Source organism: Centropristis striata, chromosome 1 (genome assembly GCF_030273125.1).
Source record: "Centropristis striata isolate RG_2023a ecotype Rhode Island chromosome 1, C.striata_1.0, whole genome shotgun sequence".
NCBI classification, from domain to species: domain Eukaryota; kingdom Metazoa; phylum Chordata; class Actinopteri; order Perciformes; family Serranidae; genus Centropristis; species Centropristis striata.
The window spans coordinates 26,697,500-26,758,447 of record NC_081517.1 but is presented as its reverse complement, the minus strand read 5'-3'; the positions used below and the strand labels follow the sequence as shown (position 1 = coordinate 26,758,447).

The following is a 60,948-nucleotide window of genomic DNA, read 5'->3' as shown; positions in this document are numbered from 1 at the left end:
GTAGGCCTAATGAACCTCTTCAAGATAACATTTTTTCAGTTTGTTTCTGGTTGTGGCAAACTATTACCTGTATATCATCCATGATTTAAACTTCTGAAATGAAAAAACAAACAAACCGGAATATAGGAATAGAGTTCTGTAAATACAAGCATTACTGAATGTGTATACAGCAAACATATAGAGACAATATAAAAAATATTATGATTCATTAAAACTCCAAAAGTCTACTACAACAATAATAATATAGTTGTTGTTTTTTAAGCCCGTTTTTTATTTTTTATTTTTAATCGATAACAATTGTATCGATTTTGTTTATGTTTTATCAGCCTCAGCGGCTCTGGGTTTCATGAAAGAAAAACAGGAAGTTGCGCTTTACGTAGACGTGACGTAATACGCAAATAAGTTGATCAAGCTTCTGCTGCTTACTCGTAAGGTTGTTGTCTTCACTCCGCTATTATTATCTGTCGCCTCAATATTAATGACAATGCTAAAACTACATACTAACGCTTGGAGATAAAAATGAAATAGAGATTTTATTTGACACAAAAGGATATGCCAGCTGACTTTGTAACGTAACTACAAAGTAAGCTCCGTGTGGACAACAAACCGAGTCGTGAGCTAACAGGAGTTAGCACCACAAACCTGCACATCGTGTGCTGTTCATTCTCACTTTCTCTTCCTTTTCGTCTTCGTCAGTAGTCGGCCTGTTCATTCTGTCATTAAGCGCAGTCCGAGGGTTCGCCAGGAGAGGATGAACTGGCTTTTCCCCCTGTCCAAAGGCTCCGGACCTCTACCTCCTCTGAACAGCCTCCAGCAGCAAAGACAGCGGCAGATCGAGTCACTGAAAGCCGCTCATCCCAGGTAGAGTGATCGGCAGTCGGTCACATTAAAACCGGACCCCGGTGATGCCGAGTAACGTGTTATATGTAACGCTAGTTTGTCAAACTCCGAATATGATGACTAAAATGTTTCTTGGCCACTTTCCTCGCGTTAATAAAACATGTTGAGTGGGTTTACACACACACAGCTGATGTTTACTTAGCATAGCTAGCTGTCATGCTCACAGTTGAGTCAGAGGAGGGACGTTAAGCTAACACGTAGTATAGCCTTGTTTTTGTACACCCTTGTCCCCGTGATTCTGTAGATATATCAAAATGATACACACAATTTCACGTAAACTACCTACTGCTTTGACATGCCCCTGTGCGATCGATGAGCAGCTAATGTTTGCTAATCTTTCCACATAGCTAACTAGCTCGATGTGATTGGCCAGGGCGCTGTGTTAGCTTGCTAGCTAATCAAGTCAGTCAGTGACAGTCACATCGTCTATTTTTAGGTGAGATGACACGAGGTGTAGCTGGATGATCGGGTCCTGTGATCGTTCCAGTGTTTACCAGCCAACTCATCACGCATGTAGTTTTAGAAGGAGCTAGCTAATTTAATTAGACGAGGAGATTAAAGTATTAGCGTTAGCCTTTGTTTACGAAGGGACTCTATCCTCTTTCTGTGTGTGACAATATGTTTTATCTCAAAACTCAATCATACATTAACTACCAGCGTAAACAGACTGTTCTCTTACTTCATCTTGTCAGCCTGATGCATTACATCGCAGTAATCTCCCTTCTAATGACTAGTCGTGTAAAGTTACTCAGTGCATTTACACAAGTACTGTACTAAAGTACAATTTTGAGTATTGTTCTAATGCTGCTTGATACTTCCACTCTGCTAACGCTACATTTCAGAGGGAAATATTGCACTTTATACTCAACTATATTTATTTGGTGGCTTTAGTTTCTACTTACTTCTTGAATGAAGATTTTACACAATGGATAATTTAACAAACTTCTAAAATACAGCACATTGTTTAAACTACACCAGCAGTTTCCGTGGTACTTATACTTAAGTAAAGCACGTGGATGCTTCTTCCACCACTGTGTGTAACAAAGAAACTGCATTACACGCAGTTTGTGAAGGAACCATGCTTTTCCTACAGATGTGAAATTAATTCTAGTGCAGAGGCCACAAAGGCTAATTTGCTGTGATGAATGCTGCTGATGAAATGGTAATGATGTCAGGGATTCATGGATGGAAGAAGAGATTTCATACGCTTTAAAAGACTGTATAGGAGTCAGTGAAGGCCTTTTTCGACAAGCAGCTCTATTTGTGGGGCTAAATGCTTTGTTGTTTGGTATACTGTGTAAAGTATTGCTTGTTTTAAATTCTTAAAAGTTATGCCTGCAGTGAACGGTAAAGCAATTACTTACTCCATACAGTAATAGTAGGTGACTCTGGGATCAGCACCACAATACATTTACCGTTAGGGTTGGGTGATATGGCCAAAATCCTCACATTACGGTTCATTTCATGTCTTGATCGTGATATATCAATATATTATGTTTTTAGGGTATTTTGATTAATAAATAGGCTATATAAAGCCTATTTTGTCAATGTTAGCAAAACCGCAACTAGCTGGTTTGTTGCAGCTTCACTCCTATGTGCAAAGATCAGAACGTAAATAATGTAGACAAAGACATTTTTCCATCGTGTTGGCGATGTATAACTTTATATTGCCCAATTCTATTTGCTGTTTTCTAAATGTGCTGATCATGACTACAGATACAAGATAACTGATTACGTCTTTCTGCTTTCCAACAGCCTCGCAGAGATCCAGAAAGATGTGGAGTACAGAATACCATTCACAGTCAACAGTTCCACCATTAGTGTTAACATGTGAGTACATCACGTCACTACATTTAGTTATGAAAATAATTGACCACTACACACAGGTCATTTATTCATTTATTTATTTCACCAAAGTAACAAAAACTCTGAATGGTAATTTCACATAAACATAAACTTTTCTTCTTCCAAACACAAGCTTGCTTTAATCAAAACAAATTTACAAAACTAGACATGCACCAATTTCAATTTTACTTGGACAATTTAACTATGTTGTACATTAACAACTAAAAAAATTGCAAAGCCAATGAGGAGTGGTAGAAGAGGAGGGCACCCACCATTTCATATTTTCACAAGACAGAGAAGAAAGACAAGAAAAGCAGGAAAGGCCACTTAAACATGCTTCACTGTCTCCAGTCCCCACAGCCTGAACTGGTCAAAGTTTGAGAGCTGTTAGTGAAACCTTTACCCTATGTAGTGCCAAATAAATGTGATACTACCATAAAAACCCTATTATAATAATGATCACATATTTTATAGCTTGTTTTATATCCTGTTATTAGGATTCCTGAAAGCTGAATCTCTTGTCTTTCCTCCAGTCTACTGCCTCCTCAGTTCCCCCAGGAGAAGCCAGTGGTTAGTGTCTACCCCCCTGTTGGTCATCATTTAGTCGACAGCAATAATGGCACCATCATCACCAGCCCCCTCATCACTAATGTAAGTAGTTGTCTAGTCTTTCTCGTCTAGGTTCCTCGAGGTGCTTCCAGGAATGTTGAAGGAGTTCAAAGAGAGGAAGTGTTCGGGTTCTTCTAGATTTGCAATATAAAACATTCATGAAAGCCTGATGTGCCAAAGTGTAAGCTGGGTAGATGGCAGTGGTGTTTGCTAATGACATGTTTGCACAATAAAACAGATGTTTTTTTTATTATGTCACTGCTGACACTCTGTAACATAATCTTTCTTGCTGTGTGTTTACAACATTGTTAACAATAACTTTATAGTGTGCTTTGTTAATCAAACCATGTAATAAGCACAGCACAGGGATACTATCACTCTATCAAGATCAGTACTCGCAGCTGTATCCACATTACCTAGTTACTTACTGACTGACTAAAAATTAAACTGAAGTCTGTGACTCAAAGTATGGTGGTTTCCAAAAAGGAGCAGTAGGTCTTTTAAAAGTTCAGGCATATGTGAATAGTAAATTAAACTGTGTGCTGTCTCAGCACAGAGCCTGTCCTCTCACTGCGTCCACTGTCCAAATGCTTCATTTGACCAGAAAGAAAAGGGGCTCAGGATGTTTATATGAAACATGTTTTTTTTGGTCATTCCTTGTAGATTTTTGTCTGTTGAGCACTGGTTTGATTGTTCAACATCTTAGCCACTTTGTATCATTTCTGTACCAATACTAAGATGAGGCCTTATCCGGGTTGAAACAAGGAAGTGTTATTTACTTGTACCAACATATAAAACGCACTCAGAAAAACCTGTATGGGTCTTCTTTAAACATAGTCAGCCTTTTCCTAATATCTCCCAAAAGCCTATAGCAATATCAGCATGTTTTTTTTTTGGTTCTGTTTTAGCATCTTTCATTTCAATTTGGAAAATTAACTTTGTTTTCTTTGATTCTGTGGCTATTTCTTGCTTTATAGTATTACACTTTCCATGTTGTGTGTGTTGTAGTTTGGGATGCACTCAGATCTGGGTAAAGTCATTCAGAGTCTGCTGGACGAGTTCTGGAAAAGTCCTCCTGCCTTGATGTCCTCAGGCCCTGCTGGCTTTCCATAGTGAGTTTCCACTTACATCACGGACACTTGTCTTTCAGTTATTTTTCATTAAACTACAACAGAAAGTTCAGGTCTTCTGTCTCATTGAAATATTTTTACCATCATGTAAATATTGTTTCTGTGCTGTAAGAAAGTAGCACTAAAAAGCAGTGGACCTTTGTAATGGAAAATTGGGACAGTAGTTTTTAACTTTGTCAGGTTTTTTTCTCTCTTCCAAAGAATAGTTTAAAAGTCGATCTGTTGCCAATACCCAATAGTCACAATTGACAAGTTCTGTCCAGTGTTTTCCTCATGTTCCAAGTTCCTTTCAATGAAGCTGCTCAATAAAATAATCAAAAAAAGTAAGAACCAGCTTGTAATAACTTTTTTTGCTTGTTATGTTTTATGCTTTAATGAAATTATCTTTTTTGCCCTCCCACGTTTATCCAGCAGTATGTACAAGCAGTCTGGTATGGCTCCTTACCCCACTCAGGCTTACCACTATGGTCCTCGCCACGTGGGCCCCAGTCACACGCCGCCTCCTGGTACAGGACCAGCTCCAGCTCTCATGCCTCACCCAGGGGTCGATAGTGCCCACGGGCCCCCTCGAGCTCCAGCCCCATACGGACTGATCTCTGACCTGCCACTGCCTGTTCCGACTGGAGACTCACAGGTACACTGATAATGGATCATGCACACAAGTAGGCTGATAACGTCCATTCACAAACAACGTTTAATTCATTGAAGAGTGTGACTTGCTGATACACTGCTGTCTGTTTCAGGCTGGACTGAACGGACACATGTACAAGATGCCTGAGATTCCTGAGTCTTTTCCTGAACTCTGTGACTTGAAGTAAAGTATTCATAAATGCTGTCAACTTCTAGCCTGGGTATACCCAGACTGCCTTGCGCGCTCGAATTTGATTTCGAACCTCCAGGCGGTCTGGAAACTAAGCGATTTTCCTAGCCCTGTTTTAGGGATCCAATCACAGAGCGGGGAGGGACGGTGAGACGATGACGCGTACTAATCGGCACTTGGAAGCTTTCCGGATCCAACATGGCTGCTGCAGACGCGAAACTCTCTTTAGCTGTAGATGGTGTTTTAAATAGTTTAGAGTGAAAGTTGAAAGGCGAAAGGTCTCTCGGCAGCTCCGCTGTCCCCCGGCTGGTAGCGAGATCACTGGTAGCGGGGCAATTGGCGCCGCACGGGCGGTTTCTGCGGCTCGTTGCGCCGAGCCGGTGAGACCGCCGGTCACCGCCGGTGATCTCGCTACGAGCCGGGGGACAGCAGAGCCCCCAGAGACCCGCAGCAGCTTGTTTATTGCCCATAAAATCAGTGGATGTGTGTGGCAGAATGACATGAGGGGGAATAAAGCGTGAAAATAAATAATCTTGCAGAAAGCGAGAACTGGAGAAGCAAAGCAGCAAACAACACTCTCTCACAGACACACACACAACAAACATCCATCTCTGTTGCTCTACTACGTCATCTGGTATAACTGATCTGATTGGCTAAGAGCTACCTACAGACGCTTTTGATAGACATTCTAAGCTCCCAATAAACGGCTCCGGAGGATCGTAAACCACACCTCCTCTACGGAGAAAAGCATTGAAGGTGTCCAGACCTAATCTCCAATGAGATTTGGTCTGGTGTTAGCCAGGCTAGTCAACTTCAATAATAATAATAACTTTATTTATATAGCACCTTTTTAAAAACAGCAGTTTACAAAGTGCTTCGACAGAGAGCAGTTAATTACAACAAGAATGATGCCATAAGGCTAAAAACATTTCTTACATTAAAAGAAAAACAATAAGAGACAGAGCATGAACAATCACAAGACATTCTCAGATATACAGAAAATAAAAGGTGTAAAAGGAGTAAAAAAAAAAGTGAAGAAATAAAAAGGAGTGGTGAGATAGACAGCATTACATAAAAGCAAGTCTATAAAAGTGGGTTTTAAGGAGTGATTTAAAGAAGTTACTGACTCTGCGTGCCTTATCTCCACGGGCAGCCCGTTCCAATGTCAGGGCGCTCTGGTGGAGAAAGCCCAATCACCTTTGGTTTTTAGTTTGGACTTTGGAACGCTCCGAAGGTCGCGACCTGAGGATATAAGGACGCGGGTTGGCTCATATGGAATTAGTAATTCTGTTAAATAGCTAGGAGCCAGAACTAAAAGAGCTTTAAAAGTGATCAGTTAAATCTTAAAATCAATCCTAAAACGAACAGGGAGCCAGTGCAAGGAAGCTAAAATCGGGGTGATGTGATGTCGTCTGTTAAAACCAGTAAGAAGCCGAGCTGCTGCGTTCTCAACCAGTTGGAGGCGAGAAAGGGATTTTTGGAGATGCCGGAGCGGAGGGAGTTACAGTCATCTAAATGGGAGAATATGAGTATGAATGACTTTTTCCAGGTCAGGACAACTTTTTTGATGTGTGGGTTAAAAGTAAAGCTTGAGTTGAATGTGACTCCCAGATTTCTGTCGGAGGACTTTATGTTGGTGGATAGTGTACCGAGATGATTCTGGAATTGACTAATTGTGTTTGGATGACTGAACAGTATGACTTCAGTTATTGAGGTGAAGGAAGTTTTGGGCCATCCAACGGTTGATTTCCTTAAGACAGTCGAACACAGCAGCTAGGCTTCCAGGATCAGATGGTCTCAGGGGAAGGTATATCTGTGTGTCGTCTGCGTAGCAATGGAAGGACACATTATGGCGCTGGATAATGTGTCCTAGACGGAGCATATACATTGAAAATAAAATCAGACCTAAAATCGAACTTTACACCGGTACACCACAGGTAATGCAAGTTTTAGAGGAGGTAAAATTACCTATGTGGACCACAAAGGTTCTGTCTAAAAGATACGAATAAAACCAACCAAGTGCAGTGTCTCTGATGCCAATCCAGTTCTTAAGGCGGTCAGTTAAAATCGCATGGTCGACAGTGTCGAAGGCTGCACTTAAATCTAAAAGAATTAAAATAGCATTCATCTTAAATCATTGTTTATATTTAATGAATTGGGACATTGTGTATACAGGCTATAATGTGTGTTTCAGTAAGGGAAAACATTCCTCAATACCCATAATTAATGTCTTTGTTATGTTGTTCTCTTACTTATTACTGTACATCTACCTTTGTCCACCACATCTGCTGTACTTCACTCCAGTCTGACCCAGCTGTCGGACATGTCTGAAAATGAGGATGTGTTACTGGAATTCTTTGTGAGTTTGCCACAACTGAAACAAGTCACCAGTGATAAAGAAGAGCTGGTCACCAGTATAGTGGACATGGCTAGTAAGTTCCTCATCTGCTGCTGGGCCAAAGGATCTTGATGATCAATTAAATAAAGAGAAGTTTAACATTAGTTGAGCATTACAAAGATTTCTTCATCTTCATTTACAGAGAAAAATCTTCAGATGGAGCCGAATCTGGAAGGAAAAAGACAAGAAATGCTCTACAAGGTCAGATATTACATCCAATCTCTTGTTTTCTTTCTCATACAGATGCACAGCAGACACATTCATGCTATTGTTTAGCTGCTTATAATGTGTTTTTTTGTCCGTTGACAGTATGAACAGCTGACTCAGATGAAATCGGCCTTTGAGACTAGGATGCAGAGACAGCATGAACTCAGTGAGGTAAGAGGCCACTATGGGGCTTTTTTTGTTGCAGAACTATTTGCAAATGTGCGTGTAGAGTTGTGTGTGTTATCGGATTTTAAATGTATTGGTATTTGCAAAAGTGTAGACAAGTCTGCTGCCCAGTGATGTCATGTGTGCAGTCACTGGGTGCAAACGCTTGTGGTATGCAGGCTGTATACTGTTACTGTTACTGAGTCAGTGCGTGACATTCAAATTGCCACATGCATTTGCAGATCTCTACCACAGCAGAAGTGTAGCAGGTCACATGTAGAAACAGCCAATTGGGAGGCTTGACTGAGTTGTAACAATGACTTGTCAGTATTTCAAACTCTAGGAGTTGCCTACACATTTACAAAACTCAATACTCTTGCAAATCTGGCTTTGAGGTCTGTTTTACAAATCTAATTATGAAGATGGATTCTGAATACAAATTTGCAGATCTTTTTTACAAATTCACAAATATGGTCAGCAGGTGTGTAGAGATTGATTTACACATTAACAGATTATATACACACAGTTTAACATACAGTTACACAACTCTCCACAAGCATTTGTAACTAATTATGCTACAGTAATGGCTGATGATTGAATGATTAATAAGCGAATTGAAGATTTACACATTTAAGATTTCTACAATTATGTTGACATTTGAGCATCATTTGGGTTGTTCCTTAAATTGTAGGAGTCCAAACAATCAAACAATCATAATGCGAAGCATGATTTAATGGCCTGTGTCAATCAAAACAGCCACCAGCTGAATACATTTCATTCCAGACTTAACTAACAACCACATGTCAGCATCTGTCTTTTGCTCCACATAAGCCCTTTTGTTTTTGGGATTCTCTTCTGTTGTAGGTTGGATAATGCTCTCCCTCCCAGTTAACAATAAGACCCCATTGTTATAACTAAAGGAGTTTAAAGAAACAAGCCTGAATATCCTTGAACATGTTTCTGATTCTCACTTTTGTCTTTCACCACCACTAGAGTTGCAGTCTTAGTACTCTACAGGCTCGGTTAAAAGTTGCAGCCCACCAGGCTGAAGAGGAGTCAGAGGAGACGGCTGAAAACTTCCTGGAGGGACGCACAGACATAGACGAATTCCTGAACAGCTTCATGGAGAAGAGAACGGTGAGACGCTGGAGTGCAGTATTTCAGTATTATAATGATACACTGTCTTATTGAGTCTCAATGTGATTGGTGTATTGATTGTTTTTGTGTTTTTCTGCAGCTTTGCCACAGCAGAAGGGCCAAAGAGGAAAAGTTGCAACAGTCCATCAACACACATGGACAGTTTCCTACCAGCCACTAGAACACAAGGTACAACATGCACATTAACAGATTACATGTGGAATTAGAGAAAAAATTATGCACAACTGTAGCACCCAGACAGTCATTTGTCTCTTTCTGGTTGGGAAACTGGTTGTTTTCAGCTGGCAGTTTCACAACAGGCTGCCACGTGGTTCCCTCTATTTTAATCAGGAAATACTAATTTATACAAAATCATCATCTCTTCTTACATTTGGTCCTCAGGTTTGGTGTTTTCTCAGCCAACTGCTGCCAACTAAAAGGATAAAGACATTCGAGTGGACGAAAAGCACACAGAGTCAACAATGGGCACTTTGGGAGAAATAGGAAGACGGTGATAACAATGGTGGGCTGAAAAAAAAGAAGCCCACTGTGCCCAGATCTGGGCTAAAAATACTGTTGAAGTTGGATTGTATGAGTGCAAGATGGAGAAGCTATTGAGTCACCAAAGAGACCAGAACTTGAGTGACACATGCCTAGCTTTTCCAATCACATTACTAAGGATTGATCACATGGTGGCTAATTTCTATTGCACATGCTGTTTGTTCAGTTTTGACTTGACAGTGATGACAAAGAGTTTTGTTTCTTTCCTCAATTTATGTCACGTTGCTCAGTAAGAGCATCACCTACACCTGATCAGAGTGGTTGGTGATGTGAACACATTTGGAAGAAAGTACAAATTATTTAGGACAGGATTCCCAATCTTACTTTTTTTTCATGCGGTGAGCAAGTAAATGTCACTATAAAAAATGCTAAAGTGGGTGTCTGTACTTCCCATCTCTGAGTTCATTGTCAAGTTCTTGCTTTATTATCCCAGAAATGTCTGAGTGGAAAGACAGATGAACGACCTTCGCACTGCAAATCTACAGTTTACATTAGATTGTTTGTTTTACACATTTACATGAAACTCTGCAGTGTCATTTCTACATCCAGATAATCTGTCCAAGGCATTCCTGATTTGTAATTTAACAAAACAAATTTGGTATTCTCCAACAAAAAATAAGCAAGGATGGGGCAGTTCTGTCAGGAGAGCTTAAAAGTGAAGCACTTACATTTTGGACAATGGTTCATTCTTAATCAAGTTGTTTTGTTTTACCCTTGATGGGGCAGTGTGTGGGATTTAAGGGGATCTATTGGCAAATATTGAAAATAATATTCCTGATTATGTTTTCATTAGTTTATAACCACCTGAAACAAAGAATTGCCTTGGTTTTTATAGCTTCAAATGAGCCCTTCATATGTACACAGAGCCATGCAACGCCATGTTTCTACAGTAGCCCAGGACAGACAATCCAAACACAGACCTTCTAGAGAGGGCATATCATACATTGTGTACAGTATCACAATTTATCACAAAATATTAAATTGTAACCCCTTTATCGTGATAACGTATCCTATCGCCAGATTTTCGCCAGTACTCAGCCCTAATGAAGGGAGGAGTGAGCGTAGGGGTATTCAGTTTGTTGCAATCTGCGGACTCACCACTAGATGTCACTAAATCCTACACAAGGCTCCTTAAAGTAATGTCTTGAACACAGCCTGGTATCAGTCTGTTTGCACAAATATTAATAACTCGATCAGACTTCTCAAGGCAATACCCTGATTTGCATAACGTTGCTGACATCATAACTACGATATCTACTGTGTCTCAAAATCAGAGTCGGCATAACACATACCTAACACATACCTTTTTTTTTTTATTGCATTGTCAACACAAACTGACCATTTAACAAACATGTTAAGTAAAATTGCGCCACAGTACCACATCATATAAACGGTTTAATGACATAACATTCATTTTGTGCTTCTTCTTTTTTTTTCTTTTCTTTTTTATTACATGAATCGAGTTATTTGTCTTTATGTAAACATACTGATAATGATGAGCACCATTTTGATAACCCGACTATTCTCTGACACCTTTTGAATTTGAAATTTTTGGTGAAGAAGAGCCTCAGAAGATTTTGGATAATGTTGTGGAATATTAGGTTAAATGCTGCAGTAAAACTTGATGACATTGGATACTGTATTTAAATAATGTTAATAATAGGCTATATTGTAATCAAAGACTCAGACACCTTGTATTATATGTTCTTATTTAATTTGTTAGAGTAATAAAGCATTTAGAATAAATTTTGTTTGACTAATTGCTGTTTGACCATCACCAGTAGCACTCCGACCTCACTGGGCAACAAGATCATAACACAAATACTGTAACACTGGATGTGTTGTCTTGATTATAAAAGTATTCCATTAACTTCAGTACAAATAACTTGCTTATCCAGTCCACCCACTTCCTTATTAATCCCACAATAAGCATGATACTATGAACACTTACACTAAACTATTGCACATCATTGTCACCTTCAAATGGAAGTTTCTCTTCACATCCAGCAAAATACTTCTGCTGCATAATGTCGGCAGTGTGTCTTATGATAGAATCAAGGTGCCATCAAAAGTCATCTTAAGTTATATTTCTGTCAGCATGGTTAGGCAATAATTATAGTTGTCTTCTGCATCCTTTTACCATAGGAGCTTTTTCACACACCTTAACAAGCCACACCTCAGGTGCATTCCAGTTGAAGGTGTGAATGGAGATTTCCTAGCTTAAACTTGTGATGCTACCACGTAACAGTCACTACGTTTCTCAGCAGCACTAAAGCCAGAACAGTCACTTTTAAAAAATAGAGTTCAGATGGATTCCAATGACTTAATCACTTCCTCTGAAGTTTTTATCTATTGTTAATGTCTGCTTCATTAAAGCTACTCAATACACGCAGCTGTGTCATGTTTAATGCAAAACAGGATCTGTGGAGGCACACATGCACACAGGGCTGCTGGTTAAATGCTTATACTCAGCATGTTATGTTGTTAAACAGGAAGGCAATCTAGGCACTCCAAAATGTAAGAAAACATAACTTGGAAGGAAATATTAAAAAGCCTTTACTGTAGTGGCTAAATCGTTAAAAAAAGCCAACATGTTTTAAGCACTGTAGGTCTGGGTCAGGGCGGCTTTTTAAATGATTTTACTACTACAATAAAAGCTTTAATATTTCCTTTCCAGTCGTTATTTTTTAATATATTTGGAGTGCCTTCCTGTTTATTCTGTTTCCCCCATCTTCCAAAAGAAGCCAACATATTTTTGGTCTACAGTTGAGGATACAGAGCAACCATTCATGTATTTTTTCCCTTTCTCCTTCTTCTTAGGTTTTATTGTTGTATGGAAAATGAAGCCAATACAGCCACTGAACTCGACAGCCTAACCAAACTGGGCATTAAACTTTGAAACCCAATTGTACTCCTTCTAAACTGTATTGTCAGCGTGTTATGGGTCAAACATTAAAAATTTGGCTTGCAAAAAGTAAAAACAAAAATTAGTTAAACATATTTTTCCTGATTACTAACTACTTAGAGCTGTGACTCGGGTAAGACCCTGTTACCTCTGCCAGAGATATTAACATAACGTCACCAGTCCTCATTTACATTCATTAATCCCCTTTTGCGCTTATTCACAAATAAAACATAGCATATTTCAAAAATGAATAAATACAATTATTGTATTCTATATTTTGCTATGAATTTCTTTCCATTTTCCGCAGCAAATAAATAAATCAATCAATCAGACTTTATTTGTATAGCACTTTTCATACAAGAGAGATGCAACACAAAGAACTTTACATAAAAAAGGAGAAAGTAATAATAATAATAATAATAATTACAAAACATAGAAACAAGCAAACACCCTCCACCCATCCCCAGGAAACACTGGAGGCAGGTTAGAAATTAATTAGATAAAATAAATAAAAATTAAGGTAAGGTCAAATAAAATAAAAAATAAAAGTATATATATATATATGATTATATGATTTTTTTTTCTTTAACAAATAAAGGAAATCACAATGTCTGAGGTAGTAAATAAAATATTGAACTTAAAATAAATAGCAACAATTTACAGGACAACGTAAGTGCAGACGCACTTTCAAACCTTTGAGGAGGTAAATAAGATCGTAGATAAGATCGGTTTGACGTAAACGAATCGGCCGATCGCCGATCCCGCAAAATTAAGGAAATTATATATAGACTAATAAATAGTAGCAAATAAATAAATAAAAGAGAAGATGTTGTAACACTAAGATACATGAGCAGAAAAATCTCTAAAAGTGGTTCAAGTAAAAGCCAAATTAAAAAGCTAAGTCGAGAGAACTGTCAAGATGTTGACTTTAAATATTCCCATGGGTAAAATTCATAGACTGTATAAAATGGTAAAATTACACTTAGCTCCAGCACCAAGTTGTTGTTCACAGTTTATGTGGAGATAAATTGAGACTTTGTTTAAGCACAATGCTCCACCGGAGCTGCAGGGGGCGCTAACTCACCACACAGGCATACCACCGGAAGTCGGTAAGACGGAGGAGGAAAACAACATTGTGGACGCGGTAAACTTGTTCCTGGTGTTTTGTCCTGACTTTAGAAAGTCGTTTACGAAATATTAACATTTTAAGGTGCCGTTAAACTAAACCAAGTGAAGAAATATCCGCCGTAGCACAGGTGAGCCAACAGTTAACGGTTCTATTGGGTTACTTTACTTGTTTGAAAAACGTTTCTAACTTTAGCATGCACGTTAGCCAGCTAACTTGTGAGTTTGACTTAGTTAGTTATTGCTGTTTAAAGTGTCTTATGGTCAACGTCAGTTAGCCATTAAGTTAATGTATTTGTTCATTTTCTTCTCTGTGATGATCATGAACTCGGTGTAAACATGGATATCGTAACCCTGTTAAAATAATCGCCAAGCTCAGTTTTTCAAGTTTTGCAGGAAACACAAAAAACTTCCCGACTATTTTAACAGAGTGACGATATTACTTTTCTACTTGGTTGTCAGGTTTTCGTTAAAATCAAATAACAGGATGCCTAACATCAAGCAAAAGTTGCTCTTTAATCTCCACTGAAACATTGGGCGTGTTAGATTCTTTCTCTGTTTAGTTTATTTGAGAAGTGACAGTGAAAATTGATAATAAATAAATGCACATGGTGTAACAAAAACATGCCGGAATCAGCTAAGAGGATGTTTTTTCATCTGCAGGCTCTGGCCAAGGTGTTACAAAAGGCTTCCTAAAATACAGCATATCAATTAAAAACACGGCAAGCAGTTTAAAAGCAACCACAGAAACATGACATGCAATTTGTTAAAAGCAGTATTGACACTTAAACATGGAGAACGAAATGGCAAACAAACCGGACTGAAAACTATTGAAAGCAGCAGGAGCAATCGTGAAAAAATTTTTTAGTGTTGATGTGTGTATGTGTTAACCATCCATAGTTTTAGTTTCCTACTAAAATACTTTAAATACTAAACTATTATACCAGTTATCTGATGTGAATTTGAATTATATTCCACTCTCCTGAACCCCTGACAGACGAGGCCGACTGGCTAAAGAACAAAAATAGTGAAATCTTGATGAAGAGTTTGTTGTCTCTGTGTATTGGATAACCACTTAACTGTTGGGTTTGTCAGTACTTTACTTAATAACCATTTCCCAATATACAGTTGCAAGAAAATGCCAAATACCTGAAGTCTTTGAAATTACTTTGTAACCCCTTACAGTCTGATGCAAATCAACAATTCTAGATCACAGGTCTTCAGAGAGATCTCTTTTTTTGTGAGGCATGGTTCACATCAGCAGATGCTTCTTGTGAATAGCAAACTCAAAAAGTTTGTGTGTTTCTTTTTTATCAGTCAAAGTAAGTCTACACCTCACTGAAATTTCATTGTTAGGACTCCAAGTTTGCCAACTCCTGACTCTAATTAGCTCTTAATGGAGTCATTAGCCAAAGGGTTCGCTTACTTTTTCTACCAGCATTATGAATGTTTCATGGAAATATTCACTAAAGACATGAAATATTGTAATTGTTTGTGTGGAATTAGGTTAAGCACGTTGTGTTTGTCTAACCTTGGGACTTAGATGCAGATCAGATCACATTTTAAGACAAATGAATGCAGAAAACAAGGTCATTTCAAAGGGTTCACAAACTTTTCCTTGCAACTGTATTGTAAGTCTAAGACTGTGTAATCATCTGTGTTCTGTGTATCTAGATCAGTCCAGAGACATGTCACGACAGATGGGAGACAGCCATCGACGGTTCCTTCAGACCATGATGGCCAATGGCATCACTGATGAACAAGGGGCAAAGAAGCTCTATCAGTATTGTTGTGAAACCCACAACAGTGAGTTATTATATATACGTATAAACAGTTAATGGTGTTATTCATACAAATTAAGATCTTTATAATAAAGGTCTTCAAATCATATGTTAAAAACCACAAGAAATATAAATCACAGGCAGTGGATTCAGGCAATTTTCTAAACGGGGTGATTTTACTGCCCAAATAACTATTTTCAAACCTGGAAGCAAAATTGCTAGGTTTTGCCAAGTTGTTGTGGTTTACTGGTTTTTATTAGGACAAGTAAACATTGACAGCCCTGTGACATTGAGCCATAACATCACCTTCTTTGAGGTGACTGTAAAAGAGCAAATATTATAGTTACACGTAAGTCTTCTTGATTCTGACAACTTGGTCTTTCATATTTTTTTTTTCAGCACAGCACATCCCTGATAAACTGGATGATTTCATTGAAACCATCAACTCCAAGCTGCAGCCCATGTTCATGCAGATACGAAAAGGGATGTCTGAAGAGAACGGCCACCAGTTCTATGCCTTGGTTAGTTGGTTTACTTCCTGCATTATCAGGCCTGTTTTCCTTATATGGAAATTGAATGGGGGTATGAAGCACAATTGTTGTGTGTTTGCCTTGTTCGCATGTTTGTGCAAATTCAAACCTACAGGAGGAAATTAAGTTAATCAAGACTGGTCTTTCAGATGTTTCTACACTATCTGAACAATAAATAAAATATTTTAAAATAGTTTTAAAGCTCACCATTTTTCTTACAAGCAGCTTCTGTAATTCAGCTATGGTGCATTATTTTGTGATCAGCCATGGTTACTCATTTATTCAAGGATGAACTGCCAAATTAAATTAATCAAATTATATGAAAACACTATAATACACTACACTCAGTAGGGGATGAAAGATGTATGAAATCTAGTTAAATTTCATGATTGGATTTATAAACCTGTGATGTCAGAATAACTTCATAAGAACAAACAAAAAATTTAAACCACTAGGAGGCATTGATAATCACTGTTTCAATTTTATCCTGGCCAGGTGAACATGACAGAGACTGATGTCACCAGGATGTCGTCAGATTATGCTGACAATGAGCTGGAACTGTTCAGGAAAACGGTGAGTTAAATCTATAGATGGAAATCCTGCGTTTCAACTTTTTATATACAATTTGCTCACAAATCTTTATCGGCACAGTTGTAACATATATTATAAAAGGTGGTGACATAATGTAAATAAAACCTAAAAAAACATTCGACTATCAAGCTCTTGTCTTACCCTGTACTGCTTTTTACACTGTGTGAACTGAAAAAAAATAGATCCTTGTACATTGTAATGCAAAAAACTATATATCAGTCTTGAAATTAACTTCTACCTTTGCAGCAGTAGTATGTGTCTCATATTGAGAAAAAGTCATGTGCAGACAAAGTTACTTCCAGTGTTCCATTTTAGCACAGGAGAAAATACACATATTTTTGGGATGTGCCTTCTGCAGAGTGTGAAGTGGGTTGTGATTAACGTGAGCTGTTCTGATTTAGATGGACCTGATCGTGGGCTCTGAGAACGGCAAGGCCTCCTCCACTGATATCCTGAACAGTGCCGACACCTTGATGTCCAGAAAGCTGAAGAAGAGCGAGACAGAGCACCTCTTGAACCGACTCGTGCATGACAAATGGCTCTGTGAGGTAAAACACTGTGTCTGCTCCTATTCTACTAACTGCAAACACTTTTTTGTGTGGACAAAAGTCTTTTTTTAAAGATCAATTTAAGCATTTTTTATTTTGAGGACAGTTTTTATAAAGCACTCCAACTTAGTCTGGCTGCCTTTAATTCAGTCAGCTTCACCAAGCTTAAAGTGTAACCGCACTTTGCTGCATGTCAGCTCCCCTCTATCTGCTACTTTTCTTGTCTGTCTCTCAGTATCCAATAAAGCAGAAATGCAAAAAAATAAATACATTTAGATTTATTTTTGAAATCAGTTAAAAATCACATTCATTACTAGGTCTATTAACCAGGTGGAATCTGATGTGTTTCTTTGCTTAAGAATTCAACTTCTTGCTCCCACTTTGTTGGTTTATTTAGTATGTAATTGATTTCTGTTCTATAATGTAGAAACGGGGTGAATACACTCTGTCCACCAGATGTATTATAGAGATGGAGCCATACATTCGTACAATGTATCAGGAGCAGGTCAAAGTGTGCCAAATCTGCCGAAACATCGCTTTCCAGGTAAATGTTTCCTCTGTTTCTGTTATGTATAAATGTTATACATTATGATAAATGTAAAATCAATTCAAATCAGTTCTGTCATTTAGAATCTCCCAATACTGCTTTCACTACTTAGTATTCATTTATTCATGGTATTACTGATATCTTTTTTTCTTAATGTCACTGTACAAATGTGAAATCAAATGTTTTAATTAAATAATACAAAAAAATATAGATGATGTTTGAAGCTGTCTGCAAAAAAGAAGGATGAAAAGTAATTATGACTGTAGTGTAAAGAAGTGAATCACCTGAGAAGTCACACTGACTTGCTTTTGAGTAACAACTTAAATATGAATGACTGAAAGAATTTACTCTTTTGATAATATGATTTTATGTGTTTCTGTACTGCAAACAGACACAGTAAAAATATTACATAATGAATGTGTCTTTTTTTCTGTCTGTTTCAGTTTTGTTCAGCTTTTACTTCCTGTGTCATGTTGAGATTTTTACATTGTCATTGACCTTATTTGTTTATTTTTTCAGTGCCAGATTTGTGAGAATCCAACATGTGGCATAAAAATACACAACCCGTGTGTTGCCAGATACTTCAAAGGAAGACCAGAGCCGAGGTGTCCTGCTTGTGATGACTTTTGGCCACACGAAATCCCTGGTATTTACTGTTTATTTATATTATTTACACATATTTACTCAATAAGTACATAGATGCACATTTAAAAGTCCTAAACGCATTTTCCAGATACTCATAACAAACAACCACTTTCCAGATCCTTTCTCAGAATGTTCTGCCTTCAGAACAAAAAAAAAATCACATTTAGATTTTTGGGAAATAATTATACATTTTTAATTTTGTGGTACAATATGTTGATCTACTGCTTCAATTCTCCAAATAATTTATGTAAGATGAATGTTTTTACATTAATAAATAGATAAAAACAAATCTAACAAGAAAATACCATCTTCTTGTATGTTTCACATATTATTTGTTCTGTGCATTACAGAAGTCAGACAGCTGAGATCTCAGTCCAGAAGATGAGGACTTCAGCATCAAATGTGTGTTTTTTTTTTAATTGTTTACTTTGGTAAATAGACTATTTATATGAATGTCTTTATTTTCAATCTAAAACCTATAATTCTTTTTTACAAAAATAAATCAGAACGTGTTTCACTTAAATGACTTTATCATGTTTATTTGTCATCAAAAAACAAAATGAAAGCAGTTTCTTATTGTGCTCATTTTCTACACAGTATATCTGTGTATCTGAACCTTTGTTTCTGCCTTTGATCTTTTTCCTTTCAGATTGTTCTTTTCTCTGTGCCACTTCTAGCTCAGTTATTAAGAATATAATAGAAATGATTTATCACTGCATAATACACAGCTTATGAAAACAGAAATCTAACCATATTCTCATAAGGTCATACATTTTACAAAACCAGGGGAGACAAAAACATAACATCGGCTGTTAAATATTATTATTTCTCTTAAATTAAACATGATTTTGGATGGCTGCTGAATCTTTACATGTATAATTCACACTAGCTTGATAATCCTGTTTAAATTGAATTGCTGGTGAAAAGAGGTAATGTAGTTAGGCAATTGTGCTCATTATCAGAACTAAAATATTTTACTTCTGAAAAACGCAACTGTAAATAAATATAACTAACTCTGTCTTATCTCTGTTATGGTGTAATGCCAATGTTTTTTTACAAAGTCCTTGAGCAGTAAAATTGCAGCGAGCAATACATAAAACACATTTCAGCTGTCGAGAGCCCATCAACTTCAGTTTGTTAGTGTATATGGGTTCAGAATTAAAGATATACAACACACTGTATTAGGGCTGCACGGTGGTGTAGTGTAGCCTTACAGCAAGAGGGTCGCAGGTTGAATCCAGCTTGTTGCTCTCCTTTGTGGAGTTGCATGTTCTCCCTGTGTCAGACTGTTTTTTTTTTTTTTTTAATGAAATGGCTATATTAAAAAAAGTTAAACTTGTCTTGTAAAACTGCCATCACAACATGTCTGCAACTAACAACTGTTTTATTATAAAATACTCTGCTGCGTATTTACTTCACTTCAGAGTTTAATCTATAAAATACAAGAAAATACCACAAAAACAGGTGATCTATCCAGATCCCCTTTTTGTCACCTGTCAAAAGCCCACAGATATTCAGTTTACTATAATGTAAGATGAAGAAAAGCAGGACTTTATCACATTTTAGAGGCTGAAACTATCAAATGTCTGGCATTATTGCTTGCAAAAATGACTGATTATTAATTGATTATGATTTTACCAGTTCTTAACAAAAAAAATTTGTAGTGACTTTAAAGTATATTTGCCTGTGAGGAGTTCTGCTCAAGTATCCTCAGAGTGACAATGAACTTGATGGCTTTTCTAAACCAGGGATAGAAAAAAGCATATATGAGTGGGTTCAAACAAGAATTAAAATACAACAGCCAGGACACAAGGGCCCAGGAAGAAGCATCGTTTGAGATGTCCTGTCCTGCAAGAGAGGGATAGTAATACGGAAAGAAAGTCATCAAAAACACCAGTATCACAATACCCAGAGTCCTGGCTGCTTTCCTCTCTGATTTCTTTGCGGTGACTGTAACTGTGCCGACCGCAACAGCTGTAATATGAGACTGCATGGCACGAGCCTGAGACACTGCCACAGTAAACACTCTCATGTAAAGAATGAGGATGACTGAGCAGGGGCTGATAAACGTGAACACAAGGTCGACAGTTCCAGAGACATAATTAATCACCACTATGCACTCCCCATAGCAGGAGTTGTATCTGTCTGGCTGCCTCAGATGGTCTTTTAAAATCAGCCCGTTGTAGAGAAATGAGCCGGCCCAGCAAAGACACACAGACACCTCAATTCTGCTGCGAGTGATTTTGCTGGGGTACTGCAGAGGATAACAAATAGCTACAAAACGATCGATCGATATGAGCACCATGTTCCCCACAGAGGCTGAGGTCAGAGTGAAGCCGACAATGTAAGACAGAGCGCACATTAGATCCCCCAGCAACCAGCAGGATTCTATGAATCGCACCGTTTCCACCGGCATCACCAGCAGCCCAACAAAGAGGTCTGCGATGGCCAGGGATAGCAGGAGCAGGTTGGTGGGGGTGTGAAGCTGACTGAAGTGGGAGATGGAGATGATAACCAGCAGGTTGAGCGCTACAGTGACCACAGCGACAGAAGAGAGCAGAGTATAGAGGAGAACGGCCTCAACGCGAGGACGCATTACGCCACTGCAGGACAAGTTCTGGAGCTGAGGGTAGCAGAGCTCTGCTCCCTCAAGGCCGTCCATTATCTCAATACTGAGGAGAGGTGACGTTCAGAACCTGCTGAGCTCAAGCAGATCTCTGATCGTACAAGACATGGCAGTTCATTTATCCCTGACCACACTCCCCACTCCTTAACTCCCTAGTCATCCTCATCACCGTATATTCTTTGTGTCATTAATTTCTCATCTCTCTTGCCTCTCCCCTGATTATTCCACCCTCCCATCTCCCTTCTTATTCCACTGAAATATGATGCAACGTGTTAGTTTCATGCAAGTAATGGAAAGTTTTTCTCTAAACTGTATAACAGGGCCTGTACCCAATAGTTCAAAGTTTAGGAGATTCCATTCATAACACTCCCCTTCAAATTCTGTATCAACATTTGAATCCTGTGCAGCTTTTTTTTAGTTTTGTCTGGTTATCGGTGCTGTTTGAATGTGGTATTTTTGCACATTTTTCAACTATTTCACCACACTAATTGTGTGAGTATTATACCATTTGTAGAATTATATTCCAGTGGTGGCTACGTAGGGTAGAAAATCAAAATTTGGGTTCAGTGTTGATATTGTGGCAGTCGCCACAAATAATCAGATCAACCACCTTTTCAAGTTGAGGATTATATTTTTGTAAAGGGTGGTAACCTCATAAAATATGAGAGCCCTACAATTGCAAGAAAAAGTATGTGAACCCTTTGAAATTACCTAGTTGTTTTGCAATAATTTGTCATAAATTGTGATCTGATCTGCATCTAAGTCGTCCCAAGTATAGACAAACACAAACAATTATAATATTTCATGTCTTCATGAAAGACATCCATGAAACATTCATAGTGCTAGTGAAAAGAATTAAGTGAACATCTGCATAAACTAACTAGTTGAACATCCTTTGGTAGCAATAACCTCAACCAAACGCTTCCAGTAGCTGCTGATCAGACCTGTACACCGTTCAGGAGTTTTGGAATGATTAATTAATATTCTCCTCAATGATTGCAAGTGTCCCAGGCCCTGAGGCAGCAAAGTAGCCCCACTCTATGAAGCTCTCTCCATCATACTTCACTGTTGAGATGATGTTCTCATGTTGGTATGCAGTGTCCTTTTAACACCATGCGTAGTTCTGAGCGTTCTGCCTGAACAATTCAACTTTAGTTTCATCAGTCAACAAAACTTTTTCCCAGTAGCATTGTTGAGTGTCAAGGTGCTCTTTGGTAAACCTCAGCCATGCAGTGATGTTTTTTTTGGAAAAGAGTGTCTTCCTCAGTGGTGTCCAGCCATGGTCACCATGCCTGTTAAATCTTTTGCATATGGTAAACTCGTGAAGAGAGATGTAAACCAGTTCCAACGATTCCTTCAAGTTTTTACTTGTTACTCTCGGGGTCTTTCTTACCTCACTCAGCATTCTGCGCTGGGCCTTTGGAGTGAAATTGCCTGGGCTCCCACTTTTAGGGAGAGAAGCCACAGTACTAAATCATCTCTTTTTTTGGACAATTTGTCTAACTGTAGACTGGTGAATACCAGCGAATACCAAGATAAAAATCTCTGAGATAACTTTGTAACCTCTTCCAGTCTCATGCAAATCAAAGATTTTTGATCGTAGCACTTTGGTGATCTCTTTTTTTGCAAGGCATGGGTCACATGCTACGCTTTTTGTGAATATAAAAATTTTTATAGGTCAAAGTAGCTCCACACCTCACTCAAATCTCATTTGACTGATTGGACTGGGGTTCACCTACTTTTTCCACCAGCACTAGGAGTATGTCATGGTTGTGTTCAATAAATGCATTAAATATTATAATTGTTTGTGTGGTATTAGGTTAAACACAGATCAGATCATATTTTATGACAAATTTATGCAGAAGACCAGGTAATTTCAAAGGTTTCACAATTCAGATACTTTTTCTTGCTACTGTATGTAAAGCTTAGTTTAAGTTTTGTCCCATCAAGCCCCTCCTATACCAATAGCAGGGTTTCCAAAGGCAATTGACAAGCCCCCGGGCTGAGCGTCGCCCTGTTGGAGTCCTCCCTGGAAAACGAGAGGATCGCGTAGTGTTGTTCATCATGAGTGAGGGTAAAATGGTGAGGCATGAGATCAACAGGCCGCTGGGTTGCTGCATCAGCAGTAAATTGGGCATTGTACTGGACCGTGGTGGTGAAGAAGGAAACTGAGCTATAAGACAAAACTTTTGAGTTAACATTCACTCTACTTTCCAACAATCACCTTCAGTCGTGAACTTTGGGAAATGACAAAAGAATGACTGAAATGAGCTTCCTTTGTAGGGTGGCGAGGGGATAGGGAGTTAGACATATGAATAGAGCCGCTGCACCTTCATGGTGAAAGGTGCCATTTGAGGTAATTCAGGCAGTTAAGGCAGTTTACCTTCTTCTGTAGTTTTTTAGGCACTGGACTAGGCCCCTGATAAGCAGCAGAAAATGGTTGGATGGATGGGACAAATGAAAATAATGTATAGTTGAAGCCCTGGATTTAAGACTTTGGATTTCAGACCTTGGATACACTTCTGTTATCCAAAGTGCTTTACAATGTGCCTCATGTTCACACACTGGCTTAAACATCCGGAAAAATATTAAGTTCTTTGTCTTGCTCAAAGAATCGTCAACATATGGAACGAACGGTCACCTCTGCGATAAACGGATGACCAATTCTGCCTCCTAATGCTGGGCTTACACCAAACGATTTCCCCAGTCCCAGACTAAAAACTGAAAGTCTTTAGTAAATCTAGGAGTCTTACTGGAGTCACAGCGCGCTCCCGTCATCCCGATCGTTAAGTGTAAGGTAGTAATCTGCGCTGTTTCATATCAGTCTTTTCCTAGTCTTTGGTTTGCGATCATATCAAACGTGTTTGATATTATCGCAAGTCGCAGTGACGGAACACAATCAACAACTAATAGATGAGCAGACCGGCCAGTAAAACCACTTCGACAGGAAAAAGTTACATCACAATAATGTTAGTAAGCTCAAGCCTAAATACAAATATAGAGTTGTAATATATTTACGGCCACAAGCGGGATTTTGGGGTCGCTGTTTCATAGTAAAGAGAATAGTAAGCAGACCCAGTTAAAATGTATAAATAAATGTAGGCCTATACATAAATAAGTAATAAATAATTGATGATTAATGTGTGATTAACTAAATGAAAGTTGATAGAGCTGATAAGTATAATTATTCATATTAAACAAATAAATTAAATATAATTAAATAGGACATAAATGTATATCATGAATTATTTTCTAAATTTTCCTTTCCTTTATTCTTCCTTATCTATTCTTCTTGTCTATTTTTACTGTAAAATAGTCAACTTTTCATGTCAGAAAAACAGAAACCCTTTTTCAGCTTTGTGAGGGGCATTTTGTGGCGTCTTCTTTTCTTTTTTTCCAACACAAACCACTGCACACACAAACATTGCATGGTAGGTAAAAAATGCTAAAACAATCTAGTTGTAGTCTTGTAAATAGTGACCCTGCAAGATGCACAGTCTTTGTAGAATCTCAGTCTGAGACTAGGCTGGGACTAAAAACTCTAAACACTTGTCTTTAGATGTGAGCAGGTGTGAGCTGATAGTCTTGCAGGAGTCTTTCCAAATCTTTTCAAAGTCTTCTGGTGTATAGGTACCATAAGCCACAGTTGGTATGGACATTAACGCGGCAAGGGCCTCTTGGCTTGGTGAAGCCCTGTGACTTTGCACACTCACAACTGCAAGAAATTAGTAATCAGGACAATTATCTGTTTATCAGCTTGCAGATGCTGTGGCCTCATGATGACTTTATGACACATACAAGGAAGTCAGTCCAGAAAGATTGTTATTGTAAAGCATTAGCAAAGCCTTTTAACAGAAGACATGTTTACATGACACAGTAGGAAAGGCACAGTTGTACATTTTCAAAAGAATGATTGAGGCAAAAATCTCCAGTTCCTGGTACTGCTGACTCACTGTCACTCTGTCATGGAGCCATCCTCAGTGTTCATAAGTAAAACTTTAGTTTCACAAACAAGAACATGTATGTTCATGTTTTCTGCCCCAGCAGAGATCACGGCTCACAAATGTGAAGGGGATATGGTTGCATCATGTGTTGATGTTCAAATGTGTTTATCAACACCTTTGACTGGAATTCACCTGTGGTTTACCGTGTTTACAGACAATATTACAAGGTGTGAACAAGTCCCTTTGCTACACAACACGGCCATCATCTTCTTTATGTTGAAACTAATGTATCCTCTGAGGTACTGGTGCTGTAAGTTTAGTTTTTAATTCCGAAATAATATCTAAACAAAACCAAAATCATTCTGTACAGTGTTTTTAAATATTAATTATAATTTGTTAAAGTGAACATTAACTGGTCCCATACAGCAATCGCTGTAGGGACCAGTGCTTCGCCCCGAGCACTACTGTTATACTGTGGATTTTTTCTTCTTCCTCTTCCGGACGCAATTTCGTCCCGCTACTAGACACAAGTCTTTTGTATCGGTGTATTAATCCACGTTTCGATAGGTCATATCGTTTTTTTTATCAATCCCTGTTCAATGACCATGATCATTTTTGGAGAAATTCTGAGATTATAATGGGTGTGTATTGCACGGAATGTTCGTGCCACAGTGTGTGACATCATCGCCAGAGTGTAGAGGGAGAGAAAAAACTGTCAAAAAATAAATTAGAAAACTGCGCTCCAGGCCACAAATTCCACTCTACAGAAATAATTTATACATAGAAACGTAGGAAAATTTGTCTTCTCACTCACAATCCTCTGGTAAAGCTGTCAGAGTTATAAATTGGGTGTAGGACGCACAGATGCACCACCAACATGCACCAACAGCCTTATTGGCTCCCATATTAAAAACGCAGGGAGATTTCTAAAAGAAGGGAGATGTAACAGTTTTTTTAGATCGCTCTAACAAAGCTAGTTTTTCATTTTTCTTAAAAAAAAAGCATATGTAGACGTTCAGGAAGAACTCGGGACGCTCAAAGTGAAGTCGGATCAATCATAGGTATTATGGTTTTGCCAAAAAGGCTTTCTGTTCGAGGCCAGAAATTTCAGTCCACCTCTGGCTGCTGTCACTCTTTCATTAACAGGGGGTGTCAGTTAATTCTGTTGATTGCTTTGATCTGATTGCCTTTGATCTTTGATGTGATTACAGTTACAGATACACACACACACACACACACACACGCACATGCGCGTAAGCACGCACACTCCTCACACATGCATACACATGCTTCAAACACACGCACGCGCACACACACACACACACACACACACACACACACACAGTAACTTTATGTGATTTTAATTACACCCCCCCCCCCCCACACACACACACACCGGCAGTAGCCCCCGAGGCCCTTTCAAAATTTCTCCAGAGGAAATTTTCTAGTTGAATTCTATTATTACCAATATATTAATAGTACATTCTTAGCTTTTTCCATAAAATTCAAGATCAGGATTCAAGATTTCCTTTATTGTCATTATAGTAAAAAATATAAAAATGTATGTGTGCTTCTCATATATAAGGTGCTTTAAAAAGACATTCAGACATCATGCACATGTGATAGTCTAAAAGATAATAAATAGTTTAAAGTTCTGATGGATGCAAATGATGTGTTATTGTCCATTCAGGGTGCATATTGCTGTGGGAAAGATTGTTTGTCTGTGATTTGTGTGACCTGTATCGTTTTCCTGAAGGCAGAATTTTACAGTTACCGTTGGTTACAGTCTTTGATGATGGCTGAAGCTCTGCCCAAGTAGTGTGTTTTCCCCAAAATGCAGCAAATTCAGTTCAGTAAACATTTTGTTGAGTGTTTTGTCCTCAAACTAAGCTCATTTAGTTCACTAAACAATTAATGCTTTTTGAATTCCCAAAGCAAAAGTAGGGGAGCGCACCTGTCCAAAAAGTGGAAGTACTCTAGTACAAATACTTGACCTTTTTATCTGGTCACATTCACATTGGAAAGTCAGAAAACGTGTTGTCTGTCAGACATTAAATTTACTGCAATCCTTTCAAAAGGTTTATCCTGGTTTCTTGAGGACCAAAAACTGAAAGGTTTCAAAGTCCATTAAGAGGCTAAATCAAAAGTAAAGTATTTTGGCAAGACCCACAAAGCAAGCCGAGATTGAGCCTATTTTTTCTGTTTTGTGTGTGTGTGTGTGTGTGTGTGTGTGTGTGTGTGTGTGTGTGTGTGTCTGTGTGTGTGTGTGTAATACATACTTAATAAAAACCAAAGCCATCAGTGTTTTTAAAATATACATAAACATTATTTTGTAGTTGGCTCTTTGGGATTCATTACTTAAATGATGGTTTGTGTGCACTCTATTGAGGCAGAAACACCATTTTTAAATGAGGTTTAAAGACTCTTGCAAGATTGTTTTGCTTTCATAACAGCTGTATTATGAACAATGAAATGAAAGATCATGCTAAAGCAATCAGGAAAAAACAACAGCAAAAATCTTTTCCAGCACACAAATATTTTTTTTAACATTCAATAAACATTTAATAATGTTTATTTTAATGTTCACATCAACAGACTAATTGCTCTTTGTGAATTGTTCAATCATCTGAAGAAAATACAGTCGGTTCGTTCCTGATGTGGTGCTGCCATCTGTTGATGATGAACACCAACTGATCTGGAAATGTGTCACACTGTGAACACTTTCAGTGGTTGAACAGGGAGAGATCTGTTGTAACTCATCCATCTGACAGCCAAACCTGCACTGACAGTTCTTACAAACCAGAAACCAGAAACTCTGTCTCTCTGTCGCTGGGCTCAGTCTCCACTGGAGTGGTTATGTGGGTAATCAGACACTAGATGGCCCTGTTGGTAAAGCTCTTGACATTGATTTAACATACTGCAGTAGTTTTCACAAAGAAGGCATTTCTGTTATATTAACACAATAAGTTGAGTGGGGCTATAACACTCATATCTTAACTACTTAACCTAGGTTATAAGTTTTATATTTGAATACTTTGTTACATTTTAACCTCCCTTTAAAGTCCCTGTTGTGTTTCACCCCAACTGCCCAAAACAAAAGCTGAATTACAAAATGTATAGCAGACAGGAAGTGGAGAGCAAATTAATCGGAACCAGTAGTTTTATTAAGTAGAAATATATTGTTATCGTCATCAAATGAATGCAAACAAATTATCTGATAAACCATAATTACTCTTTGCATGGTTTTTAAAAAAAAATAAGATAAGATAAAAAATAATTTTAAAAATAAGTCAAATTTAAAAAAGAAATAATAAATAATATTATGAACATAGTTTATAAACTCATTGTAGTAATAGACAACAGCACAAACAGACTGAAACAGCCTCTAGCCAAGAGCTGTAACCTCTGCCAGCGACTGAAAAAGACTGACTGCAGTGACTCACACTCATTTCACACTGCACACTTTACTATTTCACTTAGTAACTTTCACTGTGCACATACTGCAATATATGCTGTTACATCTCATTTGTGTGGGTGGCATATATTTTGTATATATTTTGCTTTCATTTAAATTTTTCATTTAATATTTTCCTTCTATGTTGCACACTGCAGAAGAGCTGCTAAACTTTATGTCTTGTTCTGAGCACAATGACACTAAGATCTTTTCTGCTCTCCAGTCCACATTACTTCACACTTTACAAAGCATGCGTTGTACTCTTTCATTACCAGCCACTTCACTGATGTTGTCATTGCAATTTAAAATTTTGAGTGCAGCAAAATAAGCCCAGATAACTGCAATAGCCACATTGGTTTTCTTTAAATATTGGTGTGGGAAGTGTGAGAACAGAATGAAACTAGGAGAGATGAGGGATTATCAGAGGGCACGTTACACTCTTCAGTGGAAAGAGGGCAATGTTGTTTAGAAGATGGGTTTTGTGTTGAAGAGGGAGGACAGCTGGAGCTCCGTTGAGCCAGAGAAGAGATGATTGAAGGTAGGATGGCAGAGCTGAGCGACCGGTACAGAGACGCTGCTGTTGCTGCAGATATCTTTGAGCTACAGATTCTTATGTACTTTATCTGCACTGTTCCATTTCTACTTTCACTTTAACTTTGAACCGTTATTCTATGTGGTATATTTTGCACATTTTGTTCATTTTGGTTTATTTTTATCTGGTCATTTCTTTCTTTAACTTTAATATTCTTGTGCTTGCATCGTGCACTGAATAGACATTTTACTATACATACTTGTATGTATATGTGACGAATAAATCTCTTCAATCTTGATCCCTTTATCAAGGTTGGAGACCTTATACCTTAGGTTTATTTATTTACTGTATAATCCACTGGCCCTTACATATGTGCCCTTAAAACTACACCATATGACAAGTTTTATTTATCTTTATTTTTTTTACTGAAAAAGAAAATTCATATATCTCCAGAGACCATGAGCACTGGTTATTTTGATGAAATTAAGATTACAGTCAATAAATCAATGATTCTGCCTGTAATTTTATGTTTAAAAATGTAAATAATGTTTAACATCAGATATGTATGAAGACTAGCAGCCATGTGGACTATTTAAATAAAGTAAAAAAAACTGTGACCAAAACTTCGCCCCAAACTTATTACCAGAATAGTATATTATAACATCATCAAACTGAACTAAAAAAAAAAACTTGTCACTTTTGGATTATATATAAATAAATGTCTTCTTACACTTTATATCAACGGAAGTTAATGGCTGTGAGAAAACACTTGAGACACAAGGAAGCACTGAGCTGATATTGTTTATGGTGATCACCAGCGTCTGTTCTGATTCCGTTAACCACATCGTCTTCGCTCTGCCTCAAATAAAACAACACAAAGGCTTCAAATCCACAGTTAGTTCAAGTGTTAAGCCTGTGGAGTCACGCTTCACTGTGTTTACAAATCTGACAGGATGAATGAAAATTCAACAACTTTTAGAAACGACTGATGGCGACAGTGTACAACGTGATATTATACATTTAAATAATTTCACCTGTTAAAATTGAGTGGACACTTTTATTTATTTAATGTTTTTTTGTTCATGTCTTTTCATTTGATATTTTTGTCTCTCTATTGACCTTCAAATGTTAGTGCTCTTGAGTAACTGTAGAAACTCAGATTATTCTCTTATAGGGAAACCTTTTAAACCTCTTAAGTTAATAAAAGGTCATTAAATCACCATTAATGACTTGGTGTGACTCAGCAACACAAACAGTCAGTTTTGTATTTATTATTTTTTTTATTTCAGCTTTGTAAGGAACAAACATGACAAATGACTCAGCTTGAGTTTAGCAGATTTTTTTTAACAGTAATGTTTTTATTATTACTACGATACATACAGAATATTTTAATACAAAACAAACAAAACACAAATAACCACACGTGTACTGGCTGATCATTATATAAGGTTATAGTAGGAGTCATTTGTGTTTAAAATACCCAAATTAGTAAAACCATCAGATCATGTGAATGCCTCATAGGTTCATAAACACACAAACAAACTTGCCCCCACATTACCACGCCTGGTTTCACAAAGTTTTCCTTCCATACACCGCGGCCTAATTGATTCTCATTTTAATTATGTTGACCCAGACTCCGTCTCTCTTCTTCACTGACAACAAAAACCAGCGTAGGCCGGCAGTCTGCCGCTCACACTGTGAGGATGACACCTCCGTCTCCTTACAGAGGGACTAGTCGAGGATCCACTTTGATGTCACTCCCCCGCAAAGGAAAGGTCAAAATAATAAATGTAGGCCCAATTGATGGGTTGGCAGGGGGGCACGGGGTTTCAGTGCTGATTTTTGGACGAGTGCTCCCCTAAAGGCATAATGAATTCATACAGTCAGGCACGGCCAAAGAGGAAAACAGCATGGGTCCTCTCTCCATGAAAAGGTTGATCTAAATCTGCAGACGAGCCTGGCTCCGTCTTCCCACTCATTCTCCACACACATCGCTCTCTTCACTCTCTCTCTCTCCAACACTCACACACACACATACGAATAAATACTCTAAAGTATCCCACGTCTCTCTGACACACTCCTCTGCATATGCATCACCTCCTCCTCACCTTCACTGAGAGAGGTGAACCGCATCACCACGCAACAAAAACCCTCAGTAAGCTGCTCCACGGAAAACTCTTCCTCACGGCAGGACTCCTTTGATTCAAGAGTCAATAACCCAGAAATACACAAATACTTGTATATGTCTTTGAAGATTCCTCGGGTCATCCGGGTCACAGGATATCTGTTAGTGGGTCAAAGGCAGCTGAGCTACACCATGTCTGTTGCCCTTTGACCTTCTGTCCATCATTACATGTTTAACAGCTGGAGAACTTTGATTTAAACTGTAGTAAAGATCATGACCTTTTTAAAACTGCCAAACAAAGCAGGCTGAGTTAAAAGTATAAAATAATACACCAGAAATCAAGAACATTTACATTGTATCTAAAGGTGTCACCAATTTAAAAAATCACAACGGCTTTGGTTTGAATATTTCAATCAACTGGAGCAGCTGGTGGAAGAACAATTGAGATCTTTCTCTTAAGTAAATACTCTAATAAATTACAACTAATAACAAAATATTTTAAAGAATCAACAGTATAAATGTCGATTATGCTTTTAGAGAGTGCATTTTTGTAAAGTAACTACAATGTTTTCGTTTTCTGCTACATCTACTCCACGTAATATTCTACTGCTTACTCCACTACATGTTTTGTCACTTACAGCTACTAGTTGCTTTTTAGATTAAAAAACAACAACAACGATATGCTTCTCACTACACGGTCGCTCATAAAGTTTGAATAAAGTTTTTTTTTACCTCTTTCCATGAAATTATTGAAACAATGTGATTAATTCTTGACAGATAAAGTGTATATCTTCTCAAAACTTAATAATCTATCTCTTCCAAACATATCAAAATGAAAATGAAACCACAATTAACAGAGGATTGTGTCTGAAACAAAATTATTCCAATTTTATGGGCAACCTTGTACTTCATACACACTGTTGAAAAGTTAATATACCGCCTCATTTTAATAGAAAATTATATTTATACTATTCATTTTGTATGTAAATCAGAATCTGTAGCCAGGGCAACGCTAAACTTTAAGTTCCCTTATTTATCATGCGTATATATTTGTAAATAAGCATGTAATAATTGGTTTAAAACACTATGCAATATAATTTAGTTGCTGTAAGGAGATTGAAAATAATATTAGGCCGGTAATAATAATATAATAAAAAATAATATAAAATAAGTCTTCATAGGAGTATCTTTAGCCTTATTGTAAATGAATACTGTACATTAATAAACACATAGATAATTAATTCTGCTTACAACTACATTATACTATATTATTAAATGTTTATATAGATATAAAAAATGCAAAAATAATGGGACATGTTTATGATAGCCAGTAGCTAAAGCTATCAAATAAATGTAATGTGTGGTAAAAAGCTCACAATTGAGTTAAGAGTCGGTGGAAGTGCCTCAATCGAACAGAAACACAAGCTGCTGTGGAAAAATGTTTCATCCAGTTTAGAGACAAAGTTGGAAGAAATTTAAGGGAAATAATGAGGATATAGCATACTTGAGAAAAAAGTGTACCTAAATAATTGTAAATGCAGATTACATGTATGCAGATGTTGCATTTGTCAGTGTATTTTAAGTTTGGGTTGACCATACATAAGCCACATGCATACTAATATAGCTTATAACAAGGGTATTATTTATGTTTTTTATACGTTATAATTGTTTCATTGGCTCGCGTGTCATTGATCCTATCAGCCCTGCTTCCATGTGAACACTTTGAAATAGACACAAAGCGCGCTTTAATTGTTTGCAGATATTAAATAACTGTGTGGTTTATATAATTGAGGTTGTTTGTGTGTTTCCTGGAGCTTCAGGCCCTGTCTTACCGCATTGATGACAAACACTGAGATAAACCGAGATATGATTATTTCCCACACAGACAAAACGCAATTTCCTGATCAGCCACAATCCCCGTGAGCCGCGTTAAGATGCGCATTCACACTGAGCTGCCAGTTTCCTCCGGAGCACCGAGCAGCTCCGGGGCTCAATTACATGCGCAGTCCTGCCGTGAATCACACATCTCCACGGCAACCGGCGGTCACACCGAGTCCCCGTCAGCATCAGTGGGGTCCGATCCCGTCAACCGGCGACAGGAGAGCACCGAAAACCACAGTAAGTTTATATTTTCCTCAATAAATGCATGTTTCTGAGTGCACAGAGGTTTATTATCCTATTACACACGTGTGTTTGCGGGTACAGGGAGCCCGTGCCGCTGCGGTGTCTCCCTACAGGAGAGCTTTTTCTTCACATGACGGTTTAAGTGATTTAGTGATTCAGGATTTTTCATCCGCTTTGACCAGATAACCATCATACGTTTATTCGTGTGTTTTATGCGGCTGTGTGCCTGCGTTTTAAAGTGCGCTACGTCCACGTTACATAAACGGCTACAATTAAATACGCATTCATTGACTGTCATTTTGGCTTCAGGCTACATTAATTAAGTGCCCAACTCATTAAACACAAGCCTCACCATGTGGAAAATGTACAGTATTGCATTTAGGATCATAAAAGTATGCAAAATACTAATAGATTATCTTTAATTGAAGAGAAAAATATTTTTTTTATCAGTCTTCCATCTATTTTCTGTGCTTCTGTTACATCTGTGCTCTGATTCCTGGTTACACAGCCTGTACATCTTGTCTCAGCAGTCTTCAATGCAGCAAGTTCAGATATGCATGACCAGTGAACCCTGAAGAACTTGAGAGTCACGGGCATAAACAGCCCACTCTTACCTATTCACAACACAGCACTTCTTCACCTTTACAGAGCCGCTCTGTCCTGTTTGTCGACAGATTAATGTCACATTTTGGCGATGAGTTAAACTGTATAATCACACCATCATTCTGGCATTAACATTCTTGAACAGTGGTAAAGATGTGCATTTGTGTGCAACATAGCTCTCATTTTCCTGGACTCTATCATTTCCTGTCAGTGTGGGAACACTGAGTGTTTGACAGCAACACCAGGCTCATTTGTTAATCACAGATTCAGGATGATTCATCGTGTCCACACTTCCCTCCAACTGTGAGGAGGAAAAATGGTGGTCAGCACAGATGACCACTTTAGCCACCCACTCACCAAGGACACAAGTACTACAGTATGTACTGTAGTGTTGAGTAATACTCACTTAAGATCCTTTTTTTCCTTCATTTGATAAAGGCTGCTCTTGCTGGAAATGTAAAAATATGAACTGATCCCGCAACAAGAGATACGTCGTCATCTTTTTACACAACTATTTTCTAGCTATTTTGAGAATCGATTAATAGACAAGGTAATTCTTCATGCAGAAATGGCAGAACATGTTTTCAGCAACTTAAATATCGATTTAAAGAAGATTTAAAGACATCACCATGGACTTTGAGAATGGACATTTTTAACTATTATCTGACATCTTATAGACCAAAAGATGAATTGAGAACAAACTCAGAAGATTATTCAATAATGAAAAAAATTGCCCTATTTCAAGGTGATCATTTGGCATCAATGGTCTCTGTTTGTAGGCCTGATCTGCTGTGGTCTAAGTCCAAAATGTTTAGTTTAATTAAAAATTTAGTTTACGGCTTCCAGTTAATGACACTAAATACTTCTTAAGCAGATCATTTATTCACAGTGGATTCGTTGTAATCTTGTATCTCCTTTATCTAAAACACATTTCCTGTGCACCAGGGACGTCTCCTGCAGCATAAAAACTGTAGCTCTTTGCCTCCTGCATGGTGTGTGTATCATCATTGTGAGTCACTGGCGTCAGTGGGGCCTGTGGGGTCCTTGGCGGAGGGAAGGTGTTGTGTTGCACTGTGTGAATGAGATAAGTGGATCATCACCTCTTCCCTCCACATTTAGATGATCATTTGATCGAGGAGAGAAAATAGAATCATTATCAGAGCGGAGAGGCGTTCTGTGCTGCGTTACATATACAAGGCGATTCTTATCATTGAAGATAAGAAGAGATGGAGCTGAGATATACAAGATTAATCATACACAGTGGTTATGAATCATGTTTACTTTAGACGGTTGGATTAGATAAACAGCAGGGAAGCATCCACATGAGGATGTTTGCCAAAACAGAAGTAATTTAAATATGCTCCCACTTTAAGCCACATGATGATTTCCACTTACAGTAAACTCTGAGAAATAATCCTCTATCAGACAGATACTGACATTTTGGGGTATAAATTTATTTGCTTTGTTGTTGACAGCTAGATGAGAAGATTAATATCATTCTCATATCTGTACTGTATAAAGCTACTGCTAGCTCAGCTTAAAGCCGCAGTTCTCAAAGTGTGGGGCGCGCCCCACTGGTGGGGAATAGAGACAGGTGGGGCACGGCAAATGGGAGGAAATTTTCCTTTTTATGCCTACCTTTATCCAGACATTCCAACACTTCCAGGAGTCTCCCGCATATTGATAGCGGCTCTCTGACGCTCGCAAATTAGATCCAATCTCCAAGAATCTGGCGATAGACCGTTCACTAGACTAGAGAGTGACTTGTGTGTGTTTGTGTGACTTTAAATGCAGTGTGTGTCAGAGCAAAGCGTCCCCAAAGCTGTGTGTTGCTGCTTATTAGACCAATCACCCACACCCCATCACAGGGGGCAACACTTGGTTTAATTTGATGTTTGATGATTGAGTTAGAATTTAGATACAACATGATGTTACTTGAAAATGTTAAGCTTGCCGTATTTCATTAGCATTGTGTTGGTGCGACGGGGGCAGGTGGAGCTTGAAAATTCCCCCTTGTGGGGCAACGCATAGACTGTGTGAAATAAGTGGACGTAATCTCTGGGTTAAAAAGTCAAGCCAGTGCAGAAGTGCCATAAATCATTTTTATTTCTAGCCAGCGGAGGGGGACTCCACTGGATGCAAAAATAAGTTTTATTGCATAGAATTCAATCAGAAAATTTCCCTAATTCTCACTTGATGTAATACCTCAGAAAAACGTTTTCCAAACAAGTTGGTCTCAAACACTAGTTTCAAGTCTTCTTCAAAACAGCACCAGCATGTTCATTCTCGTCCAAAAACTTCTGGTCCACCGGGGTGGACATGGTGGCTACACTCACTTCTTTTATATAGTCTATGGGGAAACAGCTAGCTAGGTTCATCCAAATGTAACAAAATCGACCTACCAGCACCTCTAATACTAAAATTTGAAGTGTAAAAAACACATGTTGTGGTTTTACGGAATCTGTCTTGGCTGTGAGCAGTTGCCAGTAACCAGAAGATCCCAGCAAGTTACCGCTTCTAGCCAAGTAATAATTGAGCACATAACCCACTGCAAACTGTTGTTTTTACTTATTATTACTTGTTTTATTTGATTCAACAAGCTAACAAGACAAAAAGTCTACAATCATGCTCGCAGCTCTGTGAGCCTGTACTTCAGCACAGCGGTACTTTAAGCTAAATGCTAACATCAGCACGGTAACATGCTCACAATGACAATGCAAACGTGCTGATGTCACCATGTCATTTTAGTGTGTATGTGGTATAGTTATATTGGCAAATTAACACTGAACACAACGTATCACTGAAGCTGATGGGAAGGCTATATTAATGCATTTTGCTAATGCTTTTTGCAGGTACTTAGACAGATAGCAAAATATTGGAGAAGGTAAAAGTTATTACAATTCAGAATATTTCATGGCAATCTATCCAATAGTTGGTGAGATATTTCAGTCTGGACAAAAGCAGCAGAGCAACAGCCTGACATTGCATCTCAAAATATCAGAAGATCTTTATTCTACCTTCTGTTGTTGTCCGTATTACTCTTATCCTGTCCTGCTTTTCCTCATCACTCTGTCATCTTTTCTATCTTCTTTCGTGTCCTGGCAGGAACCTCAAAGCAGCGCTGTCACATTCGGTTACGAGGCACACAGTCTGAGTCAGTCTGACCTGAGCTGTCTGTCCCTGCTCTCCAGATCCGTCCAGGCATTTTCAGGCAGCTGAGCAGCCATGGTGAAGCTAGGCAGCAATCTGTCTGATAAGCTGGAGAAGCAGCCGTCTGCGGACGATGGCTTTGATAACATCCCCCTCATCACTCCTCTGGAGGTCAACCAGCTCCAGCAGCCGTTTGCAGAAAAGGTAAGTGCGGCCTATTAGGTCAGTGTTTTGAGTCTTTTTATGTGCCTACTTATGTTTGTTTTTCTCTAAAATACTGTTTCTAATTTGCATGCCGACCACAACAAACCCTGCATTACAGCATTGAAGAAATAGCCAACAGATTACGAGTTGCTGCTCAACACGTCTGGACAAACACCATTAAAATTCATGCGGGCGTACTTACCTTCCAAGCATAAGCCTCAAAACTGAGACTGCTGTATTTACCTTCCGTTAGCATCCGTCCCAGGTTAAAACCTTGGCATCGGCCCATGCGATGCAAGCACCTCTTGAATGCATAATGCGAAAAGAAAGCCCTCAAAATGATATTTTGGCTAATGACGCACTCAGCAGCACAGGATGTTCCACAGGCTGATTAGATGTTGCTGAATCATTAACATAAAAAACACTTTGTAGGTCCCAAAAGTGTTTTTAGGGCATCGATTAAAACTGACTGTTTTTGCTCATGATGCTTGTGTATTTTTAGACACGCAGAAAAGTATTTTCAGTGGATACAGGATCACTGAATCCACACTGAACACTGAAGACGGCATCATTTATCAACCACAATGTAAAACACATAACAGCTAATTAGTAGTTCTCAGTGTTTTCTCCCACAAGAGTCACAATAACAGCACAATGTTTCTGCTGCAGGTCATTGTGAAGACATCAACACAATATCAGCTGCAGCAGAAGAAGAAGAACAAGATGTACGTGCCCAATATCAAGAAGCTGAATATCAACTTCTACAGTGATGTTTCAGAGAAAGCCAAGGTACAAACAAAAACCTGCCGTCTGGAAGTGTTCTGACTAAAAGATAGATAAGTCTGGCAATATTCTAGGTTTTTCTTACTGTCAACAAATCTCATAAAGAGATGAAAACCAACAATGGATGATCACATTTACAAGTATTAACTGTGTATATAAAGCTTGATATTTTTTTCTTCATTGTGGCTTAGGGTGTCATTGTTGAACAAAAGTCCAACTGAGATTACATTTAGTCATCCCAGGGACGAGTCTGGTCTCTTTTGACCACTCTTTTGACTTTGGACTTTTTGTAATGTATTGTTAATAGTTTTGTATCATTAAAAGGCAGATAAAAAGACAATTGAGGAAATATTAGAAATACTCTCAGCCTGCTTGAGCGTCGGGTTGTTGTTTGTGTTTGATTGACAGCAGCTGGCGGACTGCCAGAGTGCCGGTGTTACACGGTAGTGAACGGGGGACAAAGTACACAAACATGCGACGTAGCCTACATGTCATGGGCAGACATCTTGTTGTTAGTAGTATTGAAAATGAACAGTAGAGCAGATCATGCCTTCTCCATCCTTACATACCTTAATGGCATTCCATCTATTTAATGCAAGTTAACATTAAAGAAACCCAATTTAAAATACTAGAATGGGACTAAAAGAACACAGATCTCTGTCACAGTAAATGGTCCATTTGTATGCTTCTGGACACTACTATGTGTTGCTCACTATTGATAGCTGTTTCCAGTATTTTTGTGACAGTAAAGAGCAAAGAAATCAGAACAAGTGAGACATGAAATGTCTTTTGGAGTTGAAGGGGAATTTTGTTGTATTTTCCCAGGTGGGAACTCTTTTTCTGGATTCTCCCATCCACACATGGATAAAGGAGAAATGCCCTATCTCTCAATGTTAATGAATGTGAATAACAATTTGTTTATCCTCCCTGTGAGTTGGATCTGTTCCAAAATGTAATGGGTTCTTTTTTAGCCCACTGTTCCACCAAATTTTGTGAAAATCAGGCCGGCAAGTAAAGCCGAAAACATGACCTTCTTGACAGGGGGTACTACTTTTTTCACTTTTGGTTTCTGTTGATCAAAGTGATTTTTTTACAGAGCAGACACAGTATGTGTGCTGCAGCAGACAAGAAAAATGCAATTTAATTTCAGTCAAACTCAAAACACAACAAACCAATGATCTGTTTGAGTAACATATGCTAAACACTACAGTACCCAGCTGTTTCAGGAACATATTAAGCCTTTTTTTTAAATGAAACTTTATATGTGTTGCCAGTTTCTTTCTACAGTGGTAAACCAATGGGATTAGGTCTGAGTTTGGCAGACAGGGTTGAGGAGCTAGAAAGTATTAAGAGACGGGCTAATGCATTGTTGTTTTTTTCATTGAATTGACTTAACAAAATATATCGGCAGACTTAAGTATTGATGACACTTGTTGCTGACATGGTGTATATGTGTGTATGTTCATGTGTGTTGTTTAGATCACAGGTCTGATCCTGATCACTTTGGCCTTCCTGACCAGCTTGCTCCTCCTGCTCATGTACAAAGCCATGTGGTATGACCAACTCACCTGCCCAGAGGGTTTCATCCTCAAGGTAGGCGGTATAAACACACACACACAGACACACACACACACACACACATACACTTTACCATTACAGCTAAATGCCTAACACTTACCCTAAAATAAACCTAATTGTAACCTTAACCCTCAAACAAAGTCTGAACTCTCAAACAAGCCTTTAAAGAAGTGAGGAAAGGCTGAATTGTCCTCACTTGACAAAAATGTCCTCACTCTTTTGGTTAAAAATGTGTACCATTCCTCACTATGTGTATAAGAATTCACAAACGCACACAGATGTGCTTGAGTGCACAGTGAAATGCTGCTTAGCATTTGTCATTTTTGATTTTCTTGTTTTTGTTGAAGAAAACTGAGTGTGCATAAATGCGTGTGCAGTCTCTTAGGCATTTGTCTGCACACACACACACACACACGCACACACACAGATTTATAAATGTGAATTAACATGATTTAGAGAGAAAAGGACATCTTAATGGCCACGTCTTCCAGCAGTATAGCAAAGACGAACAGAAGCAGCTCATGCAATAGTCTCGTCCTTAGATATTACAGACTTCTTATGTCATTATCCGGGCCGAGGTAGTCTGTGTGACAGCCACTCATGGGTACTTTACTTACACAGTCTACATTGCAGCTGGTGCTTTGTTTCTCGGCACACCCTCACATCACTTCAGGAGGATTCTCTGAAAACTGGAGCTGGAAACTTAAACTCATTATCTCCCAACGACACCTTGGAGGCACCGTGTAGCGAAGCAGCACTGCCACGCATGTTAGTTAAAGAGTCTGTCTCGCAGAAGAAAATGAGAGAGAGGGAGAGGGAGCTACAGAGCCAGCTTTCTGGTCAGGCAAAGATTGGGACGCCCGCCTGTGAATCGGAGGGGTCTTTAATTAGGGCTGAGCGTGACTAAACTGTGATTAAAGGCTTAACAGTGAGGGGGGAAGCAAGGAGGGGGAAGGGGGGGGACCTTCCGGCAAGGCTTTTGAAGTTTTTGCCGGTTACAGTTGCTTTCAGCATTTTTTCCTGCTAATACGTTGTTGGAGACATAAAAAGAGGAGTGAGGATGGAGGATGGAGGGAGGCGTAGTCACTGCTGTGCTTTTGAGAGGTTTGACTCCTCGCTGCGAGGGAAGGTCAGGTAGTGGATCCTCAGAGGGGAAACGCTCGTGAGGTCAACACAACTCAGTGGGCTCTTTCCAAAACATAACATTAACAGGATGGGCGCTCAGTGTGTTTGATTTCATTCATACACCCCCCCTTCTCAAAAACAAGTAAATGTGACTTTAAAGATGTTGCACAGGACGCTCCAAGGCCTGGCAACTATTGTGTATTAGTACTGTAAATCTTAAACTCTGTCTGTGCATTAGGATAAACAAAGACCCTGATCTGATTTGTCGAAACATGTAGGCACATACTAGTAGAGAAAATCTAATTTCTCTGTCTGCAGTGCATCTTTTACTTTTTCATCAAAAGTTTAATATAGACTGTTTATTTTTGTTCATTAGTTGGCTTGCAGAATGGTCTCTACTGATAAAGGTTTTTGAATATTTATTGTATTATCCTCTAATCAAACATTTGTTTATTTTGAGCTTAAAAGTTAATTAATTTTGTAGCTATCCCATGAAATTGTGTCTGTTTATGTAGCATACAGACTGCGGATGCATTCAGGGCGGGGTTAGCAGGTGGTGGTGATGGGCTTTGACCCAGGAGACCAATGTTTGTGTCATGTTGTCTCACTGATGTTTTAGGTAATGTAATTACATCCAGTAGTTTTTGGAGAGATCTTCACCTTAAACAAGTAGTTTTGTTTCCTAACCATTAGCAGTGTGTGAGCGAAAGAGTGTGTAAATATAAATATTGAAGTATGCTGACAATGTTTTGTTCCCTTTTTTCGTAGGATATCATATGAACCACATAGCATGACATTTTGTTTTTAAACAGACCTGTTCATGAGATCATGTTGCTCAGGATCCACTGACCTGGTCTCTACAATAAAATGGCTACTATGGACACTAACATCATCACAAATAAATACACGGCCTGTCATAAAGTTGGAATAAAATATTTTTTACCACTTTCTATGAAATTATTGTGACAATGTGATTTATTCTTGACAGATAAAGTGTATATCTTCTCAAAACTTTATTAATAAATCTCTTCCAAACATATCACAATGAAAATGAAACCACAATTAACAGAGGATTGTGTCTGAAAACATAATTATTCCAACTTCATGGGCAACCGTGTACTATTGGGCTTATTGCACTTAATTAATTTTTTAACACAATTTATCCAATTCCAAGACCCCAGTGTGCAGAAATATTTAAATACAATAGGTGAAAATTTGTAGTGTATGAGAAATTTGCATGGTTATTGCATAAGGTGGGCGAGTCTGTAAAGTGGAGACACAGGGTACTTATAGAACCCATTTTCATTCAGATATCTTTAGGTGAGAGGTCAGGGGACCCCTTTGAAAATGTCTCTGTCAGTTTTTCCCTCACCAAAATGTTGTCTTACTTTGGATTTTTACTAAGCCCCTTTCCTGACAAGATATCATGACATGATGACCAGTGACCAGGGGATTTGCAAGGGTCTAAAGTCAGAGCAGTTTGTCAAATACACTGAAACAAAGTGTGATATGTTTGTCTTTCTGTTGTAACAGCAGAAGCACTGCACCCCGGCTGCTCTGGAGATGTACTACACGGAGCAGCAGCAGCAGCAGGAGGAGCCGGGTGTCCGTGGCGGGGCCAACAGTGGCCTGTACGCTGCCCTGAGCCACCTCAACCAGGTCAAGAGGACTGGGCCTGAACTTCCATCGCCATGGTTACCAGTCATCAGCGCTCTAAAGGAGGCCGAGGTGGCCAAACAAGGCAACGAGCCGCTGAAAGGAGTGCTGGAGGGAGAGGAGTGAAGTGGCTGATAGAAATGCAGGTGTAAGAGGAGGAAATGATGATGGCGAGGCAGCGAAGGTTATTTGTTTGACTGTGTGTGTGTGTGTGTGTGTGTGTGTGTGTGTGTGTGTGTGTTCAGGAATTAACTTTTTTCCTCCCTTGTACAGTTCATAGAATCACTTGTTTGTACTGGTGCTCCAAAACCTTAAAGGTTTCTGTATAACTACTGGAAATTTAAATCAGCTACACACGTTTACTCATCTTCAATCCAGATAAATTCTGTTAATATTTAATACCCAACTGTTGTAGTGTGTGTGTGTGTGTGTGTGTGTGTGTGTGTGTGTGTGTGTGTGTGTGTGTGTGTTTGTGTGTGTGTGTGTGTGTGTGTGTGTGTGTGTGTGTGTGGTAAGTTGTTGTGGTTAGAGGCAGGAATGTTATTAAAGTGTTGGAGAATGTGCCTGACTTTTACAGTGTTACTGAGGCATGAGTAATCTCTGCCATCTGCATTCAGCGTGTGTGTGTATATTGTACACTGTAAACGCTCACATACATACGCGCATATGTGTTTTATGCAGAATTGCATTCATGTGCGTGTGTGTGTGTGCAAGCATACACTGTATGATTTGTGTACTTGTCTGAGAAAGTTGGAGGTGATAGAAGCGAAGCGAGGCGAGAGCTCGGAGTGAGAAGAGAAGATAACAAGTTTTTAATGAGATTACTGCGAGTTTCTCCTCATCACCGCGTGTCGTTATCTCGCCCTCTATTCATTTAGTTTCAGAGGTGAATGTATGAAATCATCAGTGAATGTGCTCACAGTTTAAACACTAAGACAAGAACTTTAATTGACCATTTTTATTTTTTTGCCAAAACGAGTCGATTCCTCATCTTATTATCTGGAGATTGCAGTTCAGTGTGCAGTTAGAGTTAGAGGAAAGTGTGTTTTAATGAGACTCACACAGCAATTTAGGAAAGTTAGTCAAAGTATTAAAAATTAAAAACAACAATGTCTTTGTCATTATGGGTTATTGTGTGTAGATTTAATCACCAAGAAAGCCAATTTAATCTGTTTTTAAATTGAATCTGTAACACAACACAGCAGTGGAGGAAGAAGTATTCAGATCTTTTACTTAGTTAAATGTTACAAGTAAACTTCCTGCATACAAAATGTAAAAAAAAAAAAAAAAAAATACAAAAGTATTAGAATCAAAATAAAGTGCCAAAAGTAAACCCTTTTTGTAGAAATATATTACAACATAACAGTAAATTATTGGTGCATTCATCTGGTCATTGCTTTATTATTAAAGTTTTATATACAGCTGGGAATCTTAATCTATAATAATAAACCATAATTTATTAGATTATATTTCCGATAAAAGTAAGTAGAGTACAAGTTACAATATTTACTTCCAAAATGTTGTGGAGCAGAAGTAGAAAGTAGCATAAAACAGAAATACCTAAGTACAGTTTCTCAAAATTGTAAGTAAGTATTGTACTTTGGTAAATCTACTTAGTTAGTTTCCACCACTGCAATAAAGTGAATAAAAACGTTCTGACGCCACTGAACAACTCTTCATTTGAAGACTCTTATTATATTATATGATGATTGTGAGCTTTTAATGTATTACTACAACAAATATTAATTTTAATAATGCTGTATATGTAAGATGGTTGTAAAAACTAGCAAGTTCTATTAGTTTTGTTACTACATTTTGTTTTTATGTAGCTGTAAGTATTCTGTAACGCTGTAAATGAACATGTACAGTCTAACCACAGGGTTAACTCATCATGATCCTTATATGAATGTATGAAGTAGCTGCTCCGATCATACAGTAGATGTAATAAGTGCTTATGATGTACTACCTAAATGCTTCTATTGTCTTCACATGTTTTTTTTTTATTTATTTCATTAACAGATTTACGTGTATATTATTTTTTCAATGGTAAATTGTGTTTGCCAATCTTGCATTGTTAAGTATTTTACAATCCATTGTACATTTTTAAGGGGAAAATATATGTGAATCAAATATTGTTTTTCTTTAACTAGCCAGAAATAACAAATCTTGTAATTTATCTTAATTATCAGCTGTCTACAGAAGCCCTGAGAGGCACCTGAGATCCTTTTTCTAAGTCTTTAGTTTATTGTTTTCTCTGATGTGTTTATGACTTAAGGTGGGAAAAAGTGGGGAGCAGGGTGTTGGCAGGATAATTTGTCCAAGTTTTGCAAGGTTAAAAAAGGATGCCAGGATCTTTTTTTAAATCTGTGAAAACAGGTTAAAAAAAAAGTTTTGTCAAGATCAATTTTGTGTTTGTTGTTGTAATGAACATTTTGGCCACAAGAGGCTGAAGTGCACCACTTTTTCATTCAAAACCGCTAATTCAAATTTTTTTGAATAAGCGGTTTTTTATTATTCATTCATTTTTTTATTTAGCTATAAGATTTTTTTAGCTATAAGAAGTGCATGGAGAAATTGAAATCACTTTTAGTCTCATTAATTTAACCTTTTTTTCCAAATTAGAACATGGCATGGTGATGCACTTCAGCCTCTTGTGGCCAAAATTATTATTACAACAAAAACTTTTTACAGATTCTTGAAAATTAACTTAGAAAGATTATTAAAGCAAACTTTTTAAAGCACACTTTTTTTTATTTCTTAGTTGTCTGTCAGGGCTTCAGTAGCTATCACTTATTTTGACCTGCCTTTCCTTCTTGTCACTTTTTCAAATGGCGGATACTTATTTTGGAACAAATCTCTTCATGTGAGTAGGAAGAATGTGAGATCACAGCACAGCTTGTCCTCTGGGGTCCAAGTGCCAAACGTTTACATCAGATCCATCTGCTCTGATGTCACTGACTGAACAGAAATAAATATGTTGAATTTTCTCATTCACAGCCGGCCCTGTTGATTTAGATTCATTGCCTCTAATGACCTGAATTAATGATTCACCGAGACCAATTGGTGGTTGGATTTAACAGAAAACATTCATGAGATGTTTCTTTCGCCAACAGGTAGTAACTGAGCTTTATTTTTAACTTGCGAGAAGCAGCTAACTACTGAGCTACTACACTGTAAGCTCATCAAACACATGTAAAACCCTAACTAGTACTTAAATTCAGTTTTCAAACAAAACAAAGTGATTTGATTTTCTCCTGTACTTTTGTAGAATTATTAGGTACTTTAAATATACTTGGCCACTTTCTACATTTCTGAAGCAATTTATTACCTACGTTTGAAAGTAAAAGTCCCGAGTTCTACTTGAGTAACAGTAGCATTTAGTAAATTGTTCAGGGGTATCTCTCTCTCTCTCTGTCTCTCTCTCTGTCTCTCTCTCTCTATCTCTCTCTCTCTCTCTGTATCTCTCTCTCTGTCTCTCTATACATATTTTTATGAAATTTCCATACTTTAGGTAAAGTTTTGACTGTAACGCAGGTCTCACCTCTGCATACCATTCCTACTCTTTGAGGTACATAGGAGAAAAAAGTCAGTGTGTAGATAGTTGTGAAACATTTGCTGTTCAGAGTCTGATTTGAAGAGGAAAAAACCCAAGATCCTATAATCCTACTGTACATAATCATCGGAAGGAAAACGTACAGCTCCTTTTACACTCTGTTGCTCAAAGATGATCAGTATGCATAGAATTCAAAATATGATTCCTTTCTCCTCAAACTTTAGTTTAGCAATTCAAAGCCAAGCCACATCCTCTCTCTCTCTCCGTTGGGTTCACTGCTGTGAGCCTGTCTGCATCTCATTTACACTCACATATTTTCACACCATCGCTCTAAGCCCAGGGATGTGTGGCTTGAAGTTTGTGTGTGTTGCCTTGTCAGAAGTGTGTGTGACTATGAAATCATTAACCTACAGTTATGTGTGTTTTTGCTGAAGTTTTTGTGTGTTTCACGTGTGCATATCTGTGCTTCTGTGTCTGTTGGAGTGCGTGGTTATGCCTTGTGTGTGTGTGTGTGTGTGTGTGTGTGTGTGTGTGTGTGTGAGCCCATGCTTAGCTTGTTAATTAAATCTACATTACGCCCTGTTCAGCCTGTAGGCTCTTTTTTTCTCCCCACTGTTACTGGGTGACATACTTTAGACGCTGTTGGCCCAGGGCATGGAACTAAATAAAGTGCTAAAAAATATTTATTAGGGCATTTACAGATCCCATGCTTGGTCAAGGCATAGCATGTTGTGCCAAAAAGGCTTAGATTCAGGGCCGGGGGAAAATCACGTAAAATCAGCCGAGTAGTCAAGTAAAGGCCGCCAAGCCCCATTTTCCTGCTTTATAGCATCAACAGATCTGAACAGTAAAATAGCAGGTTGGCTTTTTAATTTGTCCTGACCGTTCGGAGTCCCCCCTTACCCCCTGTGGGCCGCAAGGGAGGGCCGTGCCAATAGTCATTTAGCCTTTAACATCACGCTAGAATCAAAGTCATCCAAGCCCTGCTGTCACTCAGTGTTGATGTAGATCAATAGGAGATAAAAAACAAAGAGTAATGTGCAGTACCAATGTAAAGCCATCCGTGGCAATATTAGATCCTCAGCAAGGGCTCTTTATGTCAGGGGATGTAGTATGAAGAGCGAGAACGTCCGCGGCAGGGAGAGATATAGATCAAACAAAACTCAGGACTTTCACCCAGAAGACGGCTGTTTGTGTCCCGTGTAAAAAGTGAGTGCTGACTTATTTACAATGATTACTTCATCTAAATACATGACTTAATTTACGTAAAAAACACACTTACTTAACCGAAACCATGATGTTTTCCTAAAACTAACCAAAATGCAACAGAATATAATAAGTGAATCAAATCTAAAAATAGGTTTCTCACAGGACACACATCCCAGTCTCCTTGGTGATATAGCCCTTTGTTGGACCACCATAACCTGTTCCCTCTTTGTACTTTGTTGCTTTTTATAGTACTACTACTATACCAGTTTACAAAGAAAACAGGACGATAAATGTCATCAAGTTGCTGCTCTATACCGACATAAGGATAACAATCACCATCAGGATGATTGAAATGAATGGCAGTACTCGTACTGGTTACAGTATAAAGAGCGTGTAAATGCCTCTGCTTGTTGGTGGGAGGGGCTTAGGACAGAAAGAGTAGAGCTGAAGCAGGTGGGCTGTATTTTCAAATTCTGCTAGGGTTTTTATTTGCCTTTTCCAGAAAACTGCCTATGTATATCGATGAATGTGTCTTATTCTTTACACTCATTAACAGAGCCTTTTCTGCTCTTAAGCTGGCTCCTTGGAGCACTTTTAAGTGTAATAAAATTTAATTAAAGAGTAGGTTTGACAAATGGGAAGAGAGAAAGCGAGGAAGAGAAAAGGAGACAGCCGAGAGATGGAAGGAAAAGCAGAAGAAAAGATGAACAAAAAAGAAAGAGCAGATGAGAGGCGGCCAGGCCTGGGAAGAGAAGGCGGGGGGTGAGGGTTTGGGTAGAAGAAGAGGAGGCGGTGGAGGCCAAGAGGCATGGAGGTGGTGGTGGTGGAGGAGGAGGGTGAATCCAGGCTGACCCCTGTGTCTGTGTGTGTTGTTGTGTGTCTCAGTGGGTTTCCTCTGCCCTGGCGCCAGCTGGAAATGCCTCCACTAAGCAGAGGCAGTACACACATCATCCTCCATTCACCCCCATTCAGTCCCCTTTGATGAGAGTAACACTATACATACCCAGCGCGCCTCACAGATCCTATCAAGCTGCTGTTTAAAGGGCGGGAGCGAGAGCCGGGGCAGCTGATCATAACTTATCGACTGTTCGGACGCACTGTCATCCAGTTTCGTTGCCCTGCGGAGCAAATAAAAGGGAGGACAATTGAGGAGGTTTTGTAATTGAAGTGATGTTGTTGTTACAGTGGTGGAGGTTTCATGAGGTACGCTGCCACCTAGGGGTCATATCCCATGGCTGCAGAGAGGAATGTGGTCTCTGTTGATTTTGAACCACTAGTTCGATGAAAAGAATTTAAGTGGATTATGTTTTCTTTAAGGCCTCTAACGTCACTAAAAAGCTGATGCGGAAACACCCTAATACCCTTTTCTTGTTCACTTTATAGGGGAATTACACCTTGTTGACCGTACCTTGAGTACCTGCTATCGGATTAGTCACAGTTGCTCTTTAAAGTTGATCCTCGTGATGGTCTTTTTAAAATGACTCAATAGCCATGAAATTAGTCATTAGTTTGTTATCCTGCCGTGATGTTGCCCTCATGCAACAAAAACCTTGCCAGTAAACAATTATCCGACCGACACGGCGAGGTAAAGGCCCAAATCTGCAGCCCAGACATGTCGTGAGGAAGAAAAACAACCGGCTTTGCTTAGCTTAGCTTTAGTTTGCTTTGTTCTGGCCATTACAGAGCCGAAATATTGTCATTACTCATAGACCAAATCATTTTACGACATCCTGCAATTAAACTTTAAGCTAATAGGTTAATGAGACAAATGGAGTTTGAACGCTGGAAGTTGGTTTCTATTAGGGATGGTAACGCATGGAGAAGTGCACTGTTGCATGCCCTACACACACACTGTTTTCTTTCCCCCTTTTTCTCTCTCTCTACACACACACACACACGCAAACACAAACACAGAGAACAGACTGGTTTGATTTAGGTTTGCGGTCCCCTCCCGGTGCAGCCTCAGACAGGCAGAGAGGACCAGAGCTGCAGTGAACTCCAGTTCAGCCTGAGCCCGGCTGTCTCTGCTAAGCTTCAAGTTGAAACCCTCCAAATTGGGTTTAATCTGTGTTTTGCTTTGCCAATTATCGACCCGCAGAGCTGCATGGCAAATGGGGATGAATGAGCTTTAGATGGGCCTGGTTGAGAGGAAGGTCACGGTGTGATTAATGGTGATCTGTTGAATCCACGACTCGGCCGGCTAAGACGTAGCACGGGACGAGTTATCAGAGAATCTGCAGATCATGACGCAGCAGAAATGCAGTTTGAAACTCCGGGTATAAAAATTAATGTCAAACTGTTACTAAAACCAAAGTGGGGTTTACCATACAGTTTGTTTTTCAATCATCATGGTTTCTGAATGTATCCAGACGAGGTCTGGTTTCTGTGTCATGTAATACCAATGCTGTGGTGTCAGTAGTTTTATGAAGATGAATATACTGTCTGTGAGCCTACTGTTCATTATCATCACTGGTAATTATACTCCGTTGTCATCATGGTGGAGCAATCAGGGAAAAACAGAGTGACATCTCATGTGTACAGCTTTGAAGTGGTCATGTGCTTAAAGTCCCTCTCCATTAAAGAAGTTTTTTTAATGTCCACGTCGTCTGAAATATCTGACCTTCACTATACTGACCTGTATCTGTGCAAAGCTTTTCACTAGGTGTTTTCACATTCCTCTACTGATGGGAGGACATGCCTGTACACTTCCCTACCATCTAACTAGATTAATGCGGCCTTCAAATGGAACTCCTAAATGAGAACATGGGAAATCGTGTACACGAGATGCTTAACATGACAGTGGTTATGTCGTAAGGACACTGTTGCTCGGCTATGGCAACACGTCTAGAAGCCACTGAGGCTAATCATTTAGGAAATGCAGGAAATGATAATCTGTAATGCCCTTTGGTAATATCAACATTTTCTTCATGATATTACATACTGAAAAATGACTATGGACTCGTTAGTACAGAGAGTGAAGACTGTAGTATGGTATCATTTATTATTGAATGTTCCACAAACCACTAATGCTTAGTCAGCCACTGCTGTTATAAGCTAACAAGCTAACGAACGACATAAGATGCTCACGAAGCATAACAATTCTGATATGTCTGTTTAATTCTTCCAAGATATGCAGTTTACAATCACATAAGGATGGAAAAAGCAGCAAATTCTCACAATGTAGAAGCTACAACTATGGATATTTTGGGGCAGATTTGCCAGAGAAGTAAAAGTATTTTATTGATTATCAAAGTAGTTGTTAATTATTTTTCTAATGATCTCCTAATCGACTTATCATTTCAGCTGATAACATCATTTTTATTTATTCAAGAGCTTTGCTTGTGACTCATATTCATACCTTTTTTGTAAAAATATCAACATCTCTCTGTTTGGGTTATTTCTCGCTGTCCTTTATTTCATGATGTCCTCTCTGACCTGTGCTTCTCTCCCTCTGGCTGTCTTCGTCTGTCTCTGCTGGTGTCATTGTTGACACACAAAGCATATTTGGGATTCCATCATTTAATTAAAGGAACACAATGTTCATATTGGATTACTCATTTTACTTCACTGTAACCAGAACTATGCGTGTCTGTTCTCCTCTATTTCTCTATCAGTCCATGAAACAGAAGCTGTGTTTGAAGTCACTCTTTGTTGCTTTTTAATGCATTTTATTTCCTTCGCTGCCATTTGAGTGAACAAAAAACCCACCTATAACTTAAAACACAAAATAATCCTCCCAGTATTCATTTAAGTATTTAAAGCTCTAAACTCACTCTGAGCCAACCATGCATGACAAAGCTGAATTAGGACTCATCAACATAACTTTCACTGATTTAAACCTCCCTTGCTTTTTTCTTTTCGTGACCATATATCTGACACGTCTGCCAGATCCAGACCAGCAAACAGGGGTGTGGCTAGAAATTCTGGGACCCCTGACAAGCTCTCACAACCCCCAACGAGTGTTTCAGGGACCTTGTCCAGCATCTGGGCTTCCCGGAAAAGGCGTCATAGCCCAAGAACCGTGACATATCCCCAAACCGAAATGGCCATTTATTTGTTTAACATATTTCTATGTCACTGGTAATGTGATAACCACTAAGTGAAATCTCTGTGCTGCAGTGAAATTTAAAAGATTGTTGAAACATTTATGACATCAACTGGAGAAAATGCATTGATCTAAGCTGTGCTGGGAAACTTTTAGCATGTATCAGTGTGTATATCTGTGAGTATTCTGCCAACAGCAGAAACAATAAAATATATAGTTTCCTCTCATCCTAGTTTCAGCTTAATGCGAACCAAGTTATCCACTAGCAGTGTTTACAATTCATCCACCGTTTTTTGTGCACTTTTTTAGTTTGTGCAAAAAAACAACTCTGTGAAGTGAAAATGTTGAAAATTGAAGAAGAAAAAAATCTTGAAGAATCCAAAAAATACTCTTCTTCTATAATGGCATGATGTTTTCCATCTGGGGAATTGATGCCATCGACTTATTTCTTGCTTATTTCAAAAAGCCACCTTCTAATAGTCGTAAAATTATAATAAATGAAAACAAGCATTCATTTTCACTGATTTTCTCAAACTTTGTTTCACATGTTGCATGCAGGTAAGCAACTTTTAAATTACTTTTGGGATTCTTTTTTTTTTTTTTTTAAATGTTATTATATGGACTATTTACACAATGAATTACTGTGCTGTACTTGCTTTATTGGCTCAATAAGGACTTAAAGTTTCAGGGTTAAACGTGTCTTCCTGGAATGAAGTAAAATGCAACTAATTTGACAGCTTGTCTGTACTTGTATGAATCCATCTTTTTTGTTACTGAGCTAGCTAATTCATTTCACAACTTACTTGGTCTAACTTTTTATGGAATCTCATCACTTCATGATTTGTAAGACAAGCATCTTACTTGTTTCCGATTACTGTTTTCACAGATTCACAATGTCCTGTTAAACCTTGGAGGCAATCAGCTGTCTCCAACCTTTATTGGAAGTGAGGGCAGAAGACACAGCCTGCAGGAAAAACCCACATAGTCTTCATGTTATTACCATGAGGGGGCTGACAGAAAGGTGTTTTCCCTGCAGCTTGTGTCCAACATTAGCAGGTGTGTCCATTTCATTACACTCAGTTTTAGAGGTGATTCCTCCTTAACACACCATTAGCTGCACGTCTGCTCTCCGGTGCCATCATCATATTAGACCTCAGTTAACAGGCAGCAAAAACATACACTTATTTAGGATTAGCAGTTGATTGCCACCGCTGACAGATTCACCAAAATCCCTCAGTGGGGCGACTCACTCACACAGCAAGCCGACTGTCAGAAAACCCACTGAGATCCAGTTAAAGCTGACACAGAGCGGCTCAGCAGCGCTCACACTGCACAGGACAACCTTTCAGCTATTAGGCAACGATAATTTCACCAAATTGGATCTTCTTTCACATAATATATCATTAAAGTTGTTCTCTTTTATTAAGGGAATAAAAACGTCACTGTGAATTTTAGGTGGTCTTCCAGGTCTGGTTACATGGTGCAGCATGGAAGCCAAATGTCAGACAAGAAACTCTTGTGAATACTTAACTGGTATTTATGAGGGTATCTTTAGCAACACACAATGAATAATTATTATAAGAATCCCGCTTTGAAAAAAAGATGTCATGTGCTCAATGCCTCACAGTGGCCTAATTCTTGACATGTTTTCACCCCTCACTTCATTTGACAGTGGTCATAACTGCAGAGAAAACAAAGAAATACTTTCATGAAAACACAATAAATTTGGAAACGATGATGAACAACTGTCAACAAATAATGACAGTCGCTATTAAAAACCGAAGCGACCCTGTTGCCACAAGCCTCTCTCGAGGGGGACGAGGAAAGCCAAGAATAAATTGCCTGTCTGTAGTCATTTGAATGCAACATTTAGCTGTGATTTATGTGGAGGCAGAAAAGCATTATGAGAAAACATTTTCCAAGTGCAACAGCTTGCAGCAATTTACATTATATGGGGGGAAAACCGCTGAAACAAATATTTGACTGGCCTCCATAATGAAATGGATATATTTATACACATTGAATTGAGTCAAAGGCTCTGTAACGAACGCATGGCTTCACCAAAGGACCTCTCTGCGTTCTTGTAGTAAACATTTTACTGATGCTACAGGGGCCTCGAATGAAAGTTATTAGGGCCATAATTCTCACAGCGGGCCAAGAGATACAGAGATAATCCACATGAAGAAGGAGAAGATACGCTAGAGGGAAATCAGCGCTGTGTTTGTATCAGTGACAGAAAGAGATTCTGAGATTTACTAATTCAATTTCAATTAGTTTTAGGCTGAACTAGATTCGATTTTGCTCTTCTAATTAGTGTGCCGACTGTGTTACCCTTTAATCTCCCACATTTTCCTTTTTGCAAAAAAGTTGCTGAGGAAAAGGTGAATATATTTGCGGCATTCTGTATTTTCCCAGAATGACAATACAGACAAGTTTTACCTTGCAACATCTAGAATTCAACCTCCCAACAGTAATGAACACATTAGCCTTAAAAATCCTTTTTTTTTCTTTTTAACTAAGTATGATTAAAGTTGCACTAATTAAAGTTTTTTCATTCACAATGTAACATCTGTGATGATGTGAAAGGGGTTGCTTGTAGTGTAGAATGTACAGAGATTTGTCACCTGACCCTCAGCTCTGTGGAGTGTTTTTGGGTCCATAATTCACGTTAACTGTGACGTTAATTGGAATTCTCATTTTGTCCAGTAAAAAGCAAGCAAATCGAAAGGAACTTACAAGAAAAAAATAACAAAGAATTCCTTAAAGTGTCTTTTACATTACATTACATGTCATTTAGCTTTTGTCCAAAAAGCAACTTACAATATTAGCCTTAGACCACAGGAATCAAGTAAGAACATAACTTTAAGAGCCAACTGTAATCGCTACAGGAGTGCTATATGTTGAAGACGAAAAGAAGAGAAGAAGAGAAAAGAAGAAGAGCATTTAAAAAAAAAAAAAATATATATATATATATATATATATATATATATATATATATATATATATATATAATGGTGACCATGACTTAACCAAGGTATTGTTGGAAGAGGTAGGTCTTCAGCCTGCGGCGGAAGATGTACAGGCTGTCTGAGATCCTGATGTCGGTGGGGAGCTCGTTCCACCATTTGGGTGCCAGGACAGAGAAAAGTCTTGAAGTGGTTTTGAGGCAAGTTGACCCACGCATGGTGGGGGTTGCCAGCTGTTTGGCTGATGCAGAGCGGAGAGGATGGGCAGGGGTGTAGGGTTTGACAAGGTCCTGGATGTAAGTAGGACCTGAACCATTAGCAGCGGAGTACGCCAGAGCTAGATTTTTGAATCGTATCGCAGAGATCGGATGGCTTTGGCAGTCAGACCTATCATACCAGACCTATCATGAGGGAGTTTCAATAGTCCAGGCGTGAGATGACCAGTGCCTGAACAAGCACCTGAGCTGCCTTCTGAGTGAGAAACGGGCGGATTCTCCTGATGTTATGCAGCAGGAATCTACAGGACCTGGTGGTGGCGGTGATGTTTGTGGAGAGGGACAGATGGTTGTCAAGAGTCACGCCAAGGTTTTTGGCGGTTTCTGTGGAGACAACCACTGTGTTCTGGACAGTGATGTGGAGGTCAGTGGTGGGGGAGCCCTTCCCTGGGAGGTAAAGTAGCTCAGTCTTTCCCAGGTTGAGTTTGAGGTGGTGCGAGGACATCCACTGGGAGATGTCAGCCAGGCAGTACAACCAATAACATTTTTAGGTGGCCAGAATGTTACAATTACCTTTCATGAACTGAAACATCCTGTGCCATTCATACACATTGCTACACCTTTATCTGGATTGACAGGTCCCCGTGTCAGCGGCCTGTCAATCATGCGGTAGCCTCCCCCTAAAGCATACCCTGCTTTATTGTCAATTTTACTCTAAACAGGACCATAATTTACAAAGTGAACATCATGCTTTAGGCTGAAGAATGCTTGAAACTAGCGATTGAGACCATCAAGTCATTATGAAAATGTTAAGTCAGAAGTAGGGTAATTTTTTCTTAGACTTCTTGACAATTACACATCTTTTTGCAGCCAGTGGAGTTGCCCCCCTGCTGGCCATTAGAGAAATTGCAGGTTATAGGCACTTCTGCCACTTAGCTTAACTTCTCAGGCCTGGAGGTTGCTACTTGTGTTAGCTCTATTTTCCCGGGGTCCTGGTTCGAACCTGCTGGCCTGCTGCTGCCTTTCTGTGTGGAGTTTGCACGTTCTCCCCGTGTCAGCGTGGGTTTTCTTTGGGTTGACCTGCTTCCTCGCACAGACATGCAGGTTAGGTTAATTGTTGACTCTAAATTGCCCCAAGGTGTGAATGTAAGCATGAATGGTTGTCTCTATGTGTCAGCCCTGTGATTGACCAATGACCTGTCCAGAGTCTACTCCCCCCCCCTGTGCCCAGAGTCAGCTGGGATTGGCTGTCAGCCCCCCTGTGACCCTGAATTGGATAAGTGGTCGCAGATAATAAATGGAAATTCTAAATAATCAAACTTTCCTTTTTGTTTCTGGTCAACATTGTCTGACTATGTTGGGAATGCATCATGACCTCATTCTTTTAGTGCTACTACCCTGATTGTTAGTTAGAAAGTACAGTTAAACCTCTAGTGTGAGTCATCTTTGAACATCTGTGCCTTTAAATGATAAACCGATGAGTTACAGATGGTTGAAATGTGTGTACAGCTATCTTGTTCCTGCACAAAATGTAGTATGAATGAAGCCACACACACACACAAACACACATTTGCAAGCAAACATGCAGAACTTCAGCACTCTTCGTACACAGGCGAGAAGACATGAACGCAACACTCTAATTAATATGTCACACAGAAAATATTTTAATGACTTACAAATGGGGGTGACAGCACACTGCCCTGTGCCATTTATTTTCTGTGAGGCTGAGACTTACTGGCATGAGGCAGCACATACAGCAAATTCTTAGACATCTAAATTAGAGGGGGCCCGAAGTGTCGTGGCTTCAGATACATGTGTGTAACCCCTGTGGTCTCTAAGCCCCCTCCTTCAAATTTGCGTCTTCCCTAATCAGTGCCAAATGGAGACACCCCCCCCATTTCCCAGCTTGGGCGATACAGCAAGAGAGGAAGGAAGTCATTGTATTCAATGAGAGCCTTCCATTTTTATTTTTTACAGCCGCGTCACATCGAGTCCCCCCCACATAAACGCAGCAACTCTTACAATTACCAACGCTTTCATGTGTCCCAGTCAGCGGTCGGTGAGGAAGGAGGGCCAATTGCTTATAATTAAGAGGTATTTGTTTGGGAGCTGCGGGGTGCTAAATTCTTCATACACATGGCACTTTTTTTGTCATATTAGCAACACCGGAGGACAAAATCTCCAGTGCAAAATCCAGCACAAAAACATAGCTCAAGGGTTAACCAATGATAGTGAAAGCACTGTGTTCTGCCCTCTTCTTCTGAGATAATAATGTGATTATGAAATGTGATTTTAAAATGAAACTGAAATTGCTATCAACATTTTTGCCCATTTCAGGAAAAACAAAGCTGAGAACATGTTGAATAGAGGATCATTACTGCACTTTTAATCCCATTTGCACCTAATGCCACAGTAAAAGATTTCCACCCTTTACTCAGCATATGCTAGTGATTATTAATTAGTGTTTGCCTGCATTTTAGGTAATAAGAGAGAGAACCAGTAAAATTGCGAGTCCTCATACCCAAGGCAAATGCCTACAATTAAAGTTTACTATGTGTTTGTTTTTCAATAGGTTTTTAACGTTCGGCTGATGCAACAGCTTGGCAGACGCAGGCTCAGAGCAGCTAGAGTTCCTGCAGCCCGTCTGAATGAAAGGAGGGAGAAGCTGAAGGACGATGTCACTGCAGACGTCCTCCTCACTGCCACTGTGAACACGACAAAGTAAGCAGGGGGGGTTATTAGATCGTTTTACAGGTGCATCTCAATAAATTAGAAGACGAAATAGCCCCAACCAAGTATTGAGTGCATAAAGATGGACATACTTTTCAGAGGCCAACATTTCCATATTAAACATACTTTTTAAAATCGGTCTTTTTTTTGAGACACTCAATTTTAGGTCTTCATTAAATGTAAGCCATAATCATTAGGATGAGAAAAAATTAAATAAATGAAGACATGAAATGTTTCATTCGGTGTGTAATCGATCTATATAATGTGTTATTTCCACTTTTTGAATTGAATTACTGACAAAAATAAACTTTTCTATGATATTCTAATTCATTGAGATGCACCTGTTTGTGTTAAATGATGTCCTGTTGCACTGTGAGCTCAAGTTCCTGCAGCTGGTTTTGTTAAAGCAATAAAATAATTGAGTGCATTCAAATTTAAACTAAATATGGCACTTTTAAACAGAGTTTGAATGAATCATCTCATAGGCAAGCAATGAAGCTTTATTTATGGGGTTCATTTTATTACACAGAAACTCAACGTGCTTTACATAAAAAAATATATATTAGTATATTAAAAAGTCTGACTGATAAGATAGACGGTTGCCCATAAAGTTGGAATAATTTTGTTTTCAGACAAATTTTCATGTTTGGAAGATATTGATTAATAAAAAGTTTTGAGAAGATATACACTTTATCTATCAATAATGAATCACATTGTCACAATCATTTCATTGAGGTAAAAATATTTTATTCCAACTTTATGGGCGACCGAGTATGATAATTTCAAGCTGTAAATTCTATATTTTGGAGATTTTTCATTTATATACCCAAAATTAATTTATATACCCACAATTCATTATATACTGCCACCCATCTTGTAAAATAGTTTAATATAAGTTTGTCTGAAGGAAAAGTCTGGTGATATTTAATATTTTGCATATTTGATTGACAAAAGCAAATAAAATATTGTCTGTGTAGTTCTAGCTTCATATACCACACTGCTCCGTTTTATGACTGCTCATGTTTTTTTTTTTATTATTTTATCTCAGTGATATTGATATAGTAATTTGATGTCCTGAACTTAATCACTTTATCATGTCTATCGTGTCTATGTAGGCTTTTTTAAAATGTAGTTTTATTTTTATTGTCTGATATCCATGTCTTGCTGCAAATAACAACTGCCCTGTGGGGACCAAAAGAAGTTGAAATTTGAAGTTGAGCACATTCCACCACTATTTTAAAAAATATATAAAAAACAACAAAACAACAACAACAACAACAACATGTAAATAAGCCACACTGCTGCATTCCCTTACTTGTTCCTTCATTATCATCCTCCTGCCAAACTTGTTGTAATCCGCAGCTGAAATTATATATGTGTGTGTGTGTGTGTGTGTGTGTGTGTGTGTGTGTGTGTGTGTGTGTGTGTGTGTGTGTGTGTGTGTTTGTACAAGCTCAGACAGACAGAAAGAAAGAAAGAAAGAAAGAAAGAAAGAAAGAAAGAAAGAAAGAAAGAAATAAGAAAAGAAAGAAAGAGGGTTGAGGGTTGGTGTAATTTGACCTCAAGAAAAATATCCATCCTTATCCTTTATTCACAAAAAATTAGACTGGATGGATCTTCTGGATTACCATCTCAAAGACTAACCCTGCAAGTGTTTTAAGAACATTTTATCATGTTGAGAAGTGTCATGCTGCAAACACTGAACCTATTTCTGCTGCTGCTGTCTCAACCTGGTCTACGCTACAAATAGGGGGTCACTTTTTATCTGCTCAACCCTGGGGGCAACGCATTCACTGATTGACAGAAAAGACGTCTAATTCTCTCCAGCGTCACTCTGCTCGGTGCTACTGAGTGTTTGTGTGTGTGAGTGTGTGGGGGTATTACTACCATAGCACTGTCATTTGGCCCTGCTGACATGGCAGAAACCCGTCTGGGTCACAGAGTCAGCTGGCACCAGAGCTAATGGGCCTGGCCTCTGTGTGCGTGTGTGTGCGTGTGTGCGTGTGTGTGTGTGTGTGTGTGTGTGTGTGTGTGTGTGTGTGTGTGTGTGTGTGAATGTGGACACACTAATGGTTTTGTTGCATGCATGTCTATTCAGATTAATCGGTGTGTGTGCATGCACATTCACATTAATGGTCCTGTGTGTGTGTATGTGTGTGTGTGAGAGTGCCTCCCCGGCCCCCCAGCTCTGCTCTCCGTCCACAATGAGCCGTGCTCTGAAACATGGAGCCGTGTGATGACAGGCCGATCGGCGGGGGACAATGCACTGTAATTTGTGAGGGGCCTTGCCGCGAGAGGAATGATGGGTAATTAAGAGGAAGACACTGAGAGACACAGCGGGGGCTCGGTGACAGGCGACAGGCCATTGGCTGTGTGTACCGACAAGCCAACAAACCCTTCTCTGGTTCTCCCGTAACAGACCTGTCCCCTGCTCTGTTTCACACACACACACACACACACACACACAAAACACTTGCCCTGCTGTCCCAACTAGGCCTACATACCACACACTGATACTGTGTTTTGGGGGTATAGTGTTCTCCATCAGGAAAAATGAAAAAGTTGAAGTATTTTAAAGAGACAGTTCACCCCAAAAGCAATAATACATATGTTTCCTCTTACCTGTAATGTTATTTGTCAGTCTAGTTTGTTTTGGTGTGAGCTGCAGAGTGTTGGAGCTATGGGCCGTGGAGATGTCTGCTTCCTCAAATATACTGGAACTAGATGGCACTTTGCTTGTGGTGCTCAACAGCAATATCTCTTTGCAATCATGAACTGGTTGTCTACAGACATTGTTGTGAGCAGTTTCATGTAGGAACTATTTTCTTTCTACTCAACAACACCTGCAGGCTGCACCACCACGGAGAAGGAAGCGTGCATCTACTCATGAACGAGGGACATAAAAAGTGTCCTCTTTGCCTAAGCTGAGTCTTTTTCTAGCTAGAACTATTCCTTCTGTGTGGTGATGTGGTTCGCGGTCACATTTCTTTAGTTGGAGGAAAAAATAAATTACAGTGAATGTACCTGGTTCTAATAATCTCTTACTGCACAGAAACATGTTATGGATGTTTCTAACACAGCTTTCTCTTTTAAACAAGTTTTGCTGACTTGTCTTGTCTTATCTGACTTTTTTTTCATGCTGCCACCACTGTTATTGTTCTCAGCAATGAACTCTTTGAGTGTAATGTTATTATTAGCAATATAAAATGACAAACCAATAAAAACTAGAAGGGCACTTGGAGAGCAGAGGCCTCCCTCCAGGCTGTGCCCTTTCTCAAAATGTTAAAGAAAATTAAAATGTGTTTGTGTACCCACCCTGTGATTTGGATCCGCTTCAAAATTTAAGGAATGCTTCCTTGGCCCATGCAACACGCCTCCACCTAGTTCCATGAAATTCAGGTGAGTATTTTTTTCGTAATCCTGCTGGTAAACTTACAATTATTGCAACGTTTGAGAAGGTTATAATGCTCAGTTTTGTTTTAACACTTTTCAAGGCGTTAATTCAATGTTATGGTAATTTTGGAGGATTTAGTTTGTGTTGCCGTTGAGATATATTGTGCTGAACTCTGAATTGTTTTTATTATTTGGTTCACCCCGTTTAAGAGTAGCTGTGTCCGACTAAAACTCACAGTTTAATGGACTGTAATAATGAGTACATAACAGTATTAGTGCATCATATTGAACTGGGGCTCAGTATCTCTGTCTCCCTCCTTGTCTGCGGTTGGGACAAAACCAAACTGAGGTCTTTGTGGAGGTCTGAATGAAAGACAGAGGAGGCACTGATGTGTTACATCAAATGATAAGAGGTCATGTGCTCCCTGTAATGTTAGATCCGCATGAAATACCATCTTGTTACCAGATCTCCAGGTACGACAGCGATGT

At 38.8% G+C, this 60,948-nt stretch overlaps 4 protein-coding genes across 10 annotated transcripts; 3 read left to right on the top strand and 1 right to left on the bottom strand.

Annotated features, from left to right (window-relative positions):
* The first annotated feature begins 361 nt into the window (after positions 1-361).
* vps37a (VPS37A subunit of ESCRT-I) lies at positions 362-11,518 on the top strand. 2 transcript variants are annotated; one of them, XM_059336583.1, is made up of 12 exons: positions 362-861; positions 2,656-2,730; positions 3,279-3,396; positions 4,363-4,466; positions 4,899-5,118; positions 5,228-5,298; positions 7,609-7,736; positions 7,845-7,903; positions 8,012-8,080; positions 9,068-9,211; positions 9,312-9,400; positions 9,614-11,518. In XM_059336583.1, exons 1-11 carry the CDS (start codon positions 752-754, stop codon positions 9,390-9,392), a joined length of 1,179 nt encoding a protein of 392 aa, XP_059192566.1. In that variant the 5' UTR covers positions 362-751; the 3' UTR covers positions 9,393-9,400; positions 9,614-11,518. The 2 variants fall into 2 exon arrangements, with proteins under 2 accessions (XP_059192566.1, XP_059192562.1); XM_059336579.1 differs by having other exon boundaries at positions 4,896-5,118.
* A 2,253-nt stretch (positions 11,519-13,771) lies between these two features.
* nsmce1 (NSE1 homolog, SMC5-SMC6 complex component) lies at positions 13,772-18,971 on the top strand. Of its 4 annotated transcripts, none has more exons than XM_059329393.1 (8): positions 13,772-13,786; positions 15,477-15,608; positions 15,983-16,104; positions 16,609-16,686; positions 17,106-17,252; positions 17,680-17,796; positions 18,319-18,445; positions 18,795-18,971. In XM_059329393.1, exons 2-8 carry the CDS (start codon positions 15,491-15,493, stop codon positions 18,827-18,829), a joined length of 744 nt encoding a protein of 247 aa, XP_059185376.1. In that variant the 5' UTR covers positions 13,772-13,786; positions 15,477-15,490; the 3' UTR covers positions 18,830-18,971. The 4 variants fall into 4 exon arrangements, with proteins under 4 accessions (XP_059185376.1, XP_059185369.1, XP_059185359.1 ...); XM_059329386.1 differs by lacking the exon at positions 13,772-13,786 and adding an exon at positions 13,798-13,821; XM_059329376.1 differs by lacking the exon at positions 13,772-13,786 and adding an exon at positions 13,799-13,933.
* Positions 18,972-20,113: 1,142 nt separating this feature from the next.
* LOC131971652 (trace amine-associated receptor 13c-like) lies at positions 20,114-21,106 on the bottom strand. The gene has a single exon (XM_059333188.1). It carries the CDS (start codon positions 21,104-21,106, stop codon positions 20,114-20,116), a length of 993 nt encoding a protein of 330 aa, XP_059189171.1.
* Positions 21,107-33,086: 11,980 nt separating this feature from the next.
* caly (calcyon neuron-specific vesicular protein) lies at positions 33,087-45,344 on the top strand. Of its 3 annotated transcripts, none has more exons than XM_059336561.1 (5): positions 33,087-33,243; positions 36,958-37,206; positions 37,876-37,995; positions 39,469-39,582; positions 42,229-45,344. In XM_059336561.1, the coding sequence occupies exons 2-5, from the start codon at positions 37,078-37,080 to the stop codon at positions 42,472-42,474; spliced, it is 609 nt and encodes a 202-aa protein (XP_059192544.1). In that variant the 5' UTR covers positions 33,087-33,243; positions 36,958-37,077; the 3' UTR covers positions 42,475-45,344. The 3 variants fall into 3 exon arrangements, with proteins under 3 accessions (XP_059192544.1, XP_059192526.1, XP_059192535.1); XM_059336543.1 differs by having other exon boundaries at positions 33,091-33,243; positions 42,226-45,344; XM_059336552.1 differs by having other exon boundaries at positions 33,094-33,243; positions 37,044-37,206; positions 42,226-45,344.
* The last annotated feature ends 15,604 nt before the right edge of the window (positions 45,345-60,948 follow it).

What these genes read in the sequence shown, in the direction of transcription:
- nsmce1 (XM_059329368.1), top strand. Translation starts at nt 14,000, where the DNA reads ATGCACGTTAGCCAGCTAACTT. An exon ending in GCACGTTAGCCAGCTAACTT is followed by an intron (nt 14,022 to 15,476) that starts GTGAGTTTGACT and finishes CTGTGTATCTAG; the next exon opens with ATCAGTCCAGAGACATGTCA. An exon ending in ATGACAAATGGCTCTGTGAG is followed by an intron (nt 17,253 to 17,679) that starts GTAAAACACTGT and finishes TCTATAATGTAG; the next exon opens with AAACGGGGTGAATACACTCT.
- vps37a (XM_059336579.1), top strand. Translation starts at nt 752, where the DNA reads ATGAACTGGCTTTTCCCCCTGTCCAAAGGCTCCGGACCTCTACCTCCT. An exon ending in CAGTATAGTGGACATGGCTA is followed by an intron (nt 7,737 to 7,844) that starts GTAAGTTCCTCA and finishes CTTCATTTACAG; the next exon opens with AGAAAAATCTTCAGATGGAG. An exon ending in GACAGCATGAACTCAGTGAG is followed by an intron (nt 8,081 to 9,067) that starts GTAAGAGGCCAC and finishes CACCACCACTAG; the next exon opens with AGTTGCAGTCTTAGTACTCT.
- caly (XM_059336543.1), top strand. Translation starts at nt 37,078, where the DNA reads ATGGTGAAGCTAGGCAGCAATCTGTCTGATAAGCTGGAGAAGCAGCCG. An exon ending in AGCAGCCGTTTGCAGAAAAG is followed by an intron (nt 37,207 to 37,875) that starts GTAAGTGCGGCC and finishes TTTCTGCTGCAG; the next exon opens with GTCATTGTGAAGACATCAAC. An exon ending in CAGAGGGTTTCATCCTCAAG is followed by an intron (nt 39,583 to 42,225) that starts GTAGGCGGTATA and finishes CTGTTGTAACAG; the next exon opens with CAGAAGCACTGCACCCCGGC.
- LOC131971652 (XM_059333188.1), bottom strand. Translation starts at nt 21,106, where the DNA reads ATGGACGGCCTTGAGGGAGCAGAGCTCTGCTACCCTCAGCTCCAGAAC.